At 42.3% G+C, this 72,089-nt stretch overlaps 2 non-coding genes across 2 annotated transcripts; one reads left to right on the top strand and one right to left on the bottom strand.

Moving 5' to 3' along the window:
• The first annotated feature begins 19,403 nt into the window (after positions 1 to 19,403).
• Positions 19,404 to 19,478, top strand: Trnas-cga (transfer RNA serine (anticodon CGA)). Its single transcript has one exon. It is a non-coding gene; the product is annotated as a tRNA-Ser (tRNA).
• Positions 19,479 to 36,433: 16,955 nt separating this feature from the next.
• On the bottom strand, positions 36,434 to 36,507 carry Trnat-ugu (transfer RNA threonine (anticodon UGU)). The gene has a single exon. It is a non-coding gene; the product is annotated as a tRNA-Thr (tRNA).
• Between the last annotated feature and the right edge of the window lie 35,582 nt (positions 36,508 to 72,089).

The raw sequence follows: 72,089 nt of genomic DNA, 5'->3' as shown, positions 1-72,089 counted from the left end.
TGTTACGTCAGGAAAAAATGATCATTACTTACTTGGACCCTCTGAACTGCTGAACTGCCTGGACGACACGGCACTCATCTACTTGCAGCTTCTTCAGACTGTTCTTCCTGATCGACTGGAGGATGTTCTACTGGCAAAACATGAACTGATAGAAAATTTGGCTACTTCATGATAGAACCACAGCACATTGTGAACATGTTGTGCGCCGCTATTTCAATGAATATTAGCCCTGGAGCTGGCCTGGACTTGTTGCATGGCCACAACGAACTCCCGATCACACACCCTGTGACTTCTGGGTTTGGACCACATGAAAGTGCTTGTGTACTCCCATAGGCATAACAAAGACAAGATCTATGGAATACAATAGTGGCAGCTGCAAATACGATCCGAGGCATGTCACAGATTTTCCATCACGTGCGGCAGTCATAGTGCAGAAGGGCAGAGCTGTGTTCTGAATGCAGTGGTGGACGCTATGAACATCTCCTGTAATACTCAGAACACCCTGTAATCTATACTAATTATAAATCTCTAGAACCGTCGTGTCTGTCTCTTCGTCTATGAACGTGTTTATATCCAAAACTACTAGATGAATTTTCGTGGATTTGTCGTAGGAAACTTAAGCATAGTTTTGATAACTTCAGCGTAGCTAGGGGCACCGTATAGGTTATATTTAATAAAAAACTGGATTGCGGAGAAAAAGATATTCATACAAATTATAAAAATGTATGTATGTTTGAGTCATATCTCCGAAAACCACTAGACCGATTTCAACCAAAGCTGGTACGTATATCACTTACTGCCTGGAAAGAAACACTTTGGGAATAAGGATCAGCTACCTGTCAGAGGGGTGGTGGAGGAGGTGAAAAAGCAGTGTGCCCCACGACGCTAGTACCCACCCAGAAAATTGTACACAGAATTGCAAACCTCTATAAGCATTTTTTGCGGTGTTACCCCCACAAAATGATGAAGGGAAACAAAACTTATTTCTTACTACATTTTCGATGTTCATTCAGTAAAACTGCTTGACGTTTTAATTCATTACTTATTTTCTACCAACTGTATTCGTGACACATTTTGCAGACAGTGTTCACATATACTGCTGAATATACCTGCAAAATAGTATCACCGTATGACACGTGGTGAGGCGGGACAGTTTAGGGGAGGGAGAGGGAGGAGCACATCACGAGCTGTGCTTACCGAAACAGCCAGACACGTGAGGGCACCTCACGTTGTTGCACCTACAGTAGCTTTCTTAATCACCATCACTTTGTAAAAGTGACAGGAGTGTCCTTCTTGTTCTGTACGTTATGTGTAAATCTTGTTTTTGTTCAGCATATTTGTTATTCTGTGTGCTGATCTGTCTCCACACAGACACAAATCAACTCACAGAAGAGCAGATATACTGAAGAAACAAGCCTATATAAAACACACAGAATATACCAAACAAATGTGCAACGTAACTATACTAAATAGTAACTTAATCGCCCACCAGAGACATTTTGCAACTCCTTCCTCACAAAACTCCACTTTTTTCCCAGAGGAAGCTCCATCAAACACTACAAGATACAAACACACACACACACACACACACACACACACACACACTTACCAAAAAACTAATGTGAAGCTACCAACAAATACCACAATACAAACAAAAGACGAATGAAACCACACAGGCAAAGTTGGCAGCGCTGTATACGGTAGACACACACAGTCCATCTGCTGTGAGAGTGAAGTGTTCAATTTAAATGTGTTCGAAAATTCCGAAAATCGGATACATGGCGTACGCAGGCGAACTAGCTACAATTACATGACGTCACAAATGGTATAATCTGATCACAAAATCGTATGTTGATCCAAACAGGAATTTACCTTCCGAAACTTGCGTTCCAAAATGTTATTGCCTACATAACAATAAGATAATAACAAAGATACTATAATATAGTAACATATCTGTAACCATTACGTAACGCAGTTAGTATATACATAAAACAGAGATGTATTAGAAGCTACTGAAGATACTTCGTAAATAAAAATAAGAGAAAGCGAGTGCCACAAAAGGACTAAACTTTCCTTTAGCTGCAGAGACGAACCACAACTGAAAGACTATAGAAGCAAGTACGGAAAGACGGGAAAATAAAAAAAAACTGGCGTGATAGAGAATTAAAAGAGAAACACAGTGGTGCCATTCATCTGAGCAGTTAGATTTATTCATTCTAGAGCTATGTTGCATGTACAAACAATTCTGTTAAGTTTGTTTCGTCTTAACAGTTTGTAGAAAATAGTACCTCCATTATGTGACACTAGCAAATGTGACCGTGGGCAGCTTTACGACCTTAATTGCATTTTCACCAGCTTAATTTACATACACCGAGTGTGTGCAATTGCGGCACTTTAGTTTGTGACGGTCTGCAGCGTACGTAATTTTTTGATCTGGCGGTCCTGACGCAATAAAATGCGTTGTGACGTGGACTGAATAATCTCGCTCCATCAGTGACGGATTTCTATGTACTCTTTCAAATTCGAAGGGTGTCCATTTGCTTGTAACTCCTTACTTGTTATTACAGGAAATTAGCTTCTATAGTACTCTCCCATCCTCCTTGCGATCTCTTTCCCTGTACCACATCATCTGAATGATTTTAAAGTTAATAATAACCTAGATAACATTTCTTCGCAATTTCTGAAATAATCTGGAGACGTAGAAACAAACTGAATATCCAAGCTGTTGTATATCATGTATGAGACTGGAGAAATACCCTCAGACATTCGGAAATTCGAATTCAAAATACATTATGAGCGCCCACTTAGTTGATGTATCAATGAAATCAGCTCCCATTGTATTTGACACCTCTAGTGTCACGACAACACTAAAATAATATAAAACGGGAGTACGTCTGTTAAAAATTGACGGACAGGAAGGTTTTAAATAGGATAATTACCTTTAATGAGAAGACCACTGTTCTATGGGTAACCACATGACGAAAACATCCACGGTAGAGTTGATATTTGTGTGCCTACTGTAAACCACCTGAGAACAAGAAAAGACTTCAATCAAGTGTGGAACACAATACCTGCATTAATTTCCAACTAATTTCAATTACACTTTACGACTGCCAATGTGTAAAATTATCTGCATCATCGGAAAAAATCAATTAGGATGGGAAAGAGTATAACTTACAGTTGAAGTCACTGTTTCAGAACCTTCATGCATTTGCGAAAATAAATTTAAATAAAATTCTAGTAAGTATCCTTCGCGAACTGAAACTAAAAGAACTAGTCCAGAGATTAATTTAACAATACGGAAATTAGTAATAGACATTGGATTCTTGAAATTTTTTCGGTGTAAAGAGTATTCCATGAAGTTTCGGGACTGCAGCCGGATGATGTCGACTTCTTGCCACGATATTTCAACGAACAACCATTCAGCCTTCTTCAAGTGAGTCTTTAGCACTTGAGATTGCTAGTTCACATCACTCACTTTATACCAAAAAATTGACGTGGAGACACATGCGCAAAAGCAGCCGGTATGTGAGCGACCTCTGTCGAGTTTTGCTTCAAAAATGGCTCTGAGCACTATGGGACTTAACTTCTAAGGTCATCAGTACCCTAGAACTTAGAACTACTTAGACCTAACTTAACCTAAGGACATCACACACAGTTTTGCTTCCTCTTCGAATATCGCATCATTTATGACGAGCAGGCGCATGCGTAATGGTGATATTACATACGCGCTCTCTATCGGCGGAGCTAAAGCGCAGATGCTAAATTAATAAAATTAGCTGCCACTAGGCGTGTCACTACTGATAAAATATTTCATGTCTCCGAATATTAATGAAATCACCAAGTCCCACTATTTATCCAGTTGAAAGCCGCCATCACGGTTAATAAGATCTTCCGCCAAAAGTATTTCTACCGTTTAAGGAATACATCTCAAGATCTTTGGGTGAATAATTTACTGTTTTTGCCAGATTTAGAACCAAGAGGTCCATTATAACAGGTGATCCTTGAAATTCCCTATCATCTATCAGTAGTGTTTTTTCTTTTACACTTATAATGTGCATGCCTCCTCCCCCCCCCCCCCCCCCCCCGTACGGTTTTACACCACTGACACTGAATATTTAATATTTTTTCTATCCCAGCATCAGCGTGATGGTTAATAAAACCAACAACCTCATCATCATTGTGAAGTTCCAGCGAGAGTTCTCTCTGCTCTCGATCCACATGTTCTACCCTTAGCAGACACAGTTTCTTCCAAACACCTCTCCGTGCGTCTATGACCTTATGCTTAGTCAACATCTTGTTATGCACCAGGTAGACTCCTTCACAGACGCCAACTTACGTGTGTTCCGTGCCTTTCTGTCAAACTTTAAAGTGTCCGCCCCCGGTAGCTGAGTGGTCAGCACGACAGAATGTCAATCCTAAAGGCTCGGCCCGGGTTCGCTTCCCGACTGGGTCGGAGATTTGCTCCCCATCGGCGCGCAAGTAGCCGAAGTGTCGTCAAATCGAAAGACTTGCACCCGGCGAACGGTCCACCTGACGGGTGGCCCTAGTCACACGACATTTATTTATTTAACCTTTAAAGTTACCTCATGCACATTCGTTTCAATTCCATCACCTTTACTGCTAAGTCGTCTATTTTCTTTCTCAGAATGATCCAGGTAATCATCTCTAGTTCCTTAACCCTAATATCTAAGTCACTGATCATTCTGAGAAGGGTCTGGGTCTATGTCTCTAGATTCTTAAGTTTATGTTCTTCTAGTTCCTTAATTTTATGTTCGAGAGGTTGAAATTGACTGTCTACGTGTAGATGCATTCTCTGTCTATGCATGCATTTACACTTGGGCTGAGTGCCCGACGCACCCGCGAACTTATCCACAGTGTGATATGAACTAATGTACCCATCACTATTTTCATAGCTGTTTATAAAGAAACTCTTGGAATTTCGGTCTGTACCTACCGTCATTTATTTTTCTTTATTTATCAATAACCATAAATTCATACTGCGTGTGATTTCAGTAAATTGCACATGTCTTTACGAAATCATTGAATGGTATGTCAGTTCTTACGTGCGCCTTGTAAATGTGTTTTAAATTCAAACTGTCTTGTTTGAAAGCTACAGTGAGTTTTGCATTGTCCTACACCAACTGTTTCGGGATTCTGGAATACGTTTGACTCAAAAGAAATACGTCAATGCCCATACGACAGCCAAAACAGAAACTGAATTTGATCCTGGTTTTCCACAGCAACATCGTCAAATAAGAACACAGTGTTCGATTTTACTTCTTCTGGCGGAGGGATTTGATGGCTGTGACTGAGTGTCATGTATATTAACCATCTATACTTCTATGTATCTTTTGCAGGAGCTGGTATTTGGGTTGAAAGAGGGTTTTTGAAAACAGGCATAGATGCTCAAAGCAGGCTCCATCTGTTTGTGTTATCAGCATCAAGAGAACATTCGTTTTGCCACAATGGATGGATCTGCAATTATATCTCATACACGCAGGTCCTGACATGCAGGAGGCCAATGCCACCACAGCAGGTTCTAACAACCCCACCACAACAAAGGTCAAAATTTTAATAAAGATTGTGGTGTTGCTCACGGTGCTAAATACTGCATTTTCGGGCAACATCAGTCAGATTATGTGACAGGTGTCATTAGAGCACAGTTAATAGTCATTTCATGTAATAATCAAAAAACTAGGCACTCATCTTTTTGTGTTTCCCACGCTGGTCTCGTATTATCATGGCTCAATCGTTGAAAATCTAGGTGGTTATGATTCCAAGCTCGGATGCAAACACGCCTAGATTTTAACCTGCTATATTCAAAAGTTATGTAGATGCGCTTCACAAACCATCCTTGAAGATTACACTTTTGTTGAAAACATCTTCCTCACAGTCACTGTTAAAGTTCACATTTTTTAAGCTGACGACAATATTCGTCTTTCCAACATGACGTCCACGACTTGACTTTCTCAAGGTCCGACTCTATAACAAGTTAACAACTCAACAACTAACTAACTAATAATCGCTTACGCACCAAAAAATCAGAGGTACAAGTACGTCAAAGATCATAGTGACAAAAGAAAGAATACACATAAGAATAATATCATTGCAATATAAACATATCGATGTATCACAAATGAAATCAAATCTGAATGTTGTCTCAGAAATATGTCAACTACTTTACAGAAATGCAGTAGAATATTACTGGTATCGAGAGGTTCAGGTGAGCTGCTGTAATGGTCCGTAAAGGTCCCGGAACGTCAGAAGTCACGGAACAAAAAGGAAGAAACAATAAGCAACCACAGACACACACAGAGTTGAACAAGTCACAGGGTTGATCAAAGATGTGTAATGTGTACTTACTTCTCCACTTCTTCAGGGTGACTGAGTGACTAAATGTGACTGAGAATGGTATGGCTACCACGTCAACCTTATATCCCATCAGGTGGGGGGACAGGGGGGAGGGGTGAGGATGCTAAGTTCCCATTGTTCCCAGGGGGGAGTGGTGGGGAGAGAGCACAAAGCGCCCTCTGTGGCAGTTTTGTGAACTAACTCAGTGAAGCTCCATATACCAAGGTGAGCAGTCACTCTGCCTTGACCATTTTAATAGGAAAAAGTTATCTCCTACAATGCAGATTGACTGGTCATTTCAAAAAACATGAACAGTTCCAACAGTCTCTGTAAGTTGAGAAATGCATCTTCAGTCCATCCTGCTGCATAAATATTATTTATGGAGAAGTATTCCCCTTATGCTCATCCATTATCACTTCTTTCCATTCCTCGTGTAGCAGGCTATCGTCACAGTCCCCAGCTGAACGTTTACAGTCTAATACACTTATTAAAGGTCTCTCTGTCAAACACCAGCATCTCTTCAATTGAACACTTCATTTAGAATTTAGATCCTCCCTTTCGAGCAGTTCAGCACAGATTGAGTTGTTTTTCCCGGCAATTACCAAGCGGGGGAGAGGGGGAATGCTGCATTCCTATTGATTCCTGTGGTACAAATCATTTTCTAGCGCCCTCTGGTGGCGGTATTGAGAAATAGTTCAGCTGGTCTTCAAACTTGAAGGTGAGCACTCGTGCGCGCGTAATCGGAAAAAACGGAATGTGTGTGTGTGTGTGTGTGTGTGGGAGGGGGGGGGGATGGAAGGTTTGTGGGGAGGCTGTAGGACAGTCCCGAAACAGGATGACACCTCCAAAAATAAATTAAGTTAGTAAATAAACACACAACTTTACATCCATCTTCTCCAACACAGACTGAGCCTTTTTCCCGACAATTCACAAGTGGCGTGGGGTGGAGAAGTGAAGAATGGGTGAGGAGGGGAGGAGTAGTGGTGGAGGGGAGGAATGAGGGTGCTGATGTCAACAATCCGATGTTGCCATATCTATCCCCCAGGGTGGGGTACAGGCGCCATCTTGAATAATTTGGCAACAATGTAGACTGTCCTAGCTTTGTCTCTACCCCATCACTATTAATAATCATGATTCGTCTTTCGTAATGTCTGGGGAACCATCATAAATCGCAGTGACTTTCGAATAAAAATTTCATTTCTGTTGGTGTAATTGCGTATTTTTTTCAATTAGCTTGAGTACTATACGGTAGCGTTCGCTATATGGTCCAAGTTTTATCGAGCTACATTACATGGCAGTGACACATCATGTGAAAGTTCCTTTCGACCTTAAGTTGTACGTGCCAGTAAATATCTTTCGTAAGCATACGAGTACTGGAGAATCTGTAGGAGGGCTGTCGGGTCTGATGTTGGGATAGTGATGTTCGATTTCTAATTGACTTGAGTAATACGAACCACTTTGAGGGCGGCATCAGTATCCATCAGCTCTCTATTTGAGCTGTAAATGGGCTGACAGATGGAACTTAACAATGACAAAAGTGAGAGACAGGCCGAACTCCACATATAGTCCAATCAGCACTTTCTCTTGAGATAAACACTTCGTTAAGCTGAGGCTGTTTCATTTTGGCTGCGTAAGGCATATCCAGAGGTTTTATCTTGCACTGCTGCTGCATACAGACTGTCCCGAAGAGAGCACTGTAAGGACAGTGGCGGGCGACGTCTTTGGCAGAAAGGTCATCCTCTCGGCCGGCATTCCGCGGCTGATCGCCGGGCCCTCGGCTCACGGCTCACCCTGACATTTAGCGCGGGAGGCGGCAGGCGGTGTCGCGTGGTGTGGCCTCCGGCGCAGAGCCTCCGGGTCCCGCAACCGGCCCCAGCAGCGGGCCCGGACACAGCGGCGTGCAGCCGGACACAGTTCGGCTTCGCATACCTCTTAGGAAATGACGACATCTGGTCAAAGCTACCCAGACACCTACTCAATCAATCAATAGCCTGTACTTCCTAACGGATGATTCAAATAGCATCATGCAAGCACCTTCTTTGGTGAATCAGGAGTCCAGTGTGGGGCAAGTGTATATCATACAAAAAGAATGTTTCGTTTGTGGCACTTGTCTAGACGCTCGCTTTGTAGCTAAGTTGTTTGAGCCAGGTGCCGTCGTGGAACTTGCTGCCATCCTTGACGATTTTCCTTCATCTGCTGCCGTCTTCGACGAAATTCTCTCATTTGTTGCAGTCAATATTACACGCGTTCATATCATGTTCGACGCAGTCCTCAAAGCGCAAAGCAGGAGTTCGTATCGGGGAAGACGGGAGTGGTTCTTACGATGTAAGAGTCCTAGCCACCACAAGCCACTTTCTTTAAGAGCGGCGGTGAAGGTCGGTAGAGTCGTACCATTCAGGACAATCTCATTTGTCACATGGTCCTTCCATGTTATGCCTAGAATGTTTCGTAAGTACCGCAGATTAAAGGTGTTGAGCTTACGTTCTTGTCTGGCGTTTGACGTCCAAATCTCCGCACCATACAAGAGAGTATTCAGCACGCATGCCTGATAGACGAGCATTTTTGTGGGCACCGTAAGGTGTTTGTTATCCCATACTCTTGTGCAGAGCTTCTCGGAAATGTTCACCGCTTTGCCAGTTCTTTCGTTTACTTAATCATATATCTGTGTATCCTTGCGTCATGATCACAGTCTTCTTTACATTCAGATACCTCTATTAGTGGACATTAATATAGGGCGTCTTCACACTTCGTCTTCGTGACGACTTGAACTCTGCTGACGATACTATCACTGAGGTGCCTGAATGTATGTGGAGGAATGGCAGCCCATTTTCTTCAAGAGCCGAAACCAGAGATAGTATTCATGTGGAACGCTGGGGTCTGGAGCGAAGTCGATGTTCTAGCTAGTGCCTGATCGGTCCCATTGGGTTCAGGTCGAGACTCTGCTCAGGCCAATCTATTTCAGCAATGTTGTTATCTACATGCCATTGCCTCACACAACTGCTTAATGACAGGGTGCACTGTCATGGTGATGGAAACGATCGTCTCCGTACTGTTCCTCTTCTGTACATCTTACAAAGCGCTGTAAAATATGTTCATGTCCTTCGACATTAAGCGTCTTTTAATGGCAATAAGGGGACCACACCGTAACTAAGGAAAACACCCCCATACCGTAACACTGACTCATCCCTACTTCACTGTTGGTAATATACACTGAAGAACCAAAGAAACTGGTACACTTGCCTAATATCGTGTAGGGCACCCGCGAGCACGCGGAAGTGCCGAAACAGGACGTGTCATGAACTCAACTAATGTCTAAAGCAGTGCTGGAGGGAAGTGACACCATGAATCCTGCAGGGCTGACCATAAATCCGTAAGAGTACGAAGAGGTGGAGATGTCTTCAGATCAGCACGTTGCAAGGCATCCCAGATGTGTTCAATACTGTCAGGGGAGTTTGGTGGCCAGATGAAGTGTTTAAACTCAGAAGAGTGTTCCTGAAGCCATGCTGTAGCAATTCTCGACGTGTGTGGTGTCGCATTGTCCTGCAGGAATTGCTTAAGTCCGTCGGTATGCAAAATCGACATGAATGGATGCAGGTGATTAAACAGAATGCTTACATATGTGTCAGAGTGGTTACCAGACGTATCAGGGGTCCCATAAAACTCCAACTACACACGCCCCACACCATTACAGAGCCTTCAGTAGCCGGAATAAGCCTCTGCTGGGATGCAGAGTCCATGGATTCATGTGGTTGTCTTCATACCTGTACACGTCCATCCGCTCGATACAATTTGAAACGAGACTCTTCCGATAGGCGACATGTTTCCAAGCATCAACAATCCATTGGCGGTGTTGACGGGCCGACGCGAGGCGTAAAGCTTTGTGTCGTGCATTGTGGAAATGCGTAATGATAAACCTTCTTTAAACTGTGGGGTGGGGAGAGTAACTAGCCCCATGAAATAATGTTCCAACACAATGATTTTAGAATGAAATAAGTATTGAAAAATTTCGCTTGACCTTCGCCCATGACATTGGTTTGAACAATACTATGCTAAGCAAATGGAAAAATTATTAGCAGAGGATATCTATAAAAACCAAACAGCTTAATCAGTTGATACTTTAACGCATGATTCAGGGTAGCGGGGTGGTCTCTCTCTCTCAGCTCTGAGCAAGTTAACTAGCTGACAGTCATTCTTGTAAAAAATTAGCTGCCCAGTGCTGCAGTCCTACCTGAAACTTCTCCTCTTCAAAAATAACAACACTACCGAAAATTTATTTTCTTTTCGCCTTCCAATAGATACATAATATTCATCCTTGCTGTCTCTTATAACAAATCTTTCTTCATCTAACAATCACAAGTCAACACAGCACTAGGAATATGTCCATCACCTACCACACATCAACTAAGAATGTGTCAGACTGTGCAGAGGCAAAAACTGTGCCACAACTAGAGCAAATATTGTTCAACAGTAACAGAACTCGCCATATGACTTTACAATAGGTTTTACTCCACAATCTTTAACAAGTGTTACAAGTGTTAAAAATAATCTAATGATTTTTAATACTTGTAACACTTGATAATGGCTTAAAGCCGAAATCTAGACTGTGGAATAAAACCTGTTGTACAGTTAAATGCCGGTTATTAAAAAAAGTCAAAATGACATACCCACCTTACACGTCCTCCACCTTTCCCGAGTGGAATTTTTTATGAGTGTTATTTCAGGCAGGAACGAGACGAGGACAAAATTCTAAATATTAAGGACAAGAACATACAAAACACAAATACAAAGAGAAAAATCGCTGTACAAGAGTATGAGTTACAGAACTATAAGTAAAAAATACCTACAAAATCTAAGAAGATGTGAATGAAGTAATCAATAGAATTCACAGCTGCTATGTTATCATATTTCATGATGTCTTTGAGAACGTTCTGCACAGGGCTATTCTGAAAGACTATACGTCACATTTTTGTACTGTGGTAAGTAGCATTGATGATCTACACTGTTTCTGTCGCATACAAAAAATAGGTTACAGTGTCCATATCACACAAGGCCTACATTTCTGAAGCTCAGTCACATATTACAGTAGTAATTTGCGAGCTGAAAGTAGGTGAATAGTGCTTGTCAGAAACGACCAAACTTTCTTTAGCTCGTTGCAATTATGTAACTATTGTGGGAAGTTATGTGGAAGCAGACTCAGTGAGACGAAGTAAAGTTCTCAGTTGACAGTGCCACACATACACACAGTAAAGTACATAGTATTATCTGCTTGAAGCAGAATGTAGATCCACTGATAACTCCAAAACCACCTTGTAGTATTGAAGAGATTCTTATAATAGTCACTTGTAGTTTGTATCAATGAAGTATGCCAACATATGGCAGAGAATATTTCAGTATTCAATTAGTAGACGTATTTCTTGTCCCCTGGGAAGTCTCATCGTTTGTGGTGAATGGTTAATCAGTTACAATTTGTTGCAATTATAATATACGTTTACATATATTAAGACAAGAGTATCAAGATTTTAAATAGTTGTACATACGAAATGGAAATATAGTGTGATGTTAAGAGCAGATTTCTATGTCTATAAAAAGTAAGAAAAAAAATAGCATCATGGTTTTAAAATAATAAATTACAGAAACATCAGACAGATAAATCATATGAAACTGTGTACAGTAATAGGCATGATAAGAAACAATTGTTATATGTGTACAGAATGACCTAGAGAAAATTCTAAATCTATTCGAATAAATATGTATTTGTGTACTTCAGTGAAATATACAAAAGTATGGTGAGTACGATAGAAAGAGACATATAAGGATAGCGATCACAAACAAGAAATAAACACATGAGGATCGTGGTCATGCACACAGATAATAAGAAAACAAACACGTAATTAGGAAAAAGATGGATTAGGAATTAACCAAGGTTCACATCAAAGAATACTTTATGCAGACAAACGTCAGCTAATTATTATACCTAACATAGTCAGTAATTAGCATGCTATCTAACTATATTTCATCCTTTAGTTTGTGCATCTCTTAATCATTTCACTCATAGATGCATCAATGTTCCAACAAATACAACTGTTACTTTATCTCTTTGCTTCTTTCTGTCATATATTTCATGCATTCTTACAAGTTCATATTATTTAGCTCCATTTAGCTCAATTTGTCATCTTTACCCTACCTAATCATTTCTCATATTTGCCCTACCGAATCATTCCATCTCAAATTCATCTTTGATGCCAACTCCCGTACATCACAGTGTTCTCGATGTAAAGTCCAATTTTGACGCCTACCTATCTACACATATAATCTGATCAACAGTATATGGACACCGGTATGTAATGCGGAATTAACCATTAGATATCACGTGAGCCGGTATTAAATGGGGCGGAGAGCGCTGTCATTAGGGAAACAGCAACAGCAGAATGGATCGATCAGGAGAGCTCGTGAATTCGAACCTGGACTAGGCACTGGATGTCACCTGAGTAAAAAATTCATCAGTGACATTTCAACCGTTCTAAATCTGCCCACGTCAACTATTGGTGACGTGATTGTGAAATGGAACCATGAAGGAACAACCAAGGCTAAACAAAGACCAAGCAGACCTCATATACTGACGGACAGGGGTAGACGAGTATTCCGGACGGTAGTTGTAAAAAAATCTCGTGAAATCAGCGCAAAGAACCACTCACGAGTTCCAAAATGCAGCCAGCAATCCGGCTACCTTAATGACTCCGCTTAGGGAGCTGAAGAGAATGGGGGGTATAATGGTCGAGCAGCTCGTCATAAGCCAATATTTTTATTAATTTATGTTCAACTTTGAGCTTGACAAACTCGTTAAGTGTCCTGCAACACGTGTTAAAGACATAAAATCAAATACTTGGAAATGGCATTAAAGGCCGAGACCTGGGTAGTACTTAAATAAACAAAAAAGTAGTCAAATGGCGGTGTGTTTTTTAAAAAAATTCTATAAGATACATGTTCTGACATCATCAAATGCTATGAATATTCAAAGATCCATCAACAATCTTAGTTAATCACAGGTCATCACTTAGGGATATTCTAATTTGGACCTGGAAAACAGGGCAGATAAACGAAAGAGCACGACAGTGTGACATCAGAATCACGTAATTATAGTACGGTACCAACTTACCACTGTTTACCTTCTGGTAGTATTTAAAAAACAAAAAGCAGCTGTATCGGCTACGTTGAAGAAATGATAATATGGTGTGCAGACGCCGCGCGCTAGTAACTCGTAGTGCAAACCGACACGGGCAGTGGTCTGTAGTTACCGCACAAGTGTTAGTAGATGCCAGTGGAGGTCACGAGGTTGGTATAAGGCCGTGGTACCTTATTTTTTGACGGTTGAGAGTCGTTTTACAAACTAAATTGACAGATCAAGATAAGAAACTCGTAAAGTAGCTTCCGTATTACATTCACGCGATTCTGATGCCACAGTTTCGTTTTCTCCGCTTATCTACCCTATTTTTCAGGTGCAGATTAGAATGTCCCTCAATGATGACCTGTACTTGTCTAAGATTTTTAATGAATCTTTCAACACACATTGCATTTGATGATGCCAGTATATGTGCCTTATAGAACATTGGGAGATTCTGTTGGTTCAGTGGCTTAATGTAATCCGGCCTGGTGAGTGCTTTTCTATCCCCTTCATAGTAGCCAATATCGTCGTAGATTTAACCTGAAGATGCGATCCATTGTTGCGCAACCGATTGCACCACAATTCCATAACAAACAAGGATTAACAGCTTTTGAAGATTTTATGGCAAAATGTAAACAAAAATGTTTAACTATACGTAGATGAAGCCGCAGTAGCCCACATAGAAAACCTATATATTAATATGCACTGAAGCGCCAAAGAAACCGGTATAGGCATGCGTATTCAAATACAGATCTACGTATTCAGGCAGGATACGGCACTGCGGTCGGCAGCGCCTATGTACAGTAAGACGGCAAGTGTCTGCAGCAGCTGGTAGATGGGTTACCTCTGCTACAATGGCAGGTTATCAAGATTTATGTGAGTTAGATTGTGGTGTTATAGTCGGCGCACGACCGATAGGACACAGCGTCTCCGAGGTAGTGATAAAGTGAGGATTTTCCCGTACGACCATTTCACGGGTGAACCATAAATATGAGGAATCCGATAAAACATCAAACCGACATCGCTGCGGCCGGAAGAAGATCCTCCAAGAACGGGACCAACGCCGACTGAAGAGAATCGTTCAACTTGAGAGAAGGGCAACACTTTCGCAAATAGTTGCAGATTTCAACGCTGGACCATCAACAAGTGTCAACGTATGCAACAGTTTGAATATTTATTTATAAATAGAAATATAGCTTAGCCGCTGCCTGCTTGTTGTTTGCTGTTGTGCTTTTGAGAAATCTCCAAAAATGTTGTCAAGACATGATTAGGGGCAGATAATTGTTTTACTTCAGTTACGCATTTAATGTAAAGACAACTAGTGTTCATACCAGTTACGGTTCAATTCAAATTAGATTCTGTTTAGTCAAAGGTTAGCATATGAGTCTAAGTTGGATGAGTACATAGTTTCGGTAACGTGTAGACTTTTTATAGGTTGGGAGGTGATTTTGGGTAAAATTTTATTCAGAAACATATAGTGGGGTGCTTACAATATGTATCATAAAAATGGGAAATGTTTTAAGATGAGTAAATAAATATTGAATTTTGATCGAATTAGATAACAATGTAGAAAACAATCTTGCAATTCGTGGGTCCATATTGCCTGACGGCTATTGTATATGCAAAACATCGAATATTACAGAACATATTTATGTCAATTCAACAGGGAAGTCTCAGAATCTTTTAGAAAATGCAAAATTGAATAGACAATATTTAGAGCTGGCAGACATTACCAAAAACGAGTCTTTTTGATAAATCTTCAGTGTGTCATTGCCTTGAAATAGTTTACTTTCATAACATGCAAGTTATAATACGATAACAATGAAATACAAGAATCCCTTAATTGTTAGAATGATAATTCGTCATTTTATTACAAGAAGTCGCATCTTCAAGAGCTCCTCAACCTGCTGGTGCTTTGAAACATGTTATATTCATGGAACGTAAATTATTTTTAAAAAATCCGCACAAGATATGGGCTTCAACTGAAAACGACGGAATCCACCATGACCTCCCCCAAATTCCGTTTCTGCTGTAGAACCCGATCTTCGACCTCACTGGCCACGTTCCACTTCACAAAACAGAGTACAACGAACATATCGGGAAGATAATTACATAAATTAATAACAAATTCACAGAACCACTGGACATGTTTTTATCTCTGTGGCAGTTGAGCACAATGTCTGAATGGACAGACACAAACCTTAGTAATAGAACAGTGGTCTGAAGCTCTGAACTAGAAAGGGTTTTTAGACCTAAGCCACATGACTGAACAGAAGAGTTTACATTCGGGGTTTATGAGCAGTTTTGTCTCATGCCAGTGGGACACGGACTTACAGTGCGAAAGCCACTCAAAACCAAAGAGTACCGCAGGGGTGATGGGAGTTGAAAATTACGAGGAGAGACAGGAAAATAAACCAGTGGATTGGGGAGTACAGTGGAGTGGAATTTTTAATTAAGATTGAAATGAAAATGAAATGAGGCTTTGCGGAATCTGTAACCAGGCGAATGAATGGTTGGTGTACCCTTCACGCTAACAGACAGGAAAGGACTGAGGCTACAACCTAATGGCAGCCAAGAAGGTGACACCACAATGTGCAAGAACTATGTCTATGCGTACAGCTCTGGCCCGAAACATATAAAAACTTCTAGAGGTAATCTGTATCTGGCAGTGAATGTTAAATGACCAATGATGATGAAGATGCTGATGATGATTATGATCATGAACTGTGGCGCGAGAGAGAGCCCTAGCATGGGAGGATTTTTTTCTTGTCACTGTAGACAAATGGCAGAATTCAGTGCATTTCTAGATCGTGAATCCTTCTTCATGAGGACACGGGAGCTCTTCTTTGTCCTTATAGTCTGACGATGGATCGATTTGCCCGACAGCAGAGTTAGTGTTGGAAAGATTGTCAGTGTGAGTACTTAAAGAGTTGGACTAAACATCAGTAAGTTTTATAAACAGTTTTAAAATTTGAATAAAACATTGAAGAAATGGAAAGTGTTACATCATGATGTACCAGTCCAATATATGAAGTTTTATGAATATGTTCGCTACACAATGGGTGTTAAATAATTAAACTTCCATTGCATTCAAAATAGATGACCATCAACGGCAGTATGAGGTGTGACCGCCACAGGTGCAAAGCCACCAAATGCCGTTTACACATTTGTTGCGTTAACTGTAGTGCAGGGTCTCGCATTATCCTGATGGAATACACCATTTACTAGCCTGGTAACCTGGTCGTCAGTGGTACCATTCTTGCCATATCCGGTCTTCCCTTAAGAATCGTAAAATCCGCCATGTTTTCATATCGAAGAGCTTCCCGCACTACGAATCCAGGCGTTGCAGAGGTATGGGTAGAGTGTGTCCTTTCTGCAACCTTTCAACAGGCCATCTTTGACACCAATCTGACCGACACAAAACGAAGAGAGAGTTTCTTCGATGACCACTGCAGAATTCCACTCAATGTCCGAGCTGAGCCTCATTCTACACCACACAAGTCTCTGTTGTCTGTGGTGTGGTGTCAGCTTTAAACGAGACTTAGCAACTGGTCATCTCACTCCAGCTGCCAGTAATCTCTTCCTGATGGTTACATTCTACCTGCAACATCTGTCCGCAAGTCAGTTGTCATCAGTTTGTTCATCAGAGGTAGTCGAACTATCTGATCTTCTCATGTTTTAGTCCTTCTGAAAGAATCCGTGTCTACTCTTCATACGACACTGTTGTCCAGAGACTATCTCGTCACAATTTATGCAGTCGTTGCACTGCAATCAACAGCGATCTGACGGTATGATGCTTTCATGAAGCCAATGATTCGATCTTTCTCAGAGTCTGAAAGTTTTGGACAAGTTGCACGGGCGCTTTCTCTAGAAATGTTGGGTTGCAGTCTACACCTGCGATGTTCCAGTAACAACATACCCAATACGCATCACGAGCTCACTGCATTCTTCAATAGGAATGTCTTTTTCTGTACCGAAAAAACTGAAAACAAGTTGGTATAAGGACGTAATTTGATCAGCATAGCGCACATACATGAAAATAATGCAGTACTAGTTCGACAACGTACGGCCAATTCCTTCGTGGTGTGACATTTCGTCGCCGTCAGTGTATCTTTGCTTGTCACTATTGAGCTTGGTATCGGCAGGTTTACAATTCTGAATTTCCCTTTCTTTCGGTTCTTTCCTCAGTATAATTCGTCTCTATCTCAAACAAGCTGAGAGCAAACGTTTGGTATTTTCTAAGATCCTCAGAACTTAGATCATTTATTTTCTCTCCAAGACTCGATCAGAATACTGTTACCTGTGTCATCACTGGTTGCGAAGCAACGAGTCGTCATCGCTAGTTTCGGCGGCGATTATGTTATTGGCTTTGTAACTGCTGGAGGAGAAAGCAACCGAAAGAAGAGGGCCATCATCATACACGGCACTGCGTCACAAAGGGGGCCATGAAATTGGCTGACGTTGTTAGCGGCGGGCGCGGTGTGACTCATCACACCTCTCTCTCTCTCTCTCTCTCTCTCTCTCTCCCTGTCCGTCCCCCTACTCCTCCCTCCCCTCTCCGTAGCACATCCTGTCGACGCACCTGCCTGGAATCCCATGCTCCCATCGCAGTCTATCGATGAAGTCCCTGGGTACGCTGTTTATTAGCCCCACTCCGCCAGTCCTCTGCCCACTTCACGAGGCCATCGTGAGCTTTTTAGCTGAAAATTCAAAATCACATACACAAATGTATTTTTTAAATATAAATGTATTTAAAAAAGATTATTGTCTTAATATGGTAATCACTTTACTGGCAGTTGTTGCGGTTACAATATGTCGTTTTTTAAATTTAAATACTGATTTTGCATCGATATGAAACTCAGCAGTTCTTTGTTTTTTTTTTAATATACACTGAAGTGCCAGAAACTGGTATAGGCATGCATATTCAAATACGGAGATATGTGAACAGGTAGAATACAACGCCGAGGTCGGCAATGCCTATATATGACAAGTGTCTGGCGCATTTGTTAGCTCGATTACTACTGCTACAATGGCAGGTTATCTCGATTTATCTGAGTTTGAACGTGGTGTTTCAGCCGACGCACGAGCAATGGGACACAGCAAGGTCGAAATAGCGATGAAGTGGGGATTTTCCTGTAGGTCCATTTCACGAGTCTACCGTGAATATCAGGAATACGGTAAAACATTAAACCAGAATGAGATTTTCACTTTGCAGCAGAGTGTGCGCTGATATGAAACTTCCTGGCAGATTAAAACTGTGTGCCCGATCGAGACTCGAACTCGGGACCTTTGCCTTTCGCGAGCAAGTGCTCTATCAACTGAGCTACCGAAACACGACTCCGGCCCGGTACTCACAGCTTTACTTCTGCCAGTACCTCGTCCCCTACCTTCCAAACTTTACAGAAGCTCTCCTGCGAACCTTGCAGAACTAGCACTCCTGAAAGAAAGGATATTGCGGAGACATGGCTTAGCCACAGCCTGGGGGATGTTTCCAGAATGAGATTTTCACTCTGCAGCGGAGTGTGCGCTGATATGAAACTTCCTGGCAGATTAAAACTGTGTGCCCGACCGAGACTCGAACTCGGGACCTTTGCCTTTCACGGGAAAGTGCTCTACCAACTGAGCTACCGAAGCACGACTCAGGCCCGGTACTCACAGCTTTACTTCTGCCAGTACCTCGTCTCCTACCTTCCAAACTTTACAGAAGCTCTCCTGCGAACCTTGCATAACTAGCACTCCAGAAAGAAAGGATATTGCAGAGACATGGCTTAGCCACAGCCTGGGGAGTGCTAGTTCTGCAAGGTTCGCAGGAGAGCTTCTGTAAAGTTTGGAAGGTAGGAGACGAGGTACTGGCAGAAGTAAAGCTGTGAGTACCGGGCCTGAGTCGTGCTTCGGTAGCTCAGTTGGTAGAGCACTTGCCCTCGAAAGGCAAAGGTCCCGAGTTCGAGTCTCGGTCGGGCACACAGTTTTAATCTGCCAGGAAGGTTCAAAACATTAAACCTCCGACACCGCTGCGGCCGGAAAAAGATCCTGCAAGAATGGGAGCAACGACGACTGAAGAGAATCGTTCGACGTGACAGAAGTGCAGCTCTTCCGCAAATGGCTGCAGATTTCAGCGCTGGGCTATAAAGAAGTGTCAGCGCGCGAAATATTCAACGGAACATCATAGATATGTGGTTTCAGAGCTGAAGGTCTACTGGTGTACCCTTGATGACTACACAACACAAAGCTTTACGCTTCGCCTGGACCCGTCAACACCCACATTGGACTGTTGATGACTGGAAACGTTGCGTGGTCGGAGGAGTCTCGTTTCATATTGTATCGAGCCGATGGGCATATACGGGTACAGAGACAGCCTCATGAATCCATGCACCCTGCACGTCAGCGGGGAACTATTCAAGCTAGTGGAAGCTCTGTAATGGTGTGGGGCGTGTGCAGTTGGAGTGATATTGGGAGCCCCGATATGTCTAGATACGACTCTGACAGATGAAATGTATATCAGCATCTTGTCTGATGACTTGCATCCATTCATGTCTATTGTGCATTCCGACGGGCTTGGAACACCGCACACGTCCAGAATTGCTACAGAGAGACATGAACATATTGAGCAAAACTGGGATTCCTTGCAACGTACTGTTCAGAAGAGACCTCCACCCCTTCTACTCGTACGGATTTATGGACAGCCCTGCAGGATTCATAGTGTCAATTCCCTCCAGCAGTACTTCAGACATTAGTCGAGACTATGCCATGTGGTGTTGTGGAACTTCTGCTCGCGCGGCCCTACACGATATTAGGCAGTTGTACCAGTTTCTTTGGCTCTTCTGTGTAGTTGTTCATAGCAAATGATAACAAATCGCGATGAATACCTTAATAATTTAAATTTCTTTGGTGATTTTAACGTCACGATTTTGATGCCCATACAATTGTATAATGGGGTTCCATAAAATTAAACAGTAAACCTTAAATACTGCTTTGTGGGCAAGTTGTATAGATTAGTTACTATCCATTGCAACTATAATGGAATTCTTGCTAAGATCGAACACGTTTCGCTTCATTGTAAACCATCTTCAGTGGTCAGGGTTTTTGTTGTTCATTTTTCCTATTTTTCCGCGTCTATGTATTGGGTTTTAGCACACAGCACTTTCACTACACTAAATACATTCACGTTTCTGTGTTGAGAACAACCATTGTCATTTCGCCACACAGAAACGTGAATATATTTAGCGTAGTGAAAGTGCTTTGTGCTAAAACCCAACACATATACGTGGAAGAACAGGAAGACTGAAGTAAACAACAAAAAACCTGTGCACTGAAGATGCTTTAGAATAAAGCGTAACGCGCTTAGTTGTAATAAGAGTTTAATTGCAGTTGCACGAGACGGTAATTAACCTATACGACTTGTATATCTCCAGGTCCCTTTTTCCCAGGTGGGAAAGAGGGACCGAAAAACAAAGAATATTGCTTTATAGCCTTTTAATTTGAAAATTGCTCTAAAATGTTTTTGCTGGTTAGTTATCATAAACTTTCCTCTGGCTGCACCGTCACCACAGGTTCAGCCTAGTCGGCCGTACATTAAATGGACGTCCCTTGTGAGAACTACTGGAATACTACGCTAAAATATGTTAAATGTCTCACCTTAAAAAGTGGAATGAGTTGTCAAAGGATGGAAGACAGATCAGGATTTCATGTTCCTCCTACGTCGAGGTCTTTATGGGCAGTGCAGGAGCTTGGGCATGCCTAAGATTCTTTCCAAATGAAGCCTCATGGCGTTCACCTTAATAGCAGCAGAAAGAGCATAGAGAACCCAAATCAGGATGGTTGAACTGCCGTTTGAAAACCACTCCTCCCGAGTGAGAGCCCAGGGTGTTAACCATTACCCCACCTTCAACGATAATTCTTACGTTCTTTCCTTCTCTTGCCGTACCGGTATAATCACATTGCAATACACTCCGATTTGCTTACTTTTATTCATCATAGTTTCTAATACACATATAGTACTAGTGTTGTAGTATTGTCCATTCTAATACTTCACGTATCAAATTTTTCACTGGCATATGGACAGCTGTTTCTTACCACGTTCACATAAGGTGTCCATTAGTAAGGAGACAATAGTAAAACGTATCTCTGTGATCACGGGAGGACCACGCGATTCCAACTTGCTGACATATCATCCACTGCCATAAGACGCCGTTTGGATAAGGTATCAGCTTTCCAAAACTTGGACCCCCAATTCCCATTCAAGTAATTTCTAGTTACAGAACATTAGTGTGGTTGTAATTTATTCCGTGTAGTTCCGATAATTTTAGACAAAGAGTTTTAGACAAAGACATCTAACTTCTCGGACTGTGTCATCGCTGTCGAGATTTCGAGTAAGGGAATCGCCGATCAGTCGTGTTAGCGGCTAAATCCTTAGTAGGCCTGGGAAACCGCAGTTAGTCTGACTAAGACGAGGAAAGACATATTCCCAAGACGAACTGACTTCGGGGGCAGTTTGGGTGGCGCCAGCACTTGTACGTGGGAACAAGCCGAGGACGAAGAGGGCAACGTGGGCGCTTGCCGAAATATTGTGCCCGTTGGACAACGACATCCAACCATTCTCCTATAAACTATTTCGTCCATCCAGAGTATATTCATTTTAACTGAATCAGCTGTGGGTTCTTGGTGAGGAAAATTTTCACGCGATTTTCCATCAAAATAACACCGCCTTTTGAAGTGACAACAAGTTAGCTGTTCCTAATGAATTTTTCCGTGTGTGAAGTGAACTTAGGAATCTTAAGTTTCCTTTGCAAGCAAGCAATATTACACATTTATTCTGCCTTTAGATTCAGTTAACATTGGTCTCCCAATTTTTTATATTATAACAATGTATAGTCCAACAATAGGAATGTTAAACTACCACAGCGATACGTTCGGGTTGTATCGTACTAAACGGATACCACAGAAAAGTAAATTTCTACCGATTCTTTTAAATAGGCAAATATCGATACATGACGACGTAAATGGGATGAAAATAATGTCAAGTAAGCAGCAGAGAATGTCAGACTTCTTGAAATGACAGTCAGGGAGGAGAGTGAGTATTATTCAATTCCAAGAAATACGTTAGATGATAGAATTCAGCGATGAACAGGAAATAATACTGTACAATCAATGAAACCTACGAATAACGATGGATTCATTGCCACATTTGTGAGGGATGAGTCCATGGGATTTGTGCACAAACAGAGCTGATTTATTTGAGATTATGCCCATTTCGCTCATAACTGTAACTTAACTTCATAACGAATTTGTGCTTTTACGAGTAAACTTAGTACTAAGACGTATCTTTCAGAGTGCACTGGTGCGACAGGTGCTTCCACTAGCGGCAGTGTTTAGAAGCAGCTCTTGTCCGATACAATACGCAATCCGGCGCTACCTAATCTTCCCCTAACTGAGCTTGCTTTGAAATGTTTCTTTCAACATAGATCAAGGATCCTGAAGATGGTAACGTAGATAGGCAGGTGGTGAATGAAGTGGTATGACACAGCAGATGAAGCTGTTAGTCACAATTTATTCCTGAAACATAATTTGCTTCCCAAATTGCGGAACGTTAAGGAAGGATACTTCATTTTGAGACTGACAAGAAAACATTACCAACCTGACCTTATATTTGAAGCAGAGGAAAACATACTCTCAAGGTACCACCAATTGATTCCGCATGAAAATATGGACCACAATTCTGCCAGTACACAGTTTTAAACATTCCCGTGCAGCGGTTGTCGTTCGCCCCATCTCACTGCAGCTGCCCATTACCCGAGTGCGCAATACTGTACAGGCGAGTGGGTAAGAGGTTCGTGTTTATAATCTAAGTGAACCAATAAGCAATAGTGCTTTGTTCACTGTGTCAAAGTGCGAGTTTCTAACCCGCTGATGGTGCCAGAGATTTTTTCGCTTTGAACACTTTTATGTTGCGATCAAACAATGAAGTGTAAGTTAATGAAATCAAAGCCTGCTTCGTTATAGAAATAGCGCGTCGCTATATAATTATTAACATAGCTGTGGTGCGTTATTTCCTTTGGATTTTGAAGCAGAGGCTGTCACAGTGAACTATAGTTGCAGGATATGCGCTTTTCTTCAACGTTATTGGCATGATTACATTGCAAAACGAAAATATTTAACTTTGCTTCATAATACACTGAAGAGCCAAAGAAACTGGTACATCTGCCTAATATCACGAACACGCAGAAGTGCCGCAACAAGACGTGGCATGGACTCGACTAATGTCTTTAGTAGGGCTGGAGGGAATTGACACCATGAATCTTGCAGGGCTGTCCATAAATCCGTAAGAGTACGAGGTGGTGGAGATCTCTTCCGAACAGCACGTCACAAGACATTCCAAATATGCTCAATAATGTTGTTGTCAGGGGAGTTCGGTGGCCAGTGGAAGTGGTTAAGCTCAGAAGAGTGTAGCAATTCTGGACTTGCCGGATGTCGCATTGTCCTGATCGAATTTCCCAAGTCTGTCGAAATGCACAATGGACATGAGTGGGTGCAGATGATCAGACAGCATGCTTACATACGTTGTCACCTGTCAGAAACGTATCTAGACGTATCAGGGGTACCTTATCACTCCATCTGCAAACGTCCCACACCATTAGAGAGTCCAACCTGCTTGAACAGTCCCCTAGTGACATGCCGGGTCCATGGATTCATGAGGTTATCTCCATACCCGTACACGTCCATCCGCCCGATACAATTAGAAACGAGACTCGTCCGACGAGGCAACATGTTTCCAGTTATCAACAGCCCATTGTCGGTGTTGATGGGCCCAGGCGAGACGTAAAGCTTTGTGTCGTGCAGCCATCAAGGGTACACGAATGGGCCTTTGGCTCTGAAAGCCCATTTCGATGATGTTTCGTTGAGTGGTTCGCACACTGACACTTGCCCATGACCCAGCACTGAAATCTGCAGCAGTTTGCGGAAGGGTTGCATTCCTGTCACGGTGAACGATTCTCTTCAGTCGTCGTTGGTCCCTTGCTTGCAGGATCTTTTTCCGGCCGCAGCGAAATCGGAGATTTGATGTTTTACCGGATTCCTGATATTCATGGTTCACTCGTGAATTGGTCGTAAGGGAAAATCCCCACTTCATCACTACGTCGGATTTGTTGTGTCCCATCGCCCGTGCGCGGAGTATAATACCACGTTCAAACTCAGTTAACTGTTGATGACCTGCCATTGTGGCAGCACTAACAGATCTAAGATCTGCACCAGACACTCGTTGTCTCATATAGGCAGGCGTTGCCGACCACAGCGCAGTATTCTGCCTGAATACGCATGCCTGTACCAGTTCTTTGATGCTTCAGTGTAATTCCTCAGTTACTTAGGTTCAATCATTTTGATTTTGAGACTGAATATAGTTGCAGAATATCAATAAGAGACGTTTGGAATGATATTACATGTATATGAGCGTGAGGCTGACATTATATATTCATACTACTTACCTGTTTTCGGCGTAGAATACCGTTTTCTGGGACAAGATTTCAAAGAACACTCTGGCCGAATGTGTCCCTCTCCCCCTTGTCTTCTCCCGTCTTGAACATCCCGCAAATAGGAGGGCTCTGGTTATCACTTGGCTGTACTGTACTTCGTGTTCGTGCATTAGGCGGCTATATTGAGACGGAGCGAGTGACAAACAGCCGGTGGCAGTGAAGTTTAAACCTGTACATTCAGAATTTAATAAATATGCGCTGTTAGAATTAGGACCAAATTTTCGAGTGGGGTCCGTTACTGGGGCTGAAACCTTGCAAGTGTTTTTGTCTGCGTAAAATACGAGGTCAAGTTGTTGAGGTTCCCTTGTGAGAAGGAGATTGGCGAGCGCGCTGCCCCGTTAGATGGCTGTCTGGTGTAACGACCCTGGCAGCGCAGTCCCCGTGCGCTAGCAGCGGCTTTCCGCGGTGTGGGTGACACACGGAGCTGAAGCCCGCTACTGCACTACTTGTGTGCTCGCAGCCGAGTTACTGTGCCGCGCTGCGGACCGTCACGCTGCACGACTATGCCTTCGTTTTGCCTGGAGAAGCTCTCCGTTCGTTCAATGAGGGGCCTCTACAATGGAAGCGGCAATAGGGCAGCGAAATTGACCGTGCGCGGTTTCGAATTAACGGTGCCGCGAGCAGATTCCTCGGCTAAATAAGGCCGGCCTTTGCTCCCGCACAGTATTTGTGTAGTCTGTAGCCCCATGGCGCGGGGCCAGGTGGCTTCCAAAATGACCCACATACCTGGTAGAGGAGAGGGGTCTTTCCGCCAAAGTAGAAGGTAACACTGCATGAACTCTGCTGCTAACTCCCAACTGTATGGCACGTTCTGCTAGTATCACACACAGTTCCTTAAATAAATGTCTGCAAGGTGATCTTGGGTGGGCTCCAGCTATTAATCTGACTAAACGCTTTTGTGCAATCAATACTTTCTCTCTTAATGGCGAATTGCCCCAAAATATGATGCCATATGAAAACAGTGAATGAAAATAGCCATAGTAGACTAATTTACTGATATGTGAATTAGCCTACTATGTCTATTTTCATTTCTAACCGCCCAACAGTTCCACAATAATGGGAATTTATGAAGTAGAGACGTAACTTTATAAAATTTATAATGCAGAGTTAGAGAAAGTTAAAGCATGTAATAATAATTACTTCCAAAGCTTTGTGTCCAGATTTTATGGAAACCTAACGAAAATGTTTTTAAAATCCATACCGCCTGTGGCCCACCATGAAAGCTGGAGCGCCCAACAGTGGACGGTAGGTACCAGGTTGACAACCACTTCTCTAAAATATAAGTTAAAAGTCAAAATTTTGTGGCACAGCGAAACTCGTACCCGCATCTCTTCCTTTCGTGGGTAACTCGTCAACAACTGTGTCATTCGAACACGCCACACGAACAGAGTCAAAGCTGTAACTTGTCGCCAGTCCCTGCCCTCTCTTTCGAAACTCCACAGAGTCTATGCCACGGTACTATGAGACTAGCACCTCAAACAAAATGGGCGCGGCAGGTAAGCCTAACTCTTCGCTAATGTTTAGCACTGTGGGACGACCTCTACAGAGTTTGGAAAACAAGTCTTTGGGTCTTTATGGTCAATTATTAAGCCATTTGAAATGCATCGGGCAGGCAATTTTTGGATGACTCATCCATTGCGCGAGTCAAATATCTTAACTATTCACACCAAACAAGACGCCGCAATAGTAAACATACTGATACGTAGGACGGATGCGCCTTGATATCGTTATTCATTTGTTTTATTCAATTACTTTAAATGAATGCTGAGTTATTTCCTTCAGCAATATCACCGTCGATTCTCTTATTCACTCATGTTACACTGATATTGTACCTTGCCTCTCGTGGTCTCGATGTTAACCGTTTTTGTCTTGGTAACCATTTCATTCATTGAACAGAAGTTTATATGCTCAGAATGAAAGGACGTCCTTGTACGTTTCCCAGGGAAAACAACTCAACATACTAATTTGGTGAACTATGGTGATACGTAAAAATCAAGGCCACTTTCTCAGGTGCTCTCGCGTCGCTCACTCGTAGATAGCATTTACGATTTTTTACGTGCTATGTGCACTAACAAACACCAACAACATGTATCGTTTTGCGAGAACGCACTAGAACACACATCAGACGTAGTTTTTCATAATGCGTGATCAGTTAAGAAGCTTCGTAGGCATGATGAGATGCCCAGAACGTCATAAATTATCGAGTTTAATAAAAATGTATGTAATCCAGTGTGACTCAACAGACACACTAGAAACTCATCCTGTTTGCATGAGCCGAAAAAACGGTTTGAAAAAGAAACAAAGGAAGTATATTTTTAGAAAAAGCTTCTTCTTGAATATTCGTTAATTTACTCTTATTTTTCAAGGTAAGTGATTGCACTGTAGTATAGTTCAAGAGACATGTCGTTTTCGTTTTAGAAAATGGCCATTGTGCGATGTGCCGCTTCTCTACGAAAGAGTTTCTGCGTTCCATTAAGGTTGTTCACAATTGGCCAAATTCTCTCCAGGCAATAATACAGATAAACCGCGACGTCTTCTGAGTCAGACTGCCTTTTTTTATAAACTGTTTGTTTCCCATTAAGAGATTTCATAATCCTTCTACAGTCTGATATGTATAATTCCGTATATAAGGGTAATTCATAGATGGCTGGCAACAGCTATTCACAGCTCGCAATAGTACCTGAATTTCTTCTTCTTCTTTCTTGTGCCTTTGTCGCACTTCGCCGTAGGGTGGACATGGTTATGAATGGATTTGGCATAGTTAGCTTAAGAGCCCCCAAGAACCATGGACCTTGCCGTTGACGGGGACGCTTGCGTGCCTCAGCGATACAGATAGCCGTACCGTAGGTGCAACCGCAACTGAGGGGTATCTGTTGAAAGGCCAGACAAACGGGTGGTTCCTGAAGAGGGGCAGCAGCCTTTTCAGTAGTTGCAGGGGCAACAGTCTGGATGATTGACTGATATGGCCTTGTAACACTAACCAAAACGGCTTTGCTGTGCTGGTACTGCGAACGGCTGAAAGCAAGGGGAAACTACAGCCGTAATTTTCCCGAGGGCATGCAGCTTTACTGTATGGTTAAATGATGATGGTGTCCTCTTGGGTAAAATGTTCCGGAGGTAAAATAGTCCCCCATTCGCATCTCTGGGTGGGGACTACTCAGGAGGACGTTGTTATCAGCAGAAAGAAAACGCGTTCTACGGGTCGGAGCGTGGAATGTCAGATCCCTTAATCGAGTAGGTAGGTTAGAAAATTTAAAAAGAGAAATGGATAGGCTCAAGTTAGATACAGTAGGAATTAGTGAAGTTTGGTGGCAGGAGGAACAAGACTTTTGGTCAGGCGAATACAGGGCTGTAAACACAAAATCAAATAGGGGTAATGCAGCAGTCGGTTTAATAATGAATAAAAAAATAGGAGTGCAGGTAAGCTACTACAAACAGCATAGTGAACCCCTTATTGTGGCCAAGATAGACACGAAGCCTACGCCTACTACAATAGTACACGTTTATGTGCCAACTAGCTCTGCAGATGATGAAGAAATTGAAGAAATGTATCATGAGATAAAAGAAATTATTCAGATAGTGAAGGGCGACGAAAATTTAATAGTCATGGGTGACTGGAATTCGGTAGTAGGAAAAGAGAGAGAAGGAAACGTAGTAGATGCACATGGATTGGGGCTAAGAAATGAAAGAGGAAGCCGCCTGGTAGAATTTTGCACAGAGCACAACTTAATCATAGCTAACACTTGGTTCAAGAATAATAAAACAAGGTTATATACATGGAAGAAGCCTGGAGATACTGACAGGTTTCAGATAGATTATATGATGGTAAGACAGAGATTTAGGAACCAGGTTTTAAATTGTAAGACATTTCCAGGGGCAGATGTGGACTCTGACCACAACCTATTGGTTATGAAATGTAGATTAAAACTCAAGAAACTGCAAAAAGGTGGGAATTTAAGAAGATGGGACCTGGATAAACTGACTAAACCAGAGGTTGTACAGAGTTTCACGGAGAGCATAAGGGAGCAATTGACAGGAATGGGGGAAAGAAATACAGTAGAAGAAGAATGGGTAGATCTGAGGGATGAAGTAGTGAAGGCAGCAGGCGATCAAGTAGGTAAAAAGACGAGGGCTAGTAGAAATCCTTGGGAAACAGAAGAAATATTGAATTTAATTGATGAAAGGAGAAAATATAAAAACGCAGTAAATGGAGCAGGCAAAAAGGAATACAAACGTCTCAAAAATGAGATCGACGTGGAGTACAAAATGGCTAAGCAGGGATGGCTAGAGGACAAATGTAAGGATGTAGAGGCTTATCTCACTAGGGGTAAGATAGATACTGCCTACAGGAAAATTAAAGAGACCTTTGGAGAAAAGAGAACCACTTGTATGGACATCAAGCGCTCAGATGGAAACCCAGTTCTAAGCAAATAAGGGAAAGCAGAAAGGTGGAAGAAGTATATAGAGGGTCTATACAAGGGTGATGTACTTGAGGACAATATAATGGAAATGGAAGAGGATGTAGATGAAGATGAAATGGGAGATATGATACTGCGTGAAGAGTTTGACAGAGCACTGAAAGACCTGAGACGAAACAAGGCCCCGGGAGTGGACAACATACCAATAGAACTACTGACGGCCTTGGGAGAGCCAGTCCTGACAAAACTTTACCATCTGGTGAGCAAGATGTATGAGGAAGGCGAAATACCCCCAGACTTCAAGAAGAATATAATAATTCCAATCCCAAAAAAAGCAAGTGCTGACAGATGTGAAAATTACCGAACAATCAGTTTAATAAGTCATGGATGCAAAATACTAACGCGAATTCTTTACAGACGAATGGAAAAACTAGTAGAAGCCGATCTCGGGGAAGTTTGGATTCCGTAGAAATATTGGAACACGTGAGGCAATACTGACCCTACGACTTATCTTAGGAGCTAGATTAAGGAAAGGCAAACCTACGTTTCTAGCATTTGTAGAATTAGAGAAAGCTTTCTACAATGTTGACTGGAATACTCTCTTTCAAATTCTGAAGGTGGCAGGGGTAAAATACAGGTTGCGAACGGCTATTTACAATTTGTACAGAAACCAGATGGCAATTATAAGAGTCGAGGGACATGAAAGGGAAGCAGTGGTTGGGAAGAGAGTGAGACAGCGTTGTAGCCTCTCCCCGATGTTATTCAATCTGTATATTGAGCAAGCAGGGTTGGAAACAAAAGAAAAATTCGGAGTAGTTATTAAAATCCATGGAGAAGAAATAAAAACTTTGAGGTTCGCCGATGACATTGTAATTCTGTCAGAGACAGCAAAGGACTTAGAAGAGCGGTTGAACGGAATGGATAGTGTCTTGAAAGGAGGATATAAGGTGAACATCAACAAAAGCGAAACGGAATGTAGTCGAATTAAATCGGGTGATGCTGAGAGAATTAGATTAGGAGATGAGGCTCTTAAAGTAGTAAAGGAGTTTTGCTATTTGGGGAGCAAAATAACTGAAGATGGTCGAAGTAGAGAGGATATAAAATGTAGACTGGCCATGGAAAGGAAAGCGTTTCTGAAGAAGAGAAATTTCTTAACATCGAGTATAGATTTAAGTGTTAGGAAGTCGTTTCTGAAAGTATTTGTATGGAGTGTAGCCATGTATGGAAGTGAAACATGGACGATAACTAGTTTGGACAAGAAGAGAATAGAAGCATTCGAAATGTGGTGCTACAGAAAAATGCTGAAGATTAGATGGGTAGATCATATAACTAATGAGGAGTTATTGAATAGGATTGGGGAGAAGAGAAGTTTGTGGCACAACTTGACTAGATGAAGGGATCGGTTGGTAGGAGACGTTCTGAGGCATCAAGGGATAACCAATTTAGTATTGGAGGGCAGCGTGGAGGGTAAAACTCGTAGAGGAAGACCAAGAGATGCATACACTAAACAGATACAGAAGGATTTAGGTTGCAGTAGGTACTGGGAGATGAAGCTTGCACAGGATAGAGAAGCATGGAGAGCTGCATCAAACGAGTCTCCGGACTGAAGACCACAGCAGCAGCAGCTTAAGAGGTTGACGGATGCCCTCCCTGACGCCACCCCCTTAGCCCTCTGAATGTTTGCGAATCGTGTAACTGAGGAGCGACTCCGGTACCAGGCCGGGATTCGCCTAATGGAATATGAGAACAGCTTAAAAATCACACTGACGCTGACCGACACGGCGGTCCTTAACGTCAGTCTGCTGCGAGGATTCGCTCTAGAGCCAGCGCACCTCCCCATCCCGGAAGCGGCGTTGTAACATGCACGGTTATCCCAGCGGAATTCGCAGTCGTACCTGAATCTGCTAGTAAGTAAATTGCATTATAAACCGGTGAGGAGAGTCCTTTAGACAACCCATGTAATACAGTTCGTGGGCCGCTAGGTAGCGATGTTGAACACCAAATGTATTTCAGTGATCTGCGGAAAACCAACTGCGGCGTTTAGAACACGACAGGAAAAAAAAGTGTGTAAATGAATGATGATCTACTCAACTTGCCTGTACCGAAACAGCACCTTCCTTAGATTATTTAAGGTGTTCGCAGTCTTAAACTATTAGGGATCCTCCATTAAGGCTTAGTACTAGCGTCAAAACGAGCGGTTCTAGGCGCTACAGTCTGAAACCACGTGACCGCTACGGTCGCAGGTTCGATTCCTGCATCGGGCATAGATGTGCGTGATGTCCTTAGGTTAGTTAGGTTTAAGTAGTTCTAAGTTCTAGGGGACTGATAACCACAGCAGTTATTTCCCATAGTTCTCAGAACCATTTGTAGCCCCATAATGTCGACAAAGAAAATGACAGATTTGAGAACCACATTTAGTAGTACGAATATTACGATGAAGAAAAGTAGGCACACATCTAGTAAAATGGCATCTCCGTCAACTGGATGGTGGTCATATGGAATTTAGCAGCAATGACACGCTCGTGTGCGAACAAAAAGAGTCCGCAAGTAAATGGGTTCTTCAAAAACTGCACCTCTCATAATCTGGTATTTTGTATCCCAGTCATGTACATGAAATACGGTATTGAATGGAAAATTTGTTTCAGTCGCTGATATCGGTCACTGCTTACAGATATTTATTGTGCATTAACCAGATGGATACGGTTTTGACAACATTCAAGTTGTTCTGTTCATTAATTGATGCCTTTATTTTGATGTTAGATAAATTCTCTAACGTCGCCTGCTTGCTTGACTTCGCTAATAATAATTTGCAGATCGCGTGTTATTCAGGAATCGGCTACATCTAATAATATTATGTAAACAAAAATGGCTCAAATGTCCCTGAGAACTATGGGACTTAACATTTGAGGTCATCAGTCCCCTAGAACTTAGAACTTTTTAAACCTAACTAACCTAAGGACATCACACACATCCATGCCCGAGGGAGGATTCAAACCTGCGACCGTAGCGGTCGCGCGGTTCCAGACTGAAGCGCCTAGAACCGCTCGACCACAGCGGCCGGCCATTATGTAAACAAAAAATAGATTTGAGCTAGTTGGAATAGTTGTATACAGGACGCTAAGAGCAAAAGTGACTTCAGGCTTGAGAGTTGATTGACAATAAAGAGCCAATGGTGGCAATTAGAAACAGTGAGGCATAAACATCTCTCTGAGGCATCTCAGCTGAATACGAAAGCAACAGTCAGTACTGAAGTAAACATCTGTATAGATTCTTCCAACAGAGGTATGCTTCTACCGTCTTTAGGAGATAGTAAACAGTTTTTCATTGACTTCTCGGCCGATCACACAAAAATGACGCTAACCTGCTTTTCAAAGTCAATTTGACGATACATATCCACGTACTTGTGCGCAACAGAGACATATGACGGAAATTGTGTTTGGCAAGATATCTGATCAAACACCCGTGGAGTCCTGTATATTCTCCCCTGATGTTACAGAATGGAATCAACAACACTGCTGTTGGTCGTTGTGCAAGGATGATAGCTGAGGAAACATACTGAAACTTGAAAACTGCGTAGCAAAACTTGTAAGAAACTCTAAGGACATTCCGAAAAGCCATTTGGTAATAAAAAGTTTATGCTTTGAAGTGAAGAAGGAAGGAATAAATGAAAATGTATCTGGTCAAACAAGGACCAAGTAACTTTGCTAGCATATTGAATATCCTAATGCTGCTGCAAATGGAGATTACGTCAGACTGAAGATAGCCAGAAACAAAACAGTCGTTGATAGCCAAAAATCGTCAGAGAGAGTTTATAAGACTCTCGAAAAAGATGGTAACAGCCAGCCAAAAAGTTCATAATCATAAGTTATTAGTCGCCCACCGTGGAGAACAGGTTTTCATATAATGAGAAATGTTAAGCTTTAACTGAGTATCCGTAAATCTGTAGTGATGATAACCACAGCCATCTTTAGTCCAAAGCAATATCAGACACTGGACACAATCCCTGAAGACAGGCTCAAACGGGAGGGCTAAGAACGCTGCGCGGTTACACTTGGCTTATGTCATGATGTAATACCAGATGGTCAGAGAAGCGGTTGTTAGAGAGCTGCATAAAGTGTGTATGGGGACAGATAGGTTGTAGATCACTTCCTTCATTACTTGCAAAGGAACTATGTGAACTAAAAGTCGTTTAGGAATTGCTCCTGGGAGTGGAAATCGGAGACGGGCAACAGAATACGATGCTTAAGTGATGGTGTAAAGGAGCAGGAGTGCTGCTGATAAGCACAGGAATACGAAGAAGATAGTACTTATCCTGCACATTATGGAAGAGTTTTTACCATTCAAAGATCTACCTAAGCGAACATTCATCACAACATTTCCAAGGCCACTGTTCAGGTTCATCCGTCGTTAACAAGGCCGTTTAATAGCCTTTATCGGTGGTAATGAGATTCTGCAGGTACCTGAGAAGAATACGGAGCATTTCCGGACGGTCTTAACTACGGAGATTTCGCAGTGAATGCTCAGGAATGTCAGAGCTGCAGCACCGCAGAAGTGGCTCATCTTACAAGAGACAATTCCTCAGTCGTGGCTGATAGACAACATCCCCGTTCCTCCAACTCACATAATACAGCTATTCACAACACTCACTAACTGCACGAGGTTCATGTTTGTACACCTGACAGCACAAAAACTGACCGCACCCAGAGCTAAAAGTCTACTACAGCATTGAACAAATTGATATGCAACATGCTATATTTCTCTGTTTACCCTGAGAACAGGAGAACGAGGAAATATTACTTCAAGTTCCAAGAAGGCACAAAAAATTTGCAAGCCATTGTGGCCAAGCGGTTCTAGGCGCTTCAATCCGGAACCGCGCTGCTGCTACGCCCGCAGGTTCCAATCCTGTTTCGGGCATGGATGTGTGTGATGTCCTTAGGTTAGTTAGGTTTAAGTAGTTCTAAGTCTAGGGGGCTGATGACCTCAGCTGTTAAGTCCCATAGTGCTTGGAGCCATTTTTTGAACAAAAAATTTTCTGCAAACAGAATTTTCTGGTATTATCTACAGACATAGTGCATATTACAAGTTCGTAAACGGTCAATATAGCTGAATAAACAACGTGCATACTTCATGTGTAAAGTGTCTCACGTTCAAATAAATTCGAAGTTCTGTTCTTCTTTATTTCGCCATAAGAAACACATTTTTCTGGTTCAACAAGTTGCTGTCTATGAAGCCCTCCATTGTATTACTTGAAACACATTTAAATGGTGTGCAGTAAATTTCCCACGGAAGAAGCGACGGGGTTTTGGCTATAAATCGATGAGTCACTTTTGGCGAAGAATGAGCTCCTGGTTACAGTTAAAGAGCAGCGACTAGAAGAGGTCCAGCGTCATCTGTGATTATCGTTGGGTAGCGAAACTTGTAAGATATTGTAGTGCGTTAATGTGGAACTGATTTACCCTGGAAGAAAATTAGTTCGAGTTTTGGTCACAGGGTGCAAATCTGGCGCTGTGAATGTAAGAAAGACGTATAGAAATGTCTCCATATGTAATGGATTAGGAATGGAACTTAGGCAGAAAAGGTTAAACAAGTGAGAAAGGCATAATGCTGATTTTATTGTTAACTGCCACTTATACAGTTTGTTCAATATGAGCACCGGAGACGTCGACGAGATGCTGCATCCGTAAAACGAAGTGATCAACAGTTGCTCGCAGCAGTTCCGATGGAATCTGATTAAAGTGTTCCTGTATGCTGGAGTGCTGATCAGCTAGAGACCGAACATGTCTCTGGTAAATAGGTGCCAAAAATTACATGAATTCAGGTCAGATGATCTTGCAGGCCACACCTCTGGAAAACCTCTGGGAAAACACGTTCGTGGAAGGTTGCAGTAAGGAGATCGTTTTACTGGGCTAGTGACATGAGGTGTTGCCCGTCTCACATGAAAACAGTGATTTCCACACTGTTACCCTATTCCAAAGCAGGAATAACATTCTTAGAATGAAGTTGCGATAAGGTGCAGAGGTCGCAGTTAAACCGACAGACCCTCTGGGTGTATTCTCTTCAAACAAGAAAGGATCGGGGATAAAGGTGCATGTGAAACCACAGCACACAGTCACATAAGGCGAGTGCAATGGCTCTTCGTGCAGAACACGTGCACAACACGTGGTGCAGCAGTACCCCACATCCGGATTTGCTTGTATTTACTGCTCCCTGTAGTGCAAAATGTGTCTCGTTATTCCATAGAATATTGCCAGGCTACATGCTTTGATCCGTGCTGGAAACCAAAGAGCGAATTCAGAAAGTTGCTGTGGATCATGTGCACTGGCAGGATCTTGGACGGGTACCAGTATAGACTGCAAATCTTCCCGTGGGATGGAAAATTCTTGTGACACTGCACGAGCACTATCACTACCCGGGAGAGGACGCATTCGTCTTCGGTGTTTTCGAATTTCGTTATCATTTTCTTTAAACCATTTAATGAGATCGTGCCTCTCCTCGGATCTTTCAGTAACCCATACTCTCTCGGTGTAACACTGTAATTGCTGCTGCCCACATGAAACAGTTTCACTAACAGCGCATTGTCTGGCTTCTCGAAAAATCATACTTTTCACTCAGGTCATGACTTGTCAAATAACAGAGTGGATGATACGAATAGTGTACAGCGCCCGATTTGCATCTGGGGGCCACAACTGGAACTAATGCTTTTTTCCCAGTGCAGATCGGGTACACATTAATGCATTAGCATATCTACGACGTTTTGCTGTCGTACGATAATTACAGCCCATACTGGTCATCCGTGAGTAGCTGTACTTTAATTATATTCACCCGATATGACAGCCAAGACAGTACACGTGCAGAGCCAAATACTTGCATGATATCGCTTTCAGACAAACATTATTCGTGCGATTACACTGAAATGAACACCCTTAGCTGCTTACAGGCGTTGACATACGTCAACGGGGACAGATGAAAATGTGTGCCCCGACCGGGACTCGAACCCGGGATCTCCTGCTTACATGGCAGACACTCTATCCATCTGAGCCACCGAGGACACATAGGATAGCGCGACTGCAGGGATTTATTTCTAGCACGCCTCCCGCGAAACCCACATTCTCAACGTATTGTCCCGCACTACATTCGTAGTGCCCCCGCCCATTATACTCATTATTCGCGGCGCGTTGCCGATTCCCGTAAGAGTTAGGGCACTGTTTGTGCATTCGCACAGAAGAAGAAGATGGTCAAGTGGCCGGTGAGCCTTAACTATATATTTACTAAGATGGTATCTGTTCTTTCGGACATGTCCGAAAGAACAGATACCATCTTAGTAAATATCTTATCCGTGCGCCAGGCCTAATCGTTAACACTTTATACGTGACCGCTTTGTTGCTCTTGGGGGCGAAGGGAAATTGGCGGCGTCGGAAGCCGGGGCACGGTATGGAGTTCCTGAGCACACTGTGCGGCGATGGACAAAACTTTATCAATATCCTGAAGAATTCAGGAGTTGTGTGAGAACTGGACTTGGGCGTGTAGCAACACCTGTCCAGGATAATGAATTTGTCAACAGGTCAAGGCAAATCATTTTTAAAAGCTACACAGGTGAAACATGCTACTGCGTTACCTGGTTCGGTGGATACGGCACGGCGCCGGCTTGAGGAGGCCGGACTACCTAGCAAACGTGTGACCATCAAGTAGAAGCTTCACGGTGCTCTACCGAACACCGTTTGCCGAGGTCAGCGTCAATCGTGACTCACGGAACGTGATATTTTCCGACGAATCGATACTGTCCTAAGAGAATGATGGTCCATTTCGTTATACAGGCCGCATGATGACCGTTTCGACCCAAAATACATCCAGGAGTCATCGTGCAGTTTGGGTCTGGCTGTGTTCCCATGGACTCGGAAAGTTTGCGGGATAGTTGGTGGACTTGATGCTGCTCAGTATACAATTGTCCGAGTAGTATTATAACCCCATCAGTACGACATCTATATCACGAGCAAGTACTCTGCTTCCAGAAGGATTAGTCTCCTATACAAATGACAGTGATGGTGCAGGAGTGGTTTGCAGAACAGGAAGATATTTTTCTTCTCGATTGGCCTCTTCTTGCACAAGACTTAAACCCTACTGCATACGTATAGGTAGAGACGAAACAGACAATGCGAATAAATGTCAGAAAATGCTCTGAAAAAAATAAATAAATATAATAAAGAAACAAAAGGAAACGCCGCACAGCTGTTCGGGGTAACTCCAGAAACGGCTTCGGCCTGAAAATTCTTGACTGAAGTAGAATTGTTTTCAGTGATGAGCCCCTCTTCGTACTCAGGCCCAAGGACCAGCGAAACCGGCCGTGTTCTAATTAAAAAGAACCTTACAACTGAAGCGGTATTTTCAACCTCTGTTTGTTCTATTAATTGTTCATTGAATCTACAAATTAAACAAATTACAGAGTAACTCAAAAAATTTGCACTAAGCCAAATAGGAACCAAACTGTGGCAACAGTCAGGTGCTGACTATATCGCCACTACGCTACTGAGGTACGAATTCGTTATGCTGCAGCTATCGACATTTACATACTTCATACTGCCTTGACTCCACATCATTATATGATATGCCTTTATTAGATATGACGTGGCACACTTTCCTTGCCTGTTCTAAGGGGAGCGTCCTTGTGCTGTCAAACACGAGTTAATCATTCTATTGCATTCACAGTTATAACAGTTCTTTACTTTTATGACAAAATCTGTACGTCCTGTAATATGGGCTCCTACAGAGCGTTATGGGAGGTTCAGATTTTACCCATTTCCATTTTCTGTGTTGTCAAATGTACCTGTGTTGTTATCATCTAGCGTTCTCTTCTTTGGAGGTAAGTAGACACACTCTGTCGCTGACGTGGTCTTGAGTCCGAAGACTGGCTTGATACATCACTCTAACCTACACTGTACAAGAGTTCATTTCGGCATAACAATTTCAACCTACATCCATTTGAACTGCAAGCCTTGGTCTTCCTTTGTAGCCTTTACCCTCGGCACTTCCCTTTCTTACCAAATTGACGATTACTTAACGCCTCGAGATGTGTTCTAACAAGCAATCCCTTCCTTTATTCTTTAGTCTTCATGCCATAAATTTCTTCGATGGCCCATTTGAGCAGAAAGAGCTTATATACACCCACCAAACAAAGTTACTGAACAGGAGTCAGAAAAACTCTTACATTGGTCGTTTGTGGAATGCATGATGCAGGTGTATTTTTACATTTATTTCACGAGCCTGGTTATGATTGTGAAGTTGATATTAGAGAATCGGTGCGCTTGTGCAAACACACAATGGGCCACAATGACCTGGACCACGCAAAGCGAATTGGAGATATGGCACCCCCAGCAAAATTGGAATGGGAACAATCATCGTGGTTCGCGGGCGCTACCATATTGGGCAGATGGGAGACCAAACTATGGAGGACGCAACAAACAAAGAAGAGAAGCTGTGAAAATCTTAGTAGTATGTGGTCCAGATCCATGAAGAAATCCTTGAGCAAATGACAAAGGTAGAAATATGAGGCGAGTTTGACTAGCGACGGAGGCTCCGACGTCGTTGTTAGATGGGATTCAACTTCCAGGAGACTTACTTGTCTATTATGACGACTTAAAATGGAAAATATTAGAAGGTGCCACTCAGTTGGACAACACAACAGAAAACATTTTATACCCAGTGGTTGACGTAACATTTCAAGATATGACAGTACATTACATTCTGGACTCAGACAGCCAGGTCTCGGTGCTGAATAAGGATAAATACGGCGTGTGTGATAAGGAGAAGATGTTGATGTTTAGGATGCAAGGGATAGAGTAAAGGATGTATTAGATGGAAAGTGTGTGGAAGTAAATGACCAGGTCAGAGCAACCCTCTTGTGTCAGTCACACAGTTTTAGTGCCAATTTTCTGATTATGCAAAATCTGACTGCAAAGGCTATTCTTGGTCTCAACTTCCCCTAATTCTACAATGTGGTGTTGTGCTTGAAACAGAGGTATGCACCACTGTGCTTAGACAGAAAAGAAGTGAAGTTACCTTCAAGGACAATCAGGGAGACTCAAGCAATGAGAGCTTTGAAATTGTAGGCAATGTACTGGCTAATGAAGGAAGTATTTTACAGCGAGACTATATGATCGATGGATATAGACGAAGAAGAGATAGAAGTAGGAGGACATACTCAGCTAGCCGCATGAAGCGACCGCGCGGTTTGAGGCGCCATGTCACGGATTGCACGGCCCCTCCCGCCGAAGGTTCGAGTCCTCCCTCAAACATGGTGTGTTTGTTGTTCTTAGCATAAGTTACTTTAAATCATTTTAAGTAGAGTGTAAGTCTAGGGGCTGATGACCTCAGCAGTTTGGTCCCTTAGAAATGCACACACATTTGGACATTTGAACACTGAGATACCTGTTTCAGCAGCAATTCTGAATACAAAAGTGCCGACTGAAGTTGTCACGCAAGGTAATGAGTAAGAGTCCGAAGAATATTGTGGGGATGATGGTGAATGGGAAGAAATTTGGTCTAGAGATTCTGAAGATGAAGAAATTAATTAGCTTGCAACACGGTAGTAGAAGCTGAGAAAACTTGTAATACATTTCTCCGTGCAAAAGAATGGTAAATGTGATGTTAGAATGATCACAGGAAGATGATGATTCCAGTAGAGTTGAATTTGAATGCATGAATGGCAAACTAAGAAAAAAACCAAAAGATGAACATTGTGTTCCTAATACATTACGTCTGGCGGTTTTGCTGATAGAAACAGAGAAGGAAGAAGAAGAGATTCTGAACGGCAATGATGAAGACGATCCATGGGGATCGTTATTCGACATAAAAGATGAAAACAGTCAATAGTTCCTGGAAGTACAATAAAATAGGTTAGGTGTTAGACATAGGAATTTGGGCGTATGAGTATGCGGAAGTTAAGGGTTTCCATTCTATTGAATGATAAGATGCCTTGAAAACCGCAGAGCGCAATGAGATGAACTAAGTTTGTAGAAGACAATGAAATACTTAAGACGACAAGGAGATCATATGAGAGCAATTTGATAAGTCATAAAAAACCTTTACATCTACTGTAGACCGCAGAGAGTGAGGAAAATAATACGTAAAAACATAGCTGAGGTCGAGACCCTCAGGAACAGCAAATCAAAAGGTCAGAGACAAGCCTCACCCCTCAAAAGATTAGCTGAATAGTCGGTCTTAGAGAACAAACAATCAGTCTAACAACCGTGGGCTAGTATCCAAGGAAGCATCGAGGAGAATGATATGGAGAAGTTTTCTTATGAATGCATGTGAACGACTTCCCGGTATGGTTTAAACCACGGAGACAGTACTGGAGATTACAATAATGAAAGCATCGGATGTCACACTGGATAAGTTAACCGCAGAAGGATGAGTCGCGTAAAATCAATAAAAACAGTCTGTATCGCACAGTCATTTTAAAAATATGACCTATTTCGGCCCCTAGTAGTAGCCCATCTTCAGATAATGCACCATCCGGCTGACGATGAGGACGCTTGGAACTGTTATCATCGTCAGCCGGATGGTGCATTATCTGAAGATGAACATACAACACGTCAGCCTCAGTTGTAGATAGAAACCAATCTTCACCTAGGTGTCAGCCAAAATAATGTGGCCTTCTTCAGAAGGTATTGACACTAAACTACTGCATGCCAAAGTTTTACCATGTCAAGTATAAAACTATAACACCGTAGTACCCAGTCATAAATCTACAAACAGCAGGCCCCCGAGTTCCGGCGCAGCTCTCGCAGCATACCGACCTCATCCGCGCAGTGGGGCCTGCTGTTTCTCTTCAGCCCAAGTAATGTAGTTTTATGACTGAGTACTACGGTGCTATAGTTTTATACTTGACATGACCAAACTCTGGCATGCAATAGTTTAGTGCCAATAGCTTCTGAAGAAGGCCAAATTATTTAAGCTGAAACCTAGGTAAAAATGGTTCAAATGGCTCTAAGCACTATGGGACTTAACATCTGGGGTCATCAGTCCCCTAGACTTAGAACTAATTAAAGCTAACTAACCTAAGGACGTCACACATATCCATGTCCGAGGCAGGATTCGAACCTGCGACCGTAGCGGTCACGCAGTTCCAGACTTTAGCGCCTAGAACCGCTCGGCCACAGCGGCCGGCAAACCTAGGTAAATATTGGTTTCTATTCGCAACTGAGGCTGACGCGTTATATGTTCAGCTATCAGAGTTGCTGACGGGGCTGCACGATGTTAAAAATTCTTATATCTGAAGATGGCCTACTACTAGAGGCCGAAACCCGTCGTATTTTTAACAAATGACTGTGTGATCAAGACTGTCTTTTACTAATTTTAGTTAACTAACAGATCGCTTATTCCCAATAACGTCATCTAAAATTATGGAGAAGTTGCGTGTTATAATTTTGGTATTAGATGCCAGTATCGGGAATCACTGAGCAGTAATTGCCGTAAACGATGGAGTGCTGCGGCTATGGGAATTTTTTGCATTGTGTTTAACGAAGCCAGTGGTGTGAGACACTGATCGAAGTTGTAGGAAAGGACTGGTTACTAACATGCCACGTCATGTAAAAATTTTGTAGTTCGATAAACCAAGGGTGCAGGATTTGCTTGTGTACTTTGTTTGGCCTCTTTGCGGGGATCTGACTGTCACCTGGAAGAAGTCTGTAATGCCAATGCTGAATATCTTAGGAAAGAAAAGTAATAATTACGTAAGAAGTGTATGTACTTAAAGAAATAGAGGTAAGCTGAGGTCAGAAATTCAGGTGCGGAAGCTAGGATATGTAAACGTATTACTGTTGTAATGAGTGCCGTAATTGGGTGTTGTGTATCTTCTTGTGTTGTCAACCATATGTTGTAGACAAATCCACCTGGAAAATTCAGGATCACCTGAAATTGGCCAAGGGTGCTCGAAAACCGCTGGAAAAAATACAGTACTTTATAGGATTCCGTGTAGTTCTGGGGAGGTGTACGTGGATCCTACAAAATGAATGGTCAAGAAGCGACAAGGAGAGCATAAGAGCAATTGTAAAAGGGGGGAGCTTAACAGATCAGCTTTTGCGGAACATGCTTTAGAGCCAGATCACCACATTCATTTTGATAGGACTGAAGTACTGGCAGCCGCAAGCCGATACCATGAAAAGCTGTACAAGAGACCATAAAGCATGTAAAACACGTCAGGAGTTTCAGCAGGGATGAAGAGGGCGTGAAATTGAATGAAATTTGGATTCTATTGCTGAAGAAGATGTGTGTACCAGTCTTCCACCATTAGGTGACAGCAGCAGCGGACGACGGCAATCGACAGCGGCCCATTCCACTCGGGTATTCAAAGCGTGTGACGCCACGCCACTGCGCGGGAGCACGAGTAAACGGAATTTTGCTGCAGTCAGTAGCGAGCTGGGCTTTGAAGCGGACACTCGAAGAAGCTAAGGTCCCCAGTGAAAATATCCTCCACAGATAGAGACGAAACGCCAGGTTTAAACGTGAAATCCATTCGAGCACGGCATAAATGCCGGGAAGATTTTAGTAATTGTGACATTTCCGGTCATGAAAGTTTACATTTTAATATATGGCTGTCTACAGCCCTCAGACAGATTCGTACAAACCATTGAGGCTTATTAATGAGAACGGGATACAGTGTTTCAAGAGTAAGTTAAAAGGGATGGAATAGGGCTAGATGTATATGAAAAGAAATGTTAATGTCAAACTCAAGTCAATATTTGAAAGTTGCTTTCTTAAAAAAAATATACACAAGATCCAATAAAAATAAAAGTAAACCATGAATAATTAAGGGAATTAAAATCCAACGTAAGAGAAAGAGGAAAATTTATACACACCTCAACAAAAGTTAGGAATATCATAGCGTTTACTATAATGACTTCTTATAGTACATCCACTGAGGTTTAAACAACACCTTATTAACAAAATAAACATATTTCCTTCTGAAATCAAGAAAGACTTTGGTTAGTTACAAAAAATAATTACAAAACAAAGCACGGTCTCCCCTAAGCCTACATCTTGAAAACAAAAACATTGAAATTCTTCAACTCAACAAGATGGCTCAGATGGCTCAAATGGCTCTGAGCACTTTGGAACTTAACATCTGAGGTCATCAGTACCCTAGACTTAGAACTACTTAAACCTAACTAACCATAGGACATCACACACATCCATGCCCGAGGCACGATTCGAACCTGCGACCGTAGCAACAGCGCGGTTCCGGACTGAAGGGCCTAGAAGCACTCGGCCACAGCGGCTGGCAACTCAACAAGATGATTATCAGTATTTAGTAGTGATTGTGCCCTCCCCGCACACGGATGAGCTTTTCCACTCTTCGATATATGCTTTGGATGACACTATCAAGTTTATCTTGGAGTCTGAGGTTCCGCTCCTCAATGGCAGCTTCAGTGAGGTCCTGAAGATTGGCAGCTGGATTCGGACGCTGTGCAATGGCCACCTTCAACAGGTCCCATGCATGCTCAGTTGCATTCATGTCTGGGGACCCTGCAGGCCAATGCGTTCTGCTCAAGATTCATCTTTGAAGATACCAAGAAACTGCTAGAACACTGTGTGATCTTCCGTTGTCATAGACTACACTGAAATTGTCACCGGCTTCACGTCTGTAGGGCTTACAGTCGTTTGTAGGACCTCTTGAATGTATCGGGGACCAGTCAAATTCATGTAGATGGGAATTAGAGGGGTCCGCCGTCCCAACATTATTGCCACCCATAACATTACATTTCTACCTGCAAACAGAGGACTTCCTGAACTCATCGGCGTTGCTGGTGTCGTCTAGCACTTCTGAAATCTTCTGCGCACTTTTTGGTCTGAGATGCGAATCCTTGTGGCCCGGGATAAGTCATTTCCAATATTTCCAACTGTTGATGTTGGGAGTCTGCGAGCCGACAATTGGAGGAAACGATCCTGCATCGGTGTTGTCATACGAGGACCACATTTCTCGTCTCACCGTACTTTCTCCACATCTTAGACAAAGCACTTTGAGTGACAGGTAACGGATCGGCAACATCTTGTTGTGTACGAACCATTGAATATAAAATCTCTACGCTGACTCTGTCAAAGTGCTGTATGTCTCTACTTGTCATGTTAAAACAGTGCTGAACACAAACTGAATGAAGCTGTTGTTAACACTTCACTGCTCGCTGTGTGCCGCTGTGGCAGCGGTATGTTTACACAACTGGGAAGCAGTTACAAAGCATGCCACTAGTAAACACCATTTAGTATATGGGCTCTAACTGCATAATGCGTGAAGTGGCTAGGTCAATGAGACCTCTAGTTCCGTAGACTACATTTTACGATAGTATTCCAAACTTTTGTTGAGCATCGAATAAAGGCCATTGTGATTAAGGTTCCGACATTTCTTGCACACTGCCAAAAATACTGTCGTATTTTAAGAAAAGTCATTAAAACGTTTAGAAGTACATGTATCCTGACAGAAATAAATAATAACCGTAATAACACTACAACCATATGAGTATTTGTAAAATGGGAGACAGGACATCCAGTCAGTGTATAAGATACTACAACAATTAAACTAAATCACATTGATGGGACTGATAATTCACAAGTTTTGAGAACTTTGAGTAAAACTGTGAGGGACGGGAAAAACCCACCGTGGTTCAACAACAAAGTCAGGAAACTACTGCGAAAGCAGAGAGAGCTTCACTCAAAGTGTAAACGCAGCCAAAACCTCTCAGACAAACAGAAGCTAAACGATGTCAAAGTTAGCGTAAGGAGGGCTATGCGTGCAGCGTTCAGTGAATTCGCAAGTAAAATTCTATGTACCGACTTGACAGAAAATCCTAGGAAGTTCTGGTCTTACGCTAAATCAGTAAGTGGCTCGAAACAGCATATCCAGACACTCCGGGATGATGATGGCATTGAAACAGAGGATGACACGCGTAAAGCTGAAATACTAAACACCTTTTTCCAAAGCTGTTTCATAGAGGAAGACCGCACTGCAGTTCCTTCTCTAAATCCTCGCACAAACGAAAAATTGGCTGACATCGAAATAAGTGTCCAAGGAATAGAAAAGCAACTGGAATCATTCAATAGAGGAAAGTCGACTGGACCTGACGGGATACCAATTCGATTCTACACAGAGTACGCGAAAGAACTTGCCCCCCTTCTAACAGCCGTGTACCGCAAGTCTCTAGAGGAACGGAAGGTTCCAAATGATTGGAAAAGAGCACAGGTAGTCCCAGTCTTCAAGGAGGGTCGTCGAGCAGATGCGCAAAACTATAGACCTATATCTCTGACGTCGATCTGTTGTAGAATTTTAGAACACGTTTTTTGCTCGAGTATCATGTCGATTTTGGAAACCCAGAATCTACTATGTAGGAATCAACATGGATTCCGGAAACAGCGATCGTGTGAGACCCAACTCGCTTTATTTGTTCATGAGACCCAGAAAATATTAGATACAGGCTCCCAGGTAGATGCTATTTTTCTTGACTTCCGGAAGGCGTTCGATACAGTTCCGCACTGTCGCCTGATAAACAAAGTAAGAGCCTACGGAATATCAGACCAGCTGTGTGGCTGGATTGAAGAGTTTTTGCAAACAGAACACAGCATGTTGTTATCAATGGAGAGACGTCTACAGACGTTAAAGTAACCTCTGGCGTGCCACAGGGGAGTGTTATGGGACCATTGCTTTTCACAATATATATAAATGACCTAGTAGATAGTGTCGGAAGTTCCATGCGGCTTTTCGCGGATGATGCTGTAGTATACAGAGAAGTTGCAGCATTAGAAAATTGTAGCGAAATGCAGGAAGCTCTGCAGCGGATAGGCACTTGGTGCAGGGAGTGGCAACTGGCCCTTAACATAGACAAATGTAATGTATTGCGAATACATAGAAAGAAGGATCCTTTATTGTATGATTATATGATAGCGGAACAAACACTGGTAGCAGTTACTTCTGTAAAATATCTGGGAGTATGCGTGCAGAACGATTTGAAGTGGAATGATCATATAAAATTCATTGTTGGTAAGGCGGGTACCAGGTTGAGATTCATTGGGAGAGTGCTTAGAAAATGTAGTCCATCAACAAAGGAGGTGGCTTACAAAACACTCGTTCGACCTATACTTGAGTATTGCTCATCAATGTGGGATCCGTACCAGATCGGGTTGACGGAGGAGATAGAGAAGATCCAAAGAAGAGCAGCGCGTTTCGTCACAGGGTTATTTGGTAACCGTGATAGCGTTACGGAGATGTTTAACAAACTCAAGTGGCAGACTCTGCAAGAGAGGCGCTCTGCATCGCGGTGTAGCTTGCTCGCCAGGTTTCGAGAGGGTGCGTTTCTGGATGAGGTATCGAATATATTGCTTCCCCCTACTAATACCTCCCGAGAAGATCATGAATGCAAAATTAGAGAGATTCGAGAGCGCACGGAGGCTTTCAAACGGTCTTTATTCCCGCGAACCATACGCGACTGGAACAGAAAAGGGAGGTAATGACAGTGGCACGTAAAGTGCCCTCCGCCACACACCGTTGGGTGGCTTGCGGAGTATAAATGTAGATGTAGATGTAGATGAACTTTTAACAATCACTTTCTGAATGTAGCAGCGAAAATAGGATAAAATATTTCAGTAGAAGAAAAAAGAGAATATAATAAAACTATCATTTCACAAAACTTGAAGCAACTAGAAGCAGCATCAATGTCGTTCTCAAAATAATATAATTATAAAAATCCTAAAAAACGAAATCTCATAGGAGGTTCATGCATTTTGAACAGAATTATGAGCAGTTGACTCAACTTAACAAGCAATGTGCTTAGTGATATGTGCAGTGCATCACTTGCACAAGGAATTTTTCGAGAGAGCTTAAAATATAAAACTGTTAAACCTCTTCATAAGAAAGATGGCAAGACAGACTTCAACAATTGTCGTCCAGCTTCCTCACTGGCATCTTTTTCCAAATTATTCGAAAAAGTTATGTACTCAAGAGTGGTCAAGAGGAAACAGTTTACTAAGCATATCACAATTTATATTCCAGAAGGATTGCTCGACTGAGAATTCTATTTATGCATTCACTCATCAAATAGTGCAAGGCTTAAATAATAAAATATTGCCAGTTGGTGTGAGACGATTGACTGTGAGTATCATGTTATCCTCTCAGAAAAATTCGAGTTTTATCAAAATGGTGGCGTTTTGCCAGATGATTTGAATTATGCTTATCAAATAGAATACAAAAGTCTTTGCTGAATAATTCAAACAATGTTAGAAGAGTAAAATATTTTAGAGACTGGGGAGAAATCACAAACAGAGTCCCACAGGTTTCAAATTTGGGTCAACTCCTATTTGTTATGTATGTGAATGACCTTCCACATAATATTCAGCAAGCAGAACTGGTACTTTTTGCAGACAATACTGTTCTTATAATAAATCCTGGTTGAGAGAAAGCAAGAGAAGAATTTATATTTTCAAAAGAATTATGAAGTTATTCTCAGAATTTTGATAAAAAATCACAATATATTCATTTCAGTACAACAAACAGAGTCATATCTAAAGTTGATGTAGTACATGAGCAGGAGTCGGTAAACAGGATAGAATGCTCCAAATTTTTAGCTGTAAATATTGATGAAAACTTGAACTGGAAGGCGCACATTACTGAGTTTCTCAAACAGTTAAGTTCAGCTACAGTTTATCTACGAATAACTGCTAATCTTGGAAACAAACTAATCAACCTCCTGATGTATTTTGCATGTTTCCACTCAGTAATGTGATGCGGAATAATTTTCTGGGATAATTCATCACATAAAAAGAAATGACTGAGTGCACAAAAGCGAGGAGTAAGAACGATATGTGGTGTTCAAATGAACATCATGTAGGTACCTCCTCAAGGAGCCAGGCATTTTAGCTGACCTGTCGCAATACAAATATTCACTAACGAAACTCGTTATAAATGGTCCATCACAATTTGAGAAAAGAATGATGTTCAGACCTGTAGCACTAGAGGAAAGAATGACATTTATTACTCATTATTTAAGCTCTCATTGACTCAGAAAGGAGTTCAATGTATAGCAACAAAAAAATTTGATCCTTTGCCAAATCAAACAAAATATCTGACAGGTATGAAAGTAAGTTTTAAATCTAACTTAAAATCATTTCTCCTGAACAACTCTTTCTATTTCGTAGACAAGTTTCTAGTTAAAAGCACTTACCCAGTAAAAAATGAATAAATACGTAAAATTTGTTTGTAAGTGTAGTTTGTACTTGAGTAGGAGTAAAAACACTAATGATGTATACGTACCCTGTAAACTGACTCATGCCACATCATTTCAATAAAAGAATCGTTTTAATGATATACATTACATATAATTAACCAACCAAACACCTAACTAAACTTTTGCTGATGCTCACTAATTATTAGACTACTGCTCATACATTGAAGCAGGAATTTATAATCTTCATTGTGACAGACACTGTACATAAAGTGAGTAGGAAACAATTCTTGTCAAGAACAGGTTATGGACGTGAACCTGTATGCTAGTTAGTCGGTTAATTGTCATCAAGGTTGCCACCATTTACTCGAATGAGCTCTGAACTTTAAGTTGTGAGTCGTGTCACAGTTCCATGGAAAGATATATAAGAACTGCAAAGATTAATTCTATGTTTACATGTAATTTCATGTGCCAAACTAGTCATAAGAACAATTTATGTGATGAACAGTGTGGTTACCGCAGAACAGCGAAGGGTATTTGAGTTTCTTTTGAGCTTTTATTTATAATCTTGCAGAGAACATATCCAAGACTGCGCTTTAAGCCTGACCAACAAGAAATGAGTAATGTAATGATTTTGATACGCACCATCAGTTTTGTTAGAATTTGACATATTTGTAACTTTGTGGTACTTTACGATGGAGGTATCGTATGACTGTGTTATTATTTTTTATGTAGTTGTCAGTGTTTAATGAGACAGTTACTACACTTATTTACCAGTATGTTACAAAATATTAATGGTGGTTTGTAAATCATAAGAGGTAAAATACAGTTTACATTATTGGAATACCTGACTTGGAATCTCTTGCGATGTCAGAACCACCCTTAAGGCTTACCACTGATAATATTCTCACAATGGACTAAACAACGCTAACAATCAAATTGTGGTCCCTGTCAGTACTCTTAAGCTGGGTGTTTCAGTCCTTCCGTCCTTCTAATCTACTCTCAAATCACAAGAAAATTCATGAGTTCACAAATGGTCAAGAGGAAAACAAGATACTGACATGAAATATAGTTTCCCTCTGACTTAGTTTATTATAATACAAAACGTACGAATACACAGAACTGTAACATTGGCCAAAAATGAAAAACAAACTTGAAACTAAGCTGCAGTTACAGATAATATTGACGGTTGCCAAAGTCATTAAAGGGGAAAAGGGGTCACGTTAACTCAACGTCTCCCACCAAATAATCGCAACAAACGCTATCTGATTAATAAATGCAGAATTGACGAAGATTGTGAACCTTTTGCTGTATGTTCAACGCCATATACCTTGATTGAAATATACGTGCTCCTGATCAGATGGACTACACTCCCCAAAGAAAGACCCTAATATGCAAGGGCTGCAAATTTTCTCACCAATGTACCGCCCAACGAGTGATGTGGAGTCTGTCTGAAGGTGTGCAACTAGTGAGACCACAACCAGTGCACCCTTGCTCCAAATTCAGTGGAGAATCACAGCTGCTACCTGCTGAAAAACTAATACTGTCTTCTCCGGCGGAATACGCTGAAAGTTACGAAAAATTTTCCCTTCCTTTCCATCTCAACACCATGGTTCCACATACAGCGTCGCCAAAAATTACCGTCTCCAATCGACATGACGATCGTGCGATTGGCGCCAGTGGCGTAATTGTGGCACCACGTCAGAGATCCCTCCTAGACACAACATAAAGTACTCTCCCAATGGGAAAGCTTGCCGCCAAAAATATGCACACCGCCATAACGAGTTCTGACGTCACGTCCTGCATCAGAAATGTTGTGATGGGTGCTCGGCTCCCCCGCTACCCTGGCGCCAGGGAAACGCACAATAATTACTCCCTCATGGCAGACAATTCTCTTCTTCCCAGAGTGACAGTTTAAGTAGCCACCAGACTGTCACACACGACATTCTGACCTCATGACGGGGCCCAGCGCCGTCGGAGCTGGATAATACATCCCGCAGCAGAATGTAAGGCGCCGGTCAATACCCTGTGGCATGCCAGCTCCCGGCCTCCCAGGGATGTGAAAACATCAAAGGCGAGGGATGTCGCCAGTCTGCACGATTTGTTACAGCCCCCACCTTCCTCACACAGCCTGGGTGAGCCTTCCAAGAATTGTTAATCCCTCTTCATTTGACATCTCGACCATGGGTTCCATCACACAGTGTGATGGATGCATCAAAAAGACACACTCGCTGGTATGGAAACGATACAACTCTAAAGATCAGTTGCCTCCAACTATGAATCCTAACAGTAAACGAACTTTGTCATTTCATGTTATATATTCATTTAACTGACATGATTGGTCACTGCCGGCCGCGGTGGTCTAGCGGTTCTAGGCGCGCAGTCCGGAACCGCGCGACTGCTACAGTCGCAGGTTCGAATCCTGCCTCGGGCATGGATGTGTGTGATGTCCTTAGATTAGTTAGGTTTAAGTAGTTCTAAGTTCTAGGGGACTGATGACCACAGTAGTTAAGTCCCATAGTGTTCAGAGCCATTTTGATTGGTCACTACATAATTAAGATGGCTATAATGCCTCTGCACTATTTAACTATCTAAAATGAAAGAAACTGAGCCCAAAGGCTTAGCTACCTTTCAATGTGCCTCAGTCTGTTTATACAGTGAGACAAGTGTTCATATAGGAGAGCTTGTCTATTATTTTTATATTCGTGATTTTCCTTCTACACTACTGGCCATTAAAATTGCTACACCAAGAAGAAATGCAGATGATAAACGGGTATGCATTGGACAAATATATTATTCTAGAACTAACATGTGATTACATTTTCACGCATAGATCCTGAGAAATCAGTACCCAGAACAACCACCTCTGGACGTAATAGCATCGTTGATACGCCTGGGGATTGAGGCAAACAGAGCTTGGATGGCGTGTATAGGTACAGCTGCCCATGCAGCTTCAACATGATACCACAGTTCATCAAGAGTAGTGACTGGCGTATTGTGGCGATCCAGTTGCTCGGCCACCATTGACCAGACTTTTTCAATTGGTGAGAGATCTGGAGAATGCGCTGATCAGGGTAGCAGTCGAACATTGTCTGTATCCAGAAAGGCCCGTAGAGGACCTGCAACATGGGGTCGTGCATTATCCTGCTGAAATGTAGAGTTTCGCAGGGATCGAATGAAGGGTAGAGCCACGGGTCGCAACACATCTGAAATGTAACGTCCACTGTTCAGAGTGCCGTCAATGCGAACAAGAGGTGACCCGATACCATCACGCCGGGTGATACGCCAGTATGGCGATGACGAATACATGCTTCCAATGTGCGTTCACCGCGATGTCGCCAAACACGGATGCGACCATCTAGATGCTGTAAACAGAACCTGCATTCATCCGAAAAAACGACGTTTTGCCATTCGTGCAGCCAGGTTCGTGGTAGAGTACACCATCGCAGGCGCTGCTGTCTGTGATGCAGCGTCAAGGGTAACCGAAGCCATGGTCTCCGAGGTGATAGTCCACGCTGCTGCAAACGTCGTCGAACTGTTCATTCAGATGGTTGTTGTCTTGCAAACGTCCCCATCTGTTGACTCAGGGATCGAGACGTGGCTGCACGATCCGTTACAGCCATGCAGTGATACGAGGCCTTTGGGATCCAGCACGGCGTTCCGTATTACCCTCCTGAACCCATCGATTCCATATTCCGCTAACAGTCATTGGATCTCGACCAACGCGAGCAGCATTGTCGCGATACGATAAACCGCAATCGCGATAGGCTACAATCCGACCTTTAGCAAAGTCGGAAACGTGATGGTACGCATTTCTTCTCCTTACACGAGGCATAACAACAACGTTTCACCTGGCAACGCCGGTCAACTTCTGTTTGTGTATGAGAAATCGGTTGGAAACTTTCCTCTTGTCATCACGTTGTAGGTGTCGCCACCGGCGCCAGCCTTGTGTGAATGCTCCGAAAAGCTAATCATTTGCATATCACAGCATCCTCTTCCTTTCTGTTAAATTTCGCGTCTGTAGCACGTCATCTTTGTGGTGTAGCAATTTTAATGGCCAGTAGTGTATTAGGTAACTGCAAACCAACTCATCAAATGCTATAAATAAACTTTCTGTCTACAAATTGGGCCTGGTGGTCTAGCGATCAAACCGGTTTTTTCAGTCTTCGTTCTACCTTAGTCTTCACCTCTCAACGATTTGAGGATGCGCCAGATACAACATGTAGTTCGGATACCGCGATAAACTGTAGGTTTCCTTTTCCGCTTGGATAACTGTGGTAGATTAGTGACGTGCAAGTGGCGTCCAGTATAAAGACTTGCACGAGGCCACTGAGCTACAGTTAGCTTTGTACGTAACTCTCAGAGCGCTAGAGCTACTCGTTTTTTATTGATGTCAATGCTAAACCACACCGAAGAGCGCAGGTGGAGAAGCTCTTGGATATTCGGCGAATGAGCTGTCCTGCCCGTTCCTCCGAATTAAATCCAATCAGGCACGTGTATGTTACGTTGTGGAGACATATAGCTGCATGTGCACATGGAGCAGGTGCCTTCCAGCCGTTGTCAGCAAACCTGGTGGAGAAATCGAACACCGTACGACTTGAACTCGTTAACAAACTAGTGGCCGGCAAGGGCACACGTTACAGAGCGTGCACCACTGGACCCTATTAAGAACCGTATCCTGCCTTTTGTAACGTGTATAATTAACGTCTGTGAATACAAGTGTCATTTCGGTTCGTCTCATTGCGTATCTCTTTCAGTTAGCTTCTATTCTCTACTGTAGCAGTTCTTTCAATACGCGGTCCAAGGTTCATAGAGCTACGTCATTCGGCAGTGACATACCACGCGAAAGCTACTTTCGTCCTCTAGGTTAATTGTGTAGCGTGTTTGCCCTCTTTTTCACCAGACGCGTTTCGCTTTATTGAGGTAAAGCATCATCAGTGGCCTGTAATTAAGTTTATTTACATTTTGATTTGCTTACATCGGGAAATGCCGTCTTTGACTTGAAATGGCATCCTTTCATAATACGCAAGTTACAATAATTCTCTAAGAACCTACATGAAGTTCCCGTCACTTTACTGCAACGAATCGTGCAACTAACGACTGGTCTGAGAGAGCTCGTCAATTTTCTGATGCTTAGAAACGGCGTATAAACACATGGGCTTCAATTGGAAGCCAACATGTGACTCGCGACTGTATACTGAAGAGAGATGGAGTCATGTGACGTAGATGGCGTTCTTTCACCTCACTGGACTTCTTTCAAACGCACGTTAAAAATAACTGACATATTAGGTACAGCTCTGCACGTTCGGGAAGATCCCCCAATTAGCCTTGTCCACGTATGACGTCAGAAACTGGGCATACTCAATGCTGACGTTCGAATTCAAGGTCCGTGTGCCGAAGGCTTAAGTTATAAATAACAGCCGGAATTATCATGGGTTGTTTAGTGTGAATTACAGAGACGATCACCTTCAAATGCGGTACATATTTTGTGGCAAGGAATATGAAATTAAATTAAGGCTGTCGTAAAACGCAATGAGAAGAAAAGCAATGAGAAGAAAAAAAATGACATTCAAAATATTTCGTAAAAATTTGTGATTCCTCTTTTTTTCCAAGATGCATGACACAGATCTATGTAGTCCGGTATTTATTAATTGTTTTATTAATTAATTAATATATTAGTACTACTTGTTTCGGTAATATGCCATCTTCTCGGTATCTGCATCAGCCAAAGAGGGAAACAAACTACAGAAAAAATATGCACAAAATCGTTATGTAAAGGATGAATACAGAGTAATGCTTATTGAAGAAAGACTAATGTTGTTCACATGTCATTGCAGTTAATGAAATGGAAAACCACATTTTAACTACAGACTTTCTTGGTTCAAATGGCTCTGAGCACTATGGGACTCAACTGCTGAGGTCATTAGTCCCCTAGAACTTAGAACTAGTCAAACCTAACTAACCTAAGGACATCACAAACATCCATGCCCGAGGCAGGATTCGAACCTGCGACCGTAGCGGGCTTGTGGTTCCAGACTGCAGCGCCTTTAACCGCACGGCCACTTCGCCCGGCCAGACTTTCTTAATTGTACATTTTAGCAAGGTAATAAATGTTCAAACACAGAATATGCAAAGGACCATTAAAGAGCAACTGATAACCGATAATAACGAAGTGAGCTTATAGACAAAACAGATACTAAAGATAAATATCGTGGAAGTCAACAGTACAGAGATGAGACGCAAACTACTTTACATAATCGATTTTACACATATTCTTCGACAAAGCAAATACAACATCAATGCTGTTATTATAATAGTTTCAAGTTAATAACAACATCTACAAAACAAGTCAGTATTAAAAATAGTAAGAAAATGAACCAGAAATGAATTAAACAACTATCTTGGACGAAGGTTATTACACAGTTTCGAACAGAATGGTAAAAATATGAAACAAAGTAGAATAAATCAAGTCGTTTTTTGACATCATAAATGAAGTGTAACATCACCCACGCATTATGTCATGTTGGTGCAACATGCGTGAGTCCTCGTGTACAATACTACGTATTTCAAATATAGTGTCAAAACTGGAATTACATATGAGCCACAAGTATCAAATGTCAAATGTGTCAAAAATAATATACAAACAACATCGTGGGAGCACGATACAAACCTCAAAATAAATAGTGTGTTTTCGTAAGTACTACTCCGTGTTCACCCTTTACTGTAACGATGTTTGAGCTTTTTTTGTTGTTATTGTTGCTATTGGGTTTCTCTCTTGGAGATACAGATACTGGAAAGGTAATATGTTACAGAAACCAGTAGTCCACTAACGTCTATAGAAGTGTAGTGCAAAGTGGTACAAGACCACGTGTTACGAACATTTCCAAGACCTCAATGTGGTGAGACACATGCGTAGGCGATGCACAAGGCCACAAACAAAGAGTATTGTAAGAATTAGTAAGTAGTCGTCAGGAGACCAATCCGGACCATTTCGTAATGAACAACCCTCTAAGACATCCATGATTTCCTCGTCAACGTCATTTCGACTGATTTCAGAATTCAGTCGCAATTTAAACCATTAACGAAATTTCTGAAAGAAAAGAAACTTAATGATAATGATTCCTAAGAATATGAGGAAGCGAAATCTGGGAATATATTTCAGATGTTGTCGTTTTGAAAGCACTTAACGTGGAGGCAACCGTTAAAAATTGCTCACGTTTTAAACGGTCGTCTTCCTTGTTGAAGTCGTTGTGATACAGTGAAACCCACCGTTCCGGAGATTGGGCCTGCGCCAGTATAGGAAACCTCTGTCTGTAAAAGGACATGGTCAGTTACCAGATCTGAGCAGGCAGGCGCCATTCCGTCGGCCTCCCACGTTGCTGGCACGGCTTTGTTTTCTGCAGTCGGAAGACTGCCGGAGTGTGGCCCCGCCGCATTCAGTCTGAGCTCTGAAACGGAGCCGCAGCTGCTGCCACATCACTGTTCGTGACCGCGTCTTGCTATAGGCACTGAGCGGCGTGTGGTAATAGGAGATTAACCGTTCATTACTTTGAACAGAACACAAGCATATCGGTCGAGTTCGCTTGCCGTTTCGTTCTGTCTCGAGTGTCTCACGCTACAATTGCAAACCAGTAGCGCCAGCCATCTGGTAAGATTCACCGGAACATCTTTGAGCTACTTATCAAGATTCACTACTCTCTCTCGGATTTTATCGTAATCGTACTACTGCGCATCTATCTATGGTGCAATAGATGTTCTTTGTGTCCTTTGTGTAAACTCAGTAAAGGCTGCCTTCGGCTTCCTATTGCATATTTCTCAGTTGCTATTTCAGACTTTTTCTCTGTGTTTGTGACTTACTTTTACTTTTGAGGGCTTCTCCAGTCTTCAGCAGTTGCCCCGCATTCCCGTTCGCCCGCATTCACGACCACTGCAGCCTTCCTCTTTCACACCTCTCTTCGTTATTACTCAAATTTTTTCCACTTTCCGAGTTGTTCTCGGCCGTCTGCACTTCCCGCTTTCCGATTGTGACCATTCCAGAATTGCTTTCGGCCATCGTCCTTCCTCCATTTGCTGCACGTGGCCATACCAGCACGACTGGCTGTTCCATATCCATTACCTCGCCAATTTCCTCGTTTATTCTTCCCTGTGTTCTGGATATCCTAGCTGCCTTCCTTATTCTAACCATCTCTACTGCCGCTCGTCCCGTGTCCTTCCTTCTGCGCCATTATTCTAAGCTCACGGGCGGTTCACGAAGAAACCCGAAAAACAAGTTTTTTGGGGACCAAACCCGAGTCGCGAACTCCAAGACGGCTTTACATAGCAAATGGCTGTAATTTTATGAAATATTTCTTAGATCCCAATCTCGAACAAACTTGTAAATTTTCTTGATATCTTTATCCGTTTACGAAATGCAGTGATTCAAATTTACCCTAACTGTACTATATGTAAATGGAAGGAGGATCGCTGCTATCAGTGGGTTCGAATCCCAGTCCGGTAAACATTTTCTCTAGACGCCGCTGATTCCGCTTTATGTCCTGCTGCAGCCGACAGCACTGATCCCCCTTCCTGATATGCAGTGTTTCACAGCTGCGGGATCTGCATGTTATCTGATCTTTCGAAAGAAGAGACGTCACGCATTCATAGAAATTTAATAGTTTAAATTTTAGGGAAAATAAATAAAAAAATATGGTTTGCAGGTAACATTGTAATTCTTTCAGGTACGGGAAAGGACTATGAATATCGTTTGAATGGAATTACTAGTGCCTTGATAAAGATTATAAACGTGTACCGACAAGTAAAACTTGGTTGAACGTGTCTAGTCAAACTAAAACATATGACAGTGAGGTAATGAGAGTAGAAGAAGAGTAGATGAAGTTCGCTACTCAGCTAGCAAAATAACTGAAGAAGGTAGATATAACACACGGACTGGAAATTGGGCTTATTGGCTCTGAGCACTATGGGACTCAACATCTATGGTCATCAGTCCCCTAGAACTTAGAACTACTTAAACCTAACTAACCTAAGGACAGCACACAACACCCAGCCATCACGAGGCAGAGAAAATCCCTGACCCCGCCGGGAATCGAACCCGGGAACCCGGGCGGACTGGAAATTGCAAGCTTCCTTGTGAATGTCTACTTGTCCGAGGTTAGGAATGCCTCTAGGAAGAGTGATATGCAGCGGCATCACTACACCCATCACGCAATGGTTGTTGAAAAATTAGTACTGTGTAAATATAAGATTGTTTGCCCTTATGAAAATGTATTGCTACTACCAGTCACTTTACGAATCTTGTTTTTGATAAGCACGATGTGTTTTGAGAATTCGTTCTCAGTTTCAGATGCTTCTTCTGACACAATGTTACATATTAAGAACCACTTTTTGTGTAGCATTCCCAAACATTGTGCTTCATTTAACCTTTAGCTTCGTGTCTTTGAAGTGAGAAACAAAGTTAAGTTCACTACAGTATTTAAAATTATATAACCAACTTCCAGCAAGCTTGAATAATTCTAGGTCAACAACTACTGTTAATCACTTCAACGGAAAACTGTACATATCTGCAGTTAAACGGTGGTACGATTTACTTACTGTATAACAGCTGTTCGACAGTGTGGTAGTTCGCTGTCTCTCGTCATCGTAACGACGTAAAATTTTACAGTAGCAAACGAATATGTCAAGAGATATACTTACGTTAATGTACACAAACTTGTTAACATTTGTTTGTGAGGTACGGTATATAAGATAGAATGGTGCACCCAATTTTTTCTTTGCTTAAAATACCTCTGCAATAGTTTCGATTCACTTTCCGTTCAGTGTATTACAAATTTTTTTTTCATGGTTCCAAAACAATCTCCAGTTTCTCTATCAAAAGCATTTTGCAGCCTTTATCAAACGATAGAGCATCTTGAAACCTCTGAATGGGTAGCCTAAATTGTGTGTGTGGCTGTTGCAGTTCGAAAGTCAATCAGTTTTCTCGATGTGTGGCTGGGAACATATTTTAAATGTTAATTTATACAATCATGCTAATACATATGGAACGTTATGGCGTAAAGTTATTTTGATTTTACGTCTTTTGCTGTCTTCTGTGAGATGTTGCCTATGTGTGAGATGCTGTCAATAAGGGCTAGTGTTTGTAGTTGTTTTTCCCTATTAGTTGTATCTGACTTTAGCGTCCTTCCGGAGCCTTTGTTTTTCATGTCAGCTTATGCATTCTGTGAAGTATTGAGTTGTTTATAGCTTGTGTATGTGAAAACTTTGATGACATGTTGATGAATTCGTCGTAGTGTTCGATTCAGTGTTTCCTTTCTGTGAATAGCGTGTGTCTGTGAGTAGCGAAGGTGGGACTGTTGTGATTAGATATTTTTAAGGCCAGACTACTTATAGTGTCGTTTTCTTCATGTGCTGTAGGTTCACGTGTTGTAGCCAATTTATTTTACTGTAGAAGTTACTGGAAAAGCTGAAGGCATCTGTAGTGTCCCAAATGCCTATTTTGTACAATGCACTGAGCAGAGCAACATAACTTGTCACAGTCAGCTCTCGTCCTAGTTTGAGTTGTCTTCGACGAAGTCTTTGATGGTTCTCAATAGGCTTGTAGTGTTACACTGTATCGGCAGTGACGACGATGAATAATCACACAGCGCAGATATAATACAGCACACTTTTGTTAACGAAAGGAGCGTACACTTCGCAAGCATCCGAACTCAAGGCGGAGACACAGAGATCCGTGTCGATTGCCAGCGACGATGTTTGTGGACGCAGTGTTCCCATAGACTGACTCTCATAGTTTCAACATGTATAGCAGAACTGCTAAGAAACACACACAATCCAGAGTTTATAAAAGGAAGTCTGTCTGTAAATCCGTTGACGTTCGCTGCTACCATTCTCCTGCGGATGAATAACATAATCTGAAAATAGCTTTCTCTCAATACTGCGGAACCTCCCCGTTGACGATCTTCTACAGCAGTTAGTCCTAATCTTTCTTACACCATTACCCCTGAGGGCAATCAGACATTAACTAGTACCCCTGTCATCTGTTGGACCCTCCCTCCCTTAGCACTTCAGCACCTATCCAAACTGTAGAATGAAAGACTTTTCTTAGAACACTTTTTTTTAAAAAATGGTGTTATTATTTTAGTTTGTGTGTCTGTGTGTGTGTGTGTGTGTGTGTGTGTGTGTTACAACTGACAACAGAAATTCGTGGTGCATTGCAAATGCTACCCATGACACGTTGTGATAAGAAAGTTAACTATCCATAGTGAGGGTAGAGACTTGTTACGAAACATACTTCCCCTGCATTAAAATCAACAAAGTTAAAATATGCGCACTATCCTTACTGATCGTAAATGACTTCATTGCTGCATTCTCTACTTCTCAACGGGCAGAAACTTTATATCTCACCACAACCACTAATAATAATAATAATAATAATAATACTCTGTGCAGTACTACAGTAGAACTTCATGTAGTTACTGCTGTGTCGTGCGGTCAATTCATTTATCTGTTTCGAAGCGAATAATGAAGCAATTTCTGGACTACTGCAGGTACTATCTACAACTTGGAGAAGGCGTTTTCTTGAGATATTTAGCATCTGTTACGTATATGTCCCACTTTTATCGTAAGCGACGTAAGGGACAAAGCACAACAAATGTATGTAGTGAGTGGACTATGTGAGGAATCTGTAACATCCACCACATGAATGCTACTGGTTGAGAAAAAGTAATTATTGATAATTATATAATCAATGTCAGAGTCTTACAAAATTGATAATAGTAATGATATTTTGAAAATAATTTAGTTTTATGACTGAAACAGAATCGAATCTTTCAGTTTTTATCACTCAGAAAATTTGATTTTATCCCTCAGGGATGCTGTCAGTTTATATCATAATACATACCTCGCGCTAAAGATTTCTTGAGTCAGTTAAACATTTGTCCAATATTCGTCAACTTTTACCCATCATACGTGTACTGGTCCTTTTTCTATTTCATCGGAACGGTGCTGCTTTACACGACGTAAATGAACGAAGTACTACGTACAGCGATTTCTTTATGTGGTGATTTCTGCCGGCCGGGGTGGCCGAGCGGTTCTAGGCGCTACAGTCTGGAACCGCGCGAGCGCTACTGTCGCAGGTTCGAATCCTGCCTCGGGCATGGATGTGTGTGATGTCCTTAGGTTAGTTAGGTTTAAGTAGTTCTAAGTTCTAGGGGACTGATGACCTCAGCAGTTAAGTCCCATAGTGCTCAGAGCCATTTGAACCATTTTTGTGGTGATTTCATGTAGACGCTTGAGACACTACACATGCCCTCAATTCCCCAATAACTGGTACAGTAGAATAACATACACTATAGAACTTGAGGAAACATGAAGGAACAATTAATATGATTTTTTTTTTTTTTTTTTTTTTTTTTTTTTTTTTTTTTTTTTTTTTTTTTTTTGCAGTCTGGCCTAGCTACATACGAGCAAAAATAACAGTCTACTCTTTTTCTATGCTTTCGTAATCGTTTCATCGAACTGGTCGCTTTCGTTCTCCATCCGAAATTTTATTTTTCTAAATTACTTAATTTTCACTCTGGAACATTTCCATGCCTGATTTTCATACCAATTCCTGTACATTGCGAACTTACAGTTCACCTCATTGACGACTGGATATTAAACGCAAATCTACAAAAGAAAGGCAAACAAGAACTTCAAATTCCTTGCTTTATTGCACTTAAACCACTGATGCAATTACATGTGATCTACTGCTCTTCTATACTTATTGCTCTGCATGCAGCTGACAACTGTATTCTTTTTTTTTTTCCTGGGCCATCTTGGTTATCTTATGAAAAACTGTTTGGTGCAAAAAATATCGTTTCTGTAGCAATAAACCTGAGATGGTTCAATCGTCGATGTTATTGATGATGATGATCTACATCTACATGGATACTCTGCAAATCACATTTAAGTGCCTGCAGAGGGTTCATTGAACCACCATGATGGTGGCGGTAGTGGTGCATGCGTCTTTTGAGTTAAGCTAACCTTGCGTCTTTAGTTTGATCTATATTAGTCAAGTATTTTGTAATTTACTGTTGCAACCAATCTTTAGTGTCAACAATTGTTTCTGTTTTCAGTATGTGTTTTGTCTGTAGTTCGTTCACATAAATGTGTTTCTTTAATGGTTCTGCGTGAAAATTGCAGCAAGTAACTGGATGCATCATATTTGAGACAAGAGTCTCACGCATCATGCACTGTTCTGTTTGTTACCATAATATTTATATAGATACTAAATCAGTACTCTATCTTGTTAGTAGCTTTCGAGTACTTGGTAGGAAACAAAAAAAATATGTGGCAAAATAGTGTGCCAGTTTACGTGATGCTGACCATAATTTACTATGACTGTTTCCTAAACTGTGTGAAGGACAATGGTAAAACTCTTCAAAAAATGTGATAACGTACCACAAGGAGTTTCGACTGATGAGATTTCAACCAATCATTTGCAGACCTCTGTGGAACAGTCAATGCAGCTCCAGTACTCAGGGATGTTTTTATATATTCTTTCAGCAAATATCAGGAGAGGTCAGGATCTCGGGAGAAACAGTATTGCACCAGAAGAGATACACTGATGAGCCAAAACTTTATTACCGCTGCTCACAGCAAGGTTGAATGCCTTCTGGTGGTGTCGCGGGCACGTGACGCAGTAAGGAAAGCACGTAAGCCGGAGATAGACAAATGGACAGTCATCTACAAGTTTAAGGTAAACTATACTAGAGACGCTCGAAGGATGTACACCGATAAGTTCCTGTGGATCGACGTGCATTACTTCACGCCGGAAACGGTCTACTTCGTATGCCTTAGGTCGTGCGTACTGGGCATCGAACGTTACTTTAATTGTGGCCTTTCTACAGGGTGTTTCAAAAATGAACGGTATATTTGAAACGGCAATAAAAACTAAACGAGCAGCGATAGAAATACACCGTTTGTTGCAATATTCTTGGGACAACAGTAAATTTTCAGGCGGACAAACTTTCGAAATTACAGTAGTTACAATTTTCAACAACAGATGGCGCTGCAAGTGATGTGAAAGATATAGAAGACAACGCAGTCTGTGGGTGCGCCATTCTGTACGTCGTCTTTCTGCTGTAAGCGTGTGCGGTTCACAACGTGCAAGTGTGCTGTGGACAACGTGGTTTATTCCTTAGAACAGAGAATTTTTCTGGTGTTGGAATTCCACCGCCTAGAACACAGTGTTGTTGCAAAAAGACGAAGTTTTCAACGGAGGTTTAATGTAACCAATGGACCGAAAAGCGATACAATAAAGGATCTGTTTGAAAAATTTCAACGGACTGGGAACGTGACGGATGAACGTGCTGGAAAGGTAGGGCGACCGCGTACGGCAACCACAGAGGGCAACGCGCAGCTAGTGCAGCAGGTGATCCAACAGCAGCCTCGGGTTTCCGTTCGCCGTGTTGCAGCTGCGGTCCAAATGACGCCAACGTCCACGTATCGTCTCATGCGCCAGAGTTTACACCTCTATCCATACAAAATTCAAACGCGGCAACCCCTCAGCGCCGCTACCATTGCTGCACGAGAGACATTCGCTAACGATAAAGTGCACAGGATTGATGACGGCAATATGCATGTGGGCAGCATTTGGTTTACTGACGAAGCTTATTTTTACCTGGACGGCTTCGTCAATAAACAGAACTAGCGCATATGGGGAACCGAAAAGCCCCATGTTGCAGTCCCATCGTCCCTGCATCCTCAAAAAGTACTGGTCTGGGCCGCCATTTCTTCCAAAGGAATCATTGGCCCATTTTTCAGATCCGAAACGATTACTGCATCACGCTATCTGGACATTCTTCGTGAATTTGTGGCGGTACAAACTGCCTTAGACGACACTGCGAACACCTCGTGGTTTATGCAAGATGGTGCCCGGCCACATCGCACGGCCGACGTCTTTAATTTCCTGAATGAATATTTCGATGATCGTGTGATTGCTTTGGGCTATCCGAAACATACAGGAGGCGGCGTGGATTGGCCTCCCTATTCGCCAGACATGAACCCCTGTGACTTCTTTCTGTGGGGACACTTGAAAGACCAGATGTACCGCCAGAATCCTGAAACAATTGAACAGCTGAAGCAGTACATCTTATCTGCATGTGAAGCCATTCCGCCAGACACGTTGTCAAAGGTTTCGGGTAATTTCATTCAGAGACTACGCCATATTATTGCTACGCATGGTGGATATGTGGAAAATATCGTACTATAGAGTTTCCCAGACCGCAGCGCCATCTGTTGTTGAAAATTGTAACTACTGTAATTTCGAAAGTTTGTCTGCCTGAAAATGTACTGTTGTCTCAAGCATATTGCAACAAACGGTGTATTTCTATCGCTGCTCGTTTAGTTTTTATTGCCGTTTCAAATATACCGGTCGTTTTTGAAACACCCTGTATAAGAAAGCGCCATCGTCGTTTTAGGTGATCTGTTTACACTGCAATACCACTACCCGCGCGAGTTAACACGGCCCGCTTGCGGAGCGCCGCACAGAGCACCGCGAGCGTCCGCTTCACAACACGGCTGAGAGCCGACCTCTCCTGCCAGTGTGACACAGTTTTCTGACAGATTTGACGCGACCTGCCGCAAATGCAGCAATCCACTGATGTAAGCGGTTTCGACAGAGGGCACATTGTTGTGGTTCTGCGGGTGGAAACGAGAATCTCTGTAACGGCGACTAGGCGCGCAGTCCGCAACCGCGCGACTGCTACGGTCGTAGGTTCGAATCGAGCCTCGAACATGGATGTGTGTGATGTTCTTAGGTTAGTTAGGTTTGAGTAGTTCTAACTTCTGGGGGACTGATGATCTCAGATGTTAAGCTCCATAGTGCTCAGAGCCATGTGAACCATTTGGATCAATAGAAACGTGTCACTTGTCGATTGAATCGCATTTCTTGTTACACCAGGTCGATGGCTGGGTCCTTACACGTTGTCAACCAGGTGAATGGCTGCACGGAACATGCACTGCGCCACAGATGCAGGCTGGTGAGGACAGAATTATGCTATAGGGCAAATTGAGTGAAGCTTCCATGCGATCTGCTGTGGTAATCGAAGACATCGTGACAGCAGTGAACCACGTGAACAGTATTGCGGATCAGCTGGCATCGCTTCAAGCTTGAAGTCTCCCCACACGGTTGATGACATCTTCCAGCGAGATAAATGTCCATGTTCAAATGGTTCAAATGGCTCTGAGCACTATGGGACTTAACATCTGAGGTCATCAGTCCCCCATATCTTAGAACTACTTAAACCTAACCAACCTAAGGACATCACACACATCCATGTCCGAGGGAGGATTCGAACCATCGACCGTAACAATCGCGCGGTTCCAGACTGAATGACTGTGCATGTTGAAAAGTCAGAGTCGTCCTACAGTGAGAGGCATTATAGTGAACTCACACTGATGTATTGGCCAGCAAATGTGCCGGATCTGTACCCATGGAACACATATCGTGTGCCAGCTGTGTGCCCATAAACCACCATCCCGTAATTTGCGAGAATTGCTTGACCTGTGCGTTGACATCTGGTGCCACATACTTCTGGAATTCTTTCAAGGAGCCGGCCGCGTGGATGAGCGGTTCTAGGCGCTTCAGTCCGGAACCGCGCTACCGCTACGGTCGCAGGTTCGAATCGAGCCTCGAACATGGATGTGTGTGATGTTCTTAGGTTAGTTAGGTTTGAGTAGTTCTAACTTCTGGGGGACTGATGATCTCAGATGTTAAGCTCCATAGTGCTCAGAGCCATGTGAACCATGTCTTTCGAGGACTTTTAGAATCCATGCCAGGCAGAGTCTCTGTTGCACTGTGTTTGGGGACTGGGGAAACACGCTGTTACACAGTTGGTTATAATGTTTTGGGTCATCGGTGTACACTAATAACAGGCAACTGATTTTAAAAATATCTTTATTTAAATGTCATTATTCACAAAATAGTATAGTTGGCATTACAAATATCACTTATTTCCAAAGTTCACAGAAATCACACACTGCTTGTGCAAATCTGGGAAAATGGAAATTAAACAACGTTTTATTACTTCTAAGAAGATGTTACATTTTATACTTTTATTTATATACAAAATATACATCACAGTGACATATATAAATTACGGATATCATACGAAGTGTAGTGTGTTAAATCATGTCAAAGAGCAAAATATTGACATATACATTCGATTTCGTTGACTACGCCTCTTCAATAACCTCATAGAAAATTAACGCTGAATACAAGAATAACTTCTGTGGGAGTACCTCAACGCCTCCCGCATACCGCACGCTTAATTCACCTACGAGTAAGCTATCGCAAATTAATTTCGAATGCTTCGAAACAGCGTAGCTTCAGAAATCCTACTGTCTGTTTGTGCCAAGAGGGAATAGGATTTTTTTTTTCATTTTCCCTGGCATGTAAGGCAGCTGCTATCTGCTTTGGAACTTCTGGCCTTTTGAGCGATGTTGATTTATAGCCTGTCGTGTAAAAAATTAAAGTACTGTACATCGCCAAATTAACTTAGACAATTTTTGAAGACTGCATATTTAACGTTGAAACAATGAGTACGGTTTGCAAATAACTCTGCGTTTCTTTTAAACTTGACTTATGCTTTCTACACTCTAGCGGAAGTAATTCATATCTTGCATCATACCTGATGCAAGCGTTTCAGCACTGCCAAATATTTTGAGGATCCCTTTGATTCTTACATACATCAGACCACAACAGCTATTTCAATTTTCGTAACTAATCTTATTTAATCCGGCGACTGGGAAGTTTAGCGCTGAGAAACACATTTACTTTCATCCGAGACAGTATTTTCAATGAGTTCCATGAGTGTACTGAAAACCTTGTACGAGAAGATGGTACTCAACCTCCAGCATTGCGTCACCTCTTATTCTCTCGAAAATGTTTAAAAGGTTCAAGTTTTATCTCATGTCTTGCCTACAGATGAATCACTTCCCTCACTAACACGAAATCTAGGTTGAAGCTTGGTTAATGGTTTCATTAAGGACACTGGGTTAAGTGACAGGGAGAATTTGGTACAAGAACAACATGGGAAATCAGAAACTAAGCCGAGATTTCCAAACAGTTCAGCAGTGTCGAAGACATAGTACTTCAGTAATTCATAATATTATTTGGACGGTCCGAGTTTAAACATAGTAACTTCTCACGAGGCTCATAACGTTGGCATTACAAAAACCGATGTACACAGTGAGCTGAAGGGGGAATAATACGGTTTTCTTTCTTGCCGATAGTAAAGTCTTACATCAGCCAGTATACTTGCCCGAGGTTTACTGGATCGTCGGCAGCATTTGACGTTAGTGTGTGAGTGGGATGTGGTCAACACAGCAGTCTCCTGGTGTCGATAATTTTGTCTTACGAAACCAGAGCACAGAAATTAAACTCGTCAGAATTCCTTCGCCTAGTCAGGTCCCGTTCAGACGAGTGAGTGCCCAGAGCTCGGCTTTCCTCCCCGCCGGAAGAGCTACCGAGCCGTACTGCGGCTCCTATTGGTCGGCGTGCGTAAGACTCACTCGTGATTGGCCGAGGCGTCGGCGGCGGCGACCCACTTTCCCCTACGAGCAGCCGGGCGGGCTTCTCGCACTTGCCGCACCCTCCCGTCCCGGATCACCGTTCGGCGAGCATCGCACTTCTCGGAATCCGCTTTTGCTCAGCCTCATACTGGCGCAAACATCTTACTTTTTCGGAGGGGAATTTTCACGGATATTCTCACTGGCACACAATAACAACACTTGCACGTCAATGGAAAATAGTGTTTACCCAACACGTTGTTGTTCGATCAATTTTCAACTTTTTACGATATTTTTTTTTCTCACTTCCTCAACCCAAAGGGGAAAGTTTGTTACAAGGAAGCTTCTGCAAGCGAATTTCGTGATCAAGAGACACTTTCTGCTTCTCCACCTTTGAGTACAGTAATAGGGCTTAAGTCACACGCATTAAATCTTTTACAAAATGACTCCGATTTTGCAGCACATGTAGCGGAGCTCTGATTTCTTCCTTGAGGGAACTGTTTAGTTGCAGACACTGTAATTAAGAACAGGTTAATGCCGAATAACTTCGGAAGTGGTTGTCTGTGATGACGTGTTCACTTCAGTATAACCGGTGCAAATGAAATTTAAAATCAACGAAAACAACAAGTTCAGATAGATATGAATTAAAGTTAAAGCTAGGAGTTAGCGTGGTTTAACTTGTACGTAAGTGTAGGAATGTAGAAGCCGATAGAAAATTTCAGAAAAAGAAGAAATTTGCACGGGAAAAGCAAGGAAGACTTTTGTGAACTGATGAATGGAATAGAGAGCCTGATTTTGGGTTATGGATAAATGAAACTAAGGCGAAAGTGATGAAGAGAGTCAGAAAGGAGTTCAGCGGCTTACTAAATGTCAAAATTAGGCAAGATGCAATAGAAGATGTAAAATAACTCTGTTACACAGAAAGTTTACGTGAAACAGCAGGATTACATAAGAGGGAGATTGTTCCAGGCAACGGAAACCGATTCCCTTCTATCCCGGAAAAATATACAACTATCAATTATTGAGAAATCTCTAGTAAATCCTGACCTGAAGAAAAGGCACTAGGCGCTTGCAAACAGTTAAAGTTGTGTAGAAGTAGTAAAACATTAAAATACGTATAGTACAGTATCAGTTATGGCAAATTGTATGATGTGCAGGCTTAAAAAGATTAGCACGAGACAGCATGAGAGGGATATAGCATACAGAAAGGCAGGAAACTTTCAAACAAAGCAAAGAAAGAAAGGTAGGAGACGAGGTACTGGCGGAATTAAAGCTGTGAGGACGGGTCGAGAGTCGTGCTTGGGTAGCTCAGTTGGTAGAGCACTTGCCCGCGAATGGAAAAGGTCCCGAGTTCGAGTCTCGGTCCGGCACACAGTTTTAATCTGCTAGTCAGTTTCAAAGCAAAGAAAAGTTGTAAAAGCACATATGCAACGAATGCCTTTGAGAACATACTTCTATGTCTTATTCTATTAGAAGAAAACAAAAAGAAAAAGAAAGGATCAAAGGAAGATAGAAAGAACGAAAAAAAGAGAAAGAAGAGCGAGTTTGCAACAACCTGAGTCTTATTCTGAAATCACAGCCCCTTATTAAGCATAGACCTGTTGCAGGTGAAAAGCTTTTGCTTCTCTCTCACCTCTTAACTACCTCACGCAGTCAGTTTTGCAGGGAAGAAACTGTTCGAGACTCAATCCAGACTGTAGTGTGAGACGACATTTTTCACATCCAGAAGAAATTTCTAGAGATGAAATCATATACGTCTCTCGAAATCGGGTTGTACGTGTACCAGCGATTTTTTAACAAGTTATCACTCATTTAATGAGACATTACCTTGTTATTACACTGATGATTTTTCTACGCCTATATTAAACACATACTTCTAACAATGTCATTTTGCGTGCACGTTTTTTAAGACAGACTTACAATCACATGTGGTAGTGTCAGGTGTTGCTGATGGGAGGTGCCGACGGCAGGAAGCAGTTTTATTGCACATGCAGTCCGTTAGCTGGTATTTCTTGTTGGAGCGTTTCCCTGGCGCGGTTACGGACGTCCTTGAAGGCCGCCGGAGATGTATTTACCAGTCAGGCTACCGTTATACGTACTTACAAGACTCTCGGACTTCTGATAGTTGGCAACAAATCGACTGCGGCAAATGCCAACGAATGCCAATGTAATTTAGCGGAGGAGCAACAGTGGCTATGCCCGTTAGCACGCAAAGTATTACTGATTTACGTGACATTCGCAAAGAACTATTGCTAGTTTTAAAGAATCATCAACGAAAATCTGGTTTCCAGCTGAAACGACGAATTGGTTCACGGGGCAAACTTCCTCACACTACGCTGTAATAGCAAAAGGGTACAGAATTATAATTGTCATTTGTGTGTGTGTGTGTGTGTGTGTGTGTGTGTGTGTGTGCGTGTGTGTAAGGAAACCTTAGCATAACTTTTTTCACTAAAAAAAACTAATGAAATAGGTACATTAGAGAAGTTCTGTGGGTCTGAAATGTCAGGATATAATTTGAATGTGACTAAGGGAAAATGACTGAAAGAAAAGAATGGTTACAGTGAAAATGTAGCACTATCAAAAAAGATGTTTAAGATATAAAGAAGTAGATTGAGTTACTACAGCGTAAGGAATACTTCCACTGCCTTGTGCTTGAATGGCACAACACTAACAGAAATGATGTGCCAGCAAGCAACAGCAGAAATTCAGAGTGAATGAAATAATTCTCAGCAACCAAATTTTTGAACACCATAGTGCTTTACTGGATACGGTCCTAATGAGATCCTATGCCTTCCTCCAACCATGCCAATTGTAACGCAATCTACAGATTATCGTGAACTCCGAATTACAATGCAACAAGACATTTTTCGACTTAACAAACAATACCATAGGTAAAAGAGGCGATACTTTGACAGTACACAAAACCAATTATTTGTGGTTGTACGCTCGGAGGCTTTGCTAAAGTAAGATCTTTAATTCTGGATGTTGCTCTTTTCATTGAATTAAAACCTTTCAGTATTAATTATTTCGTGTACGATAGACAATAATGCAAGCTATGGCTTTTTGGTACTGTATTTGACATAATTCAAAAACAATTTTCCTGCCAGTTAACGTCTTTTCGATTACTGTTTTTCACCCTTCGAGGAGGAACATGGGATAGTAGCCTATGAACTTGCAACAGTTCTTTGAGTTCGTATTACGTTGTGGAGCGATCGTCTAGTCCGAAGCTGGGCAATTCTGAAACAAATAAGTATTTCAGCCTGTTGGCCACGTTACACGTCAAGTGCTCTATCCAAATTCGCTGTAGATGTCCGCTCGTTCATTCGTTCATCGTGTAAAGGCGATTACACACTAGGCCAACGAAGACAAACAACCGCTTCAAATACGATTCCATGTGACCGAACCCTCGGCGCCAACCGCTTGGTTTGATGAAGCTGACAGATGGAGAAACAGTGCGTTGGGGGGCAACGTTCGGCCGAATCCACTGCCTGTCGTTGGTTTGTCTTCGTTGGGCTAGTGTCTACGTGCCTTAATACAGTCTTAGGTAGTGCTGCAAGCCTGAAGATTTATATCTCAACTATATTTGCTACACCTTCCTATGAGGAACTTGTAGTCAGTAACACCACCACAGCTTCTACTTCTGGTGCGACTATTACGCCACAACGGGTTTCGTTCAGAATTAGCTTCTTCAGGTGTCAAAGTGGCAGAAATTCGCAGATGTCATGACTCAATAATGTTAAATCACCAAGGATAGCGCTGAAGGGCAAACGCTTCAGCACAGTGTGCACACTGATCCAATATGCCTACCGTCTGGCACAGGTGCAGTCATCAGTAAGTGAAGCGAATGTAACAACATGCAGCGCCATACTATGCTCGTCCGGCGATTAGGTACTTTACTCCGGCACGTTGTCAGCTGAAGATGCTGATTTAGTACGAAACCGGGAGCGCTGTAATAAAAGCATCTGAAATAACTGCTGAGGTGGTTTCCATATCATTCACATTATTCAGCTGGGGAGGCACAAAACGATGAACCAACTTGTAGTCTACACAGCTGAAAATGAGATGAACTTTTATTTTTATTTTTTTATGAGTATATGACGAATGGTGATATCAGAAGACAGTGTACTACCGTTTACAGCATTCTGGTTTACAGAAGCGTCCCTACACGGTGATGCTGTGGAGGCGGTGGGGGGGGGGGGATTGGGCGGGGGGGGGGAGATTCGTTGCCAGATAGTCAGTGCACAATCCATCACTAATCTAACCATTAATTTATCCTCAAAAGTACTACATCACTAAAGAATTGTAAAATTAACACTCCAAAAAAATTGTTGAAAATTTCGACCGGATTAGCTAGTTAACCTAACGTCGGGAGGGGTGCCCCAGGTAGTTCCCGCACCCCAGCACGGGATGGACCAGGCCCGTTCCTGTGTGTGGCCGGTGCTGCAAGCCTCTGCAGGCGGCCTCCGTGGTGCGGAAGCCGAGCACTTTGTGCAGCCCTGCGGAACGTGCGGCGGCCTTCTGCAGCACCAAATGTCAGCCGCGGCCCGCCCACGGCGCTGCACGGAACACTACAGCACGGCACGGCCTCTCGCCGGCTTCTGAAACCTGCCCCACTGTCCGTGCATCCTGCTCCAGCAGCGTTTTCCGCGATCTTTAAATTTACCTGTTGTCGCGGAGAAGAGTTCTCATTACAATCCGACGGGGTGGGAGGAGAGATGGTGGCACATAGGTTTCTGATTGCCACACAGGGTGATAGTGTCGAACGATACAATCCAGCCTTCTCGAGAGATTCTTAAGCTCTTGGTACATGACAAGCCTAGGTCGCATTCGGATAGAAAGCCCTGTGTATAAGCTCACCAAAAGGCACGCAGTCATTGAGAGC

Source organism: Schistocerca serialis, chromosome 9, assembly GCF_023864345.2.
Source record: "Schistocerca serialis cubense isolate TAMUIC-IGC-003099 chromosome 9, iqSchSeri2.2, whole genome shotgun sequence".
Taxonomy (NCBI): Eukaryota; Metazoa; Arthropoda; class Insecta; order Orthoptera; family Acrididae; genus Schistocerca; species Schistocerca serialis.
Note: the sequence above shows the minus strand (reverse complement) of the source record. Positions and strands in the feature narration are given on the sequence as shown.